Source organism: Nomascus leucogenys, chromosome 9 (genome assembly GCF_006542625.1).
Source record: "Nomascus leucogenys isolate Asia chromosome 9, Asia_NLE_v1, whole genome shotgun sequence".
Taxonomy (NCBI): domain Eukaryota; kingdom Metazoa; phylum Chordata; class Mammalia; order Primates; family Hylobatidae; genus Nomascus; species Nomascus leucogenys.
The window spans coordinates 109,797,242-109,869,330 of record NC_044389.1 but is presented as its reverse complement, the minus strand read 5'-3'; the positions used below and the strand labels follow the sequence as shown (position 1 = coordinate 109,869,330).

Sequence of the window (72,089 nt, the reverse complement as noted above, 5' to 3'; positions counted from 1 at the left end):
GAAGAGATGGCTTTCACCTCTGACCTGCAGGACACCCAAATTCAAGTTTTAGAAAGATCCAAGTTTGTTTACATAAAAAGCAAACTGAGCCCTTTGGGCACATGTTTCAAAGAAGAAAAATAATCATACTGAAAATATTTATGATTTAATCAGTGTAAAAAATATAGATATGGGGGAAAAAACATTCGTAATCAATATGTGCTGTTTTCTACTTCAGGTACCAGAAAGGAAAAGCATAAACTTTAGGATTTCATTGTCTCTTGGTGAAACAAAAAAATCCCACCTAGAAGTGACCCAGCAGTTCAAAGGACTCTAAGCTTCCAAAGGCTCCCAGGCAGCAGAGCTGACTTGTACCAGTAGACCAGGAAATAATGCGTTCGTTGTTGGTACTGACCCACTTAATTTAGTGTGGAACCTACAGTCTTGCCTGATTTGAGTTCATTTTTCTTCTCATCAGGGGAACTACCCACTAGGCATATCACGGCTCGAAAAGAACACATGCCATTTTAACTTGACATTCATTTGCACCCATCATACATGCTCAGAAACTTTGCCCCACTTCCTCATAATCCCTCTCCAGGGCTGCCAGATCTTCCCTGGCCTCCAAGAACTCTGCTTCTTCCATGCCTTCTCTGATGTACCAGTGCAGAAATGCTCTCTTGGCGTACATGAGGTCAAACTTGTGGTCCAGGCGGGCCCAGGCCTCCACGATCGCTGTGGTGTTGCTCAGCATGCAGATGGACCGGTGGACTTTGGCCAGGTCCCCACCTGGCATCACCGTGGGTGGCCGATTGTTGATGCCCACCTTGAAACCAGTTGGACACCAATCTACAAACTGAACAGAGCGCCTCGACTTCGTGGCTGCGATTGCTGCATTCACTTCCTTAGGGACCACATCCCCTCTGTAGAGTAGGCAGCAGGCCATGTACTTCCCAAGCTGAGGATCGCACTTGACCAGTTGGTTGGAGGACTCAAAGCAGGCAGTGGTGATGTCTGACACGGAGAACTGCTCATGATAGGCTTTGTCAGCAGAGACGATGGGGGCAAAGGCTGTCGTGGGGAAATGTATTCTTGGATAAGGTACCAGGTTGGTCTGGAATTCAATTAGGTCCACATTCAAGGGCCCTTCAAACCGGAGGGAGGCAGTGATGGAAGAGACCACCTGAACCATCAATCTATTTATGTTGGCATAAGAGGGGCATTCAACACCGAGTTTACGATGGCATATATCATAGACGGCCTCGTTGTCCACCATGAAGGTACAGTCCATATACTCTGTGGTGGAGTGGGTGGTGAGGACAGAGTTATAAGGCTCTACCACGGCAGTGGAGATCCTGGGGGCTGGGTAGACCGAGAACTCCAGCTTAGTCTTTCTGCTATATTCTCCTGTGAGCCTCTCCATTAAGAGAGACGTAAACCCTGAACCAGTGCCTCCTCCAAAGCTTCGGAAAATCAAAAATCCCTGAAGTCCACCACACTGTTCTGCCTGAAGAAAGTAAATGAGATTGAGAATTCAGCTGAATAAATCCAGAAGCAGTGAACTGGACGGTAGTGGTAGGATACAACAGGTTTCCCCAAAACAAAATCTTTCAGAAAGGACTCCTTTGCCATTGTTAATTCCACAACAAACATAGCTACTTTGAAATACTCCCAGGGGGACTTCTGGAGTAGGCAAAGCACTTCAGAGCTTTACTATAAGCAGAGCATAAATATCCACCTGTCTTTCCCTAACCTCTGTGCATTTATCTGTATGTGATCGCAAGCAAGGCCTTTATCAACAACAGAGAAAATGACAAAACACTGAAGCAAAATAACATTCCCCCCACGTCTATGTTCCATCCGGCATGCTGGTGTAAAAGGCATTGTAGTAGCTAACAAATATGCCAAACACCAAAACCCTTACTCAGCAAAGGGTCTCCAGACTGGGGCCCCTACAGAGGAATTAACTACCAGTAAATAGAGTCACGCATCTCCAGATACGGAGTGCCTCTTGCTAACTTCATAACCATCAGTTACTCTTGGAAAATGACAGGTTTTAGGGTGCCGTGGGAGTCTCTCAGAACACGATGAACGCTGCGTTAGAAGCAGTGATGATCAGGTGATCAGGGGACCCCCAGCAAGTATAAAGGTTTCTGTCTCCTTCCTACTAACAAGGGGAAATCAAAGCCAAGATGAGGACCCCTCCCCAGTTCTGAGCACCCAGACCAACGCCCAGGGAGAGACGGTTGGTGGCAATGGTGACAGCAGATAATGCTTGTGAGTTCTGCCGCAGGACCCCACGTGCCCCAGGCATAGCCCGCTCGGAGGAGAGGGGGAGCTACTTGCCAGCTTCCGGGTCCCCTCCAGCACAAGGTCGATGACCTCCGAGCCCACAGAGTAACGGCCTCGCGCGTAGTTGTTGGCAGCACCCTCCTTTCCGCTAAGGAGCTGCTCGGGGTGGAAGAGTGAACGGTGCTGGCCCGTCCGGATCCCATCTGCAGAGGGTGAAAGGAGGTCAGTGCAACTCACTCTGCAACTCAGCCATCGACCTGCTGCTAGTCCTCCTGGGGCCCACCCTGTACTTCACCCCCATGCTTTCTCTCAATGTTGTGGTCCAGGAATGGAATTTAGATAGTGCTGAATTAGCCTATCTTAGTCCAGGAAAAGTGGAAATTTTTACATATACATGGAAAGTATGTTTTTCTACCATGCACCCCTTATTAGTTTCCTAGGACTGTCATAACCAATGACAACAAACGTTGTGGCTTAAAACAATAGGAATTTATTTCCTAACGGCTCCGAAGGCCAGAAGTCTAACACCAAGGCATTGGTAGGCTCGGTTCCTGCTGGAGGCCCCAGGGAACATCTGGTCCAAACATCTCTCCTGGCATGTGGTGACTTACAATTCTTAGCTCTCCTTGGCTTCTAGCTACCCCCTTCCAATCTCTACCTCTGGCATACAAGCCTTTTCCCCTGTATGTGTGTCTGTGCTCTCTCCTCTGATAAGGACACAATTCTTTAGCATTAGGGCCCACCCTAATCCAGGAGGACCTCGTTTTAACTAGCTACATCAGCAAAGACCCTGTTTCCAAATAAAGTCACATTCCAGGATTGCTGATGGATACGAATTTGGGGGGACACACTTCAACCCACTGCCCACCCTAGGACACACTGGCATTTTGAGACAAGTATTTTTATCTACAAATTGCCAGCTGTGTGCTGGAAAAGCACACAGAAAGGCATATCCAAGGCGCAGTGGCTCACACCTGTAATCCCAGCACTTTGGGAGGCTGAGGCAGGTGGATCACTTGAGGTCAGGAGCTTGAGACCAGCCTGGCCAACATGGTGAAACCCTGTCTCTACTAAAAATACAGAAAATTAGCCAGGCATGGTGGTGGGCACCTGTAATCCCTGCTACTCAGGAGACTGAGGCAGGAGAATCACTTGAACCCAGGAGGTTGCAGTGAGCGGAGATCACACCATTACACTCCAGCCTGGGCAACAAGAGTGAAATTCTATCTCAAAAAAAAGTAAAATAAAATAAAATAAATTTTAAAAAATAAAGGAATATCCATCTTTTAAATCTGCTTTAAAAGAGGATTTAACAGAGAAGGCACGGCAAACTCAAATGCCCACACGACCCAAATGCCGAGTGCATAAATGCATGACGCAGGACAATTGGCGTTAAGATGTTGGCAGTATCCAATACAACTGAGGGTAGCCCCTGCCAGGTCTCATTGCCTTTTAAAAACCTGGGCAGCATGCCCTACTCCTCCACCTTAGAATTACTCAAATAGCATTATTCCTGATGATTAAGCAGCAGTGTTTCAGGGCTAAGTAGGCTTTGGGACTGCTGCCCTGGTTACTGTGGGATACTGCATTGCTTAGTAGTTAAATGCATGTTTCAAGAATCAGTTTCCTGGGTTCCTATCTTGCCTTCCTCACTAAGCTAGAGAGAAGTTACTTAGTCAATGATTTTAGCTCATAAATAAGGATTATAACAAGATCTACCCCATTGAGCTGTTAGGAGAACATAGGGCACAACGCACGGCCCATATAACAACAGCAATTATAAGTAACAATGACAGAACTGGCTTCATGACATGCATTTATGCAGATTTACCTCATTATACACCACCAGCCTTGGCAGCAGATAGCTGAGCCAGTCCTAGAAGCTCACAGCCAAAGGAGAGATGCATTGTGTTTCTGTTTAATAAGAGTACGATTGTTTTTCAATTCACCGTGCCTTCCTGTGCGTGACCATGAATTTCTAAACTCCAATTTTGCAACCTCTCAAATAATATTTATTGAAATCGAGTTTAAATAACTTTTAACTAGCTTACACACAAACCTCCCCCAGAGCTAGGATGTTTAAATGATATATTTATAAACAAGATATAAGTGAACGTGTAATTCTGGGTGGACTGTTTCCTTCTCATCTGAAGCCACAAGGCTGCATTCAGGCTAAGGAGGTAATTTACGGAAGCTTCCTTCTTCATGACAATGTTGAGTCAAGATCTTGAGGGTCAATAGCTTCATAAATTATTTCCATAAAATCCATTATCTCAGGGCTTAGTGGTTGCTGCACCTGCCGTTCCTAAGTAATCCATGCCATCCACTCTAACTTCCCGGGCACAGGTTGCTCAGAATGGTGCCCTTAATCAATATCCTCAGAGACATCAGTGGCTTTTGAACAATTATATGATGACTCCTTAGCTTCCTTAACTACGGTGTCATTCAGCTGCACTCCACTTCAATCATCATCACTCAGAACTCTTCCACTTCCAAAATCTTAAACGTGCAAATTCCTTTTTCTGACCACAACTTCCTCACTTTGCCCCAACTTCACCCTTGAGCCTGCCCCTGACCATCTTCCCAGCCTTGTCTCCTGCTTTGCACTCCTGCTCACACCTACACCTGGCCACGCTGAACTCCTGGTTACACTTGTGGGGCATTCCTTCATGACTCTGAATTTGCAAATGCTGTCGCCTCATGAGAAGGTGTGTGAGGCTGGGTGTGGTGGCTCATGCCTGGGATCCCAGCACTTTGGGAGGCCAAGGTGAGAGGATCATTTGAGGTCAGGAGTTTGAAACTAGCCTGGGCAATACAGTGAGACCCTATCTCTATAAAAAACAAAAAATTGGCCGGGCACAGTGGCTCTTGCCTATAATCCCAGGAGTTTGGGAGGCTGAGGCAGGTGGATTACTGGAGGTCAGGAGTTCAAGACCAGACTGGCCAACATGGTGAAACCCCGTCTTTACTAAAAATACAAAATTAGCAGGACACGGTGATGTGTGCCTGTAATCCCAGCTACTCAGGAGGCTGAGGCAGGAGAATCACTTGAACCCGGGAGGCGGAGGTTGCAGTGAGCAGCGATAGTGCCATTGCACTCCAGCCTGGGCAAAAAGAGCAAAACTCCGTCTCAAAAAAAAAACTTATCTACATGTAGTGACATGTGCCTGTAGTCCAAGCTACTCAGGAGCCCAAAGTGGGAGGACTGCTTGAGCCCAGGAGTTCACTGAGCTATTATTATGCCACTGCACTCCAGCCTGGGTGACAGAGTGAGACCCAGTCTCTCTCTCTAAAAAACAAACAAACAATTTGATGACTCCCTAGTTATTCATTCCTTCTGCCTTGCAGAGCAAGCTTGTCCATCCCGCAGCCCAGGATGGCTTTGAATGCGTTCCCACGCAAATTGGTAAACATTCTTGAAACATTATGAGATTGTTCTGCAATTTTTTTTTAGCTCATCAGCTATTGTTAGTGTGAGTGTATTTTATGTGCGGCCCAAGATAACTCTTCTTCTTCCAGTGTGTCCCAGGGAGGCCAAATTATTGGACACCCCGGTTGTAGAAATGTCTATTAAGTTGTATTATATACAATACAACTAACTTTTTTAGATTAAAAAATAGTCATACACTGGCGATTTTATATGGCTCAATTTCAACAGTGTTGTTATAACTATTTATATTTTCTTCTTCACTAGATTAGGCTACTTTCCTGTTAAAAGACAGTAGATTTAATAAGAAGGCAAACCTAGGACCAAACCCAGCTCTACTCTAAAAACTCAGTGATCTTAAGCAGGTTCCTTGACTTCCCCAAGATTTATCAAGTTCCTCATCTACAAATTGAGGGTGATAATAGTGTCTCCTGACAGAGCGCTGAATTAGAGGAAAATACCTGTGCAGGTCCCCAACTAGTAAACAATAGCTGCTGGGGACTAAATGGCTGTGTCCCCCCAGAATTCATGCATTGAATCCCTAATCCCTGATGTGATGGTATCTGGAGGTGAGTCTTTGTGAGTAATTAGGTCATAAGGGTAGAGACTGCATTATGGGATTAGGGCCCTCATAAGAAGAGACGCAGACTATTTCTCTGCCATATGAGAATACAGTGAGAAGGCAGCCATCTGCAAGCCGGAAAGAGAGCCTTCACCAGAAGCCAACCACCAGGCACCCTGGTCTCAGACTTCCAGCCTCCAGAATTGTGAGAAATCAACAATTGTTGTCTAAGCCACCGGGTCCATGGTGTTCCGATACAGCAGTCCGAGCTGACAAAGACAGGCATCTTCATATCAAAGGCAAAAATCAACATTTATTCATCTTCATACTCCTATCACCCAGCTGAAGTGTTTATGGGGTTGTATTCAATTCCTTCTTATCATGACCTTGAATTCATCAGCCTCTCCTTTTCTCCACCCCTCCCACTCTCTCAGTCAACAGCCAGCACCAAGGGGCAGCAATGTAAATGAGTGACTTTCAAAGTGGATGCCCCAGTTCCCACTTGAGTCTTCCAAGATGGTACCACATGGAGAACAGGCGAGCTGTCGCCTCTGAGCCCCACCCAAACTGTAGATTCGTGAATAAACCAGCAATCATTATTGCCTTAAACCACTAAATGTAGGGGAAGTTTATTACACGCCAACAAATAATCGGATGTACAACATCAAACCCAAATCTACCCCACGCTCTAGCTTTTCTCTTAAGAAAGTAAGAGCCCCTTCTGTCTCCTGTATTTTTCTAGCTCCATTTCAAGAGTTTTTGCATGACATACGACAAAGTATATTGTTAGTAATCATAAAATTGTACTGTTTTACCATAACTAGAGTATATATTTGGCCTCTTGTTCCTTTGGGATTCTTTCCAAATATTCTACTCTTTTTAAGCAGCTATCAAAAAAACTTTTTGATTCTTTGCCAGTGCCTTTCTAGAAAATGGCTCTCAAACCCAGGAAAAGACTTAGTGTTCTGTTACCATACATGTGTGGACCAATTAGCAGGTCTTAATTCATTTCATCACACAGGTAAAGAAGGCTAACCTAGGCCAAGCGCGGTGGCTCATGCCTGTAATCCCAGCACTTTGGGAGGCTAAGGCAGGTGGGTCGCTTGAGGTCAGTTCAAGACCAGTCTGGCCAACATAGTGAAACTCCATCTCTACTAAAAATACAAAAATTAATCAGGCATGGTGGTGTGTGCCCGTAATCCCAGCTACTCGGAGGCTGAGGCAGGAGAATTGCTTGAACCCAGGAGGCGGAGGTTGCAGTGAGCCCAGATCACGCCACTGCACTCCTGCTTGAGTGACTCATCTCAAAATAAATAAATAAATAAATAAATTTAAATTTATAAAGGCTAATCTAGTCTTCCCTTTGGGTGTGTTTGTCATGTTAATCACCCATGGCCATTGAGTAAGCCTCTACATTTGGGAAAGGTCCTTGTGATTTCATTCAGATAGATCAGTATAATCTGCTAATCCCACCCACTTGATTTGTTTGAGTGTGGCTCCAGTTAAGTACGATAGAATGGAACATTTATTGTACCTATAACAGTTGGTTCCAAGTCCACAAAGAGTGCTCTAGGCACGTGCTTCCCAGCTCTTGTCTCACAGAAGAAGGTATCGAAAGATGCATTTGTGTGCTCCATTTTTGCATTTTCCAGCTGATCCTGTTGACTGTCAAGAACAACGCCGTTTGGCTGGATTCCATGTTCCAGGCAATAGAGTTCCCAGCAAGCGTCCCCAATCTGGATGCCAGCTTGACCGATGTGGATGGAAAGGCACTCCCTCTGAAATAAGTCATGGTGAGTTGGAACTGAGCAGGTGTTTAGACAACGGGAGATCTGTTACTCAGCCCTTCTGGTTACAAATGACAGAAACCAAGCTAGCTTAAGGCCACGGAGGAATGCGTTATAAGGATAATCAAAAGTGTTTCATGGAAACCAAGACCCAGGGTACAGCTAAGCTTCAGGGAAAATTAAACCAGGGATGTAAATTCCATTAAAAAGTTTATTTTAACAACATAAATTAAGCACCTACTCTGTACTGGGCTAAGAATTGAATTAAGACAAACACACACACACACACACACACACAATGTAAATCAAAATACAACTAATTTCACTTTATTCTTCTAATATAGGTGAGATGTGTGTGTGTGTGTATGTGTGCGTGTGTGTGTGTGTAGTTATATATATCAGGTGGGCTTGTCTACAAAGAAAATTAGCTAGCTATTTTAAAGAAATAAAACCAAAATCAATATATAGCCTTGTCAAGTACTAAAACTCATTGCAGATAAATTTAAAATGTTATCTTTATCATTCATATGCACTCTGAATAAAGATGGATATACTAAACTTAAAACTAGTGGGAAATTTTACAAGGCAAAATACAATCGATTTAACAATTCCAAAATGTAAACGTTCTATAACAAACATATAGAGATAAAAATTGATTTTATATACATCAACTTTCTAAAAAAAACACTTAAGACATCCACTAGACAGGCAAATGATATAAACAAACAAATTACAAAAGAAAGACTCTAAAATGCAAAGATGTAGGCTGATGGCATTCACAAGCATCATAATTCATAAGCATGAAAACCAAAAACCAATCTATTTAATCTAACCATTTATATATCGTTGAGCATTTAAAGGATGTTACATCAACACAATGACATGTTATGCAACCCTTAAATGTTTTCCCAAAAAAAAAAGATTTATGACATGGGAAATGCTTATGATAACATATTAAGTAAAAAGCACATAAGATGCATAATTGCATATAGAGTATGATGTCCAGTATGTTCAGAAATAGGCATAAAAATCTAAAAGAAAATGCATCAAGATATTAAGTCTAGTAATACCTGGGTAGTGATTTTATTTTCTTGTCTAAACTTTACTATTTCTTCCACCTTCATATTCCCCCATCCCACTTTAAATCATCTTTTTTTTTTTTTAAGGCAAACAACTATTATGTTAAATAGACAGTGATCTACGTTTTTAAGAGAAGGAAAATAAAAAAAAGAGAAGGAAAGAAAAAGCTAAATCCTAGAAATCTAAAGTGATGGCAATCGCTGATCTTAATATTAGTGTGGTTTGATTGACAGTGGTGCTGAAACAAATCTATTTAGGGGGCCTTATAGAATGAGACCCCCATGTCTTCTGCATCATCAGGACCCTTTGGGCTGTTCGACCAGATTGAAAGGGGCCGGGCGAGACCAAACTACACCGGTCGCGGTCAAGAGATCTTTATTGGAGGTATCGAGTGGAGAAGGAAGAGAAGAGAGAGAGGGCTGCTGGTGTGCTGGGTTTTATATCCCTTGGGCCTACGTGGATTGGGCTAGGGGCGGGCCCAAGGAAAGGCGGGAGATGCTTCTTTCTGATTGGCCCTCCTTTGGCGGGTTCAGACAGTGCCCGGTCAAGGAGGGGAGAAGAACCCGGAACTGGCCCCATCTTAAGGTAGGGTGCCATTTTAAGGTACCCCATGTTACCTAACACAGATAAGCTGAGGGGAACCCTGCCCTTGTTCATGGCTACACTGCCCTAAAGCCTGAGATTCAACTACTGAAAGACCTCAGGCCTCCTGTCAATCCCTCGCCTGTGGTCTACACAGGGGTCCCCAACCCCCGGGCCGCAGACCAGTACCAGTCTGTGCCCTGTTAGGAACTGGGCTTCACAGCAGGAGGTGAGCAGCAGGTGAGTGAGCATTACTGGCTGAGCTCTGCCTCCTGTCAGATCAGCGGCAGCATTAGATTCTCATAGGGGCACTAACCCTATTGTGAACTGCGCATGCAAGGGATCTAGGTTGTGTGCTCCTTATGAGAATCTAACTAATGCCTGACGATCTGAGGTGGAACAGTTTCATCCAGAAACCATCCCCCACCACCGACTCCACGGAAAAATTGTGTTCCGCAAAACTGGTTCCTGGTGCCAAAAAGGTTGATGACCACTGGTCTACACAGACCACTAGTCAGAGGAAAGTAAGGAGAGGGCTCTGGTCGGCCACACCCCTGCAATCTGACTTGGACTCTGTTCATGTTCAATGGCATCAAACCTTTGTACTTTGTCTCTGTGATTCACAAGGCATGACACAGCCCTCTTTGCTTCATGACCAATTCAATTTCACTACTTTAGTAGGGCTTCCATCTTGTTTATTTTCTGTGCAACTATCAGTCTCTCTAATTTCAAAAGCACTTCACTAGGACAAACTAACATTCCACCTCTCAAGACAGCACATTCTGCTATCAACAGGCTTCGGATACCCCTTATCAGGCTTCAGATAACCTTAATCTTATTCCTCTCCCCTTCTGTCGGACTTAAAGTGCTGTAAATACATTAGCTGCTGTAATCTGATCAAAACTTGGCTCCTTAAATTTAAGTTAACATTTTAAAAGGAGAGGGTGAATGTTCATTGTTTCTACATTATTAAAACCTCTTACTTTGTAAAGTTTACATGTAAGATTTCTCTGTCTTCTCTACTGGCTACCACCCAGTCCTGTGTTAACAGTGACGAGTAAAATTCAGGTGTACATGTGGTATTTATTCATAATAGTCACAGTAAAAATAATCACTAACATTTAAAAAAAAAAAAAAGATTGTTCCTCTTCACGTGGTCTGTTCAAGTGACTCAGAAAGCAGAGTGATGCTCTTCTTTCTGAACTCAGCATGAATAGCCTGGCCTAACAAGCATCCTTGGTCTTTGAAGGAGCTTAGCTTATAACATAACTCTGTCCAAGGGTGTAGAAGACTATCTTCGCCTTATTCTTCTCTTAGCCTCTCCTTTTTTTCCAAATTCTCTATGAAAATATTAGTCACACTATAAAGTAGAAGACTATAAAATGCCCACTGAACGTCAACACTGATAAGTCATAGCACATTATTAAACGCTGCTATAAGGATTATTTGAATTACTGGAAAAGCATAACTCTCAATTAAACTTTTAATTTTGAGATCTTTGTACATTGATATGCAGTTGTAAGAAATAACACAGGAAGATCCCTTGTATCCCTTACCCATTTCCCGCAGTGGAAATATCTTGCCAGACCATAATACAAAATCACACCCAGAATGTTGACAGTGATAGCCAAGATACAGAACATGCTATTATCACAAGTCTCTCTCATGTTGAAAGGCATAATTTTTAAAAGCAAAACAATTTAAAATTTTTTAAATGTTGGACAGAGAGACCAATGGGGTGAGAAATCAAAGATGAAGAAGCAGTTCGAAATGTTGCTTCCATTGAAGAATTAAAAATTCAAAGATACTGAAAACTGGCACAGAAGAAAATGAAGGGGAAATGGATCTGAAAAGGTCATCCCAAAACAGAATTATTGTAAGTTATTCTATTCATTGTGGTGCCCAAAGAACTAAACTCAAGGGAGGGCAAAGAAGATGTCTGTGCACTTTACCCTGCCAGGCATTTATGAGGTTAGCCGTGGTTACCTAAGTCTGAAGTCCTCAGAAACTCTTAGCAGCCTAACGAAAAGTGAAGCAATTAATATCTACAGAAAAATCAGCACTCTGGGCCTAAAACAAAGGTCAAAACTAAAGGAAGGAAAGCTTTTCGCTTCAGTGCTTCAATTAATGGCAGTGAGACACTACAAATCAAGCGAGCTTTACCTTGAAAAAAGCAACATTACAGAGGAATAGATTACAGCCTGTCCACATCTGCTCCCAACTCATCTACATGGACATTGAAAGAAACAAATGTTTCTTTACAAATGTCTTCTCTTGCATTACAATTTTATTAAGAATTGTTCGCTGTGGGAAAAGGGCCAAATATGATTTGTAAAATTTCCTACAATAATGCATAGGCGTGTAGTCACTTACCATGCTGATGAGAACATGCCCCTCCTGCCCTGTAGTAATGATTGAGGAGCCTCCCAGCTGAGCTTTATCACAGGGCCCGGAAATGACTCCACCTGAGGGCTGGAGCGTTCTTCACTTAAAGTGGTACAGCTTCTTTTTAGTTTTTTAGTTACCTGGTCTCAGAGTAGCTGTGTTGGGCCTGAACAACCTGGGATAAAGTTTGTACACAGGTACAGATGAACTACTGAGAGCTTATCCAAATCTGCGTCCAACTTATACCTATGTTGAAAAGAACATGTGTCTTTTAAAAATCACCCTTTTGGGTTAAGAATTTATTTAGCATTGGCAGAGAAAAGGAAAGAGTATGAGTAAAGTTTTCTGCAACAGCAAAGTAGCTTTTTCTATTGCATGAGTACTATATGAATATCTTCTTAAATAAATTTAAACAATCCCTGAATACATAGAGCAAACCAAAACAGTGTCCTTTTTACTTCTGTGTCCTATGCATGCCTCTCAACCACTACCACATCCAAACGTATGGGAATTTTCTATTTTTATTATTATTGTCTTTTGAACTTTTATATTATTATACATAATATATACTTATGTTTTTTTTATTAATTGCACTAAGATCAGATAACACATCTTAACTGATTTCTCTCCTTATATATTTGCTAAAACTTCCTTTATATTCTACTATGTGGTCAATTTTTGAAAATATTCCATGAGTGTTGAAAAGAATGTGCATTCTGCATTTGTTGGATGCAATATTTTAGATAGACCGATCATTCAATCAATCAATCTATTAAATCAAATGGATTTATTGTGTAGTCCAAATTTTGCGTACCAATTATTTCAAAAGATGTGTTAAAAATTTTCATTATAATTGTGAATTTACCCATTATTTCTTTTTCTGTCAATTTTTGCTTTATATATTTTGAGGCTATGTTATGAAGAGCATATAAATTTTAAATTATTATATTTTCAAAAATTTTAACAATTTTTTATTTTTAAATTACCCTCCTTATATACATTAATGATTTTTACCTTACAGTATTTTTTTTTTTTCTTGAGATGGAGTCTTGCTCTGTCATCCAGGTTGGAGCGCAGTGGTGCCATCTCAGCTCACTGCAACCTCCACCTCCCAGGTTTGAGCGATTCTTCTGCCTCAGCCTCCCAAGTAGCTGGGATTACAGGTGTGTGCCACTATTCCCAGCTAATTTTTTTGTATTTTTGGTAGAGACAGGGTTTCACCATGTTGGCCAGGCTGGTCTTGAACTCCTGACCTCCTGATGTGCCCTCCTTGGCCTACCTTAAAGTTTTTATGATCAAATATTAATATTACTACTTTAATACTGTTTTTTGGTTCACATTTGAATGAGGTATTTTCCCATCTTTTTACATTCTTAGAAACTTAAAACCTTTCCATATTCTCATATTTTGGATGTGTTCTTTGTACGCATGATATAACTGAATTTTTTTTCTATTTTTGTATTTGAATTGGAGAATTCAGCTCATTACATTTAATATAATAACTAATATAGTTGGGTTTAGATATAGAGTACTATTTTATTTTGTGCTTTTTGTTTGTCTCCATTTTCTAAGTTCTCTTTTCTTCCTGATCTTCTTTTGAATTAATGACATGTTTTGTTAGCATAGTAACAATTTTATTATTCAGTAATCAAAACAAAATTTCTGTTACTCAAGAATCTTGGTTTCTACCAATTCTTCCTTTCAACTTTGAGAAAATGAAGAAACCATAGTGTTCTTTGGCAGTTTTCTCCTGAACTTCTAATAAATTATACTTTCTCTCATTTTGATCTTCATAAAGTCAATCCTATCTGTCTCTGTCAATAACTCCCCAAATGTTTAGCATCCTGGTAGTTCCATATAATAAAAAGAAAAAATAAGCTAGTTCCATTTTATAAAATCAGAATGATATTTGTTTTGTTGCTGTATCAAATTTTCTCCCACTGGTCCCAGATATTTTCAGTTTGAAACAAGATGAGGGAAAAATCAGATAATGTGAATATCTCATTTCTAGTCCACTGATGTACTCAGTCTCTTTCATTAACTTTTAAAAATTGTCAGTCTGACGTGGAGCTATGATTCACTTAGATTTATGTAGGAATTAGAAAGAAACTAGAAAAATCTCTTTTGTAGTATAATTTAAGAAATGCATCTTATCTTTTAGTAATTCCTTATTTCTTTGAAAGACTAAGTCTTAAAGAAAAAAGTTTCCTCAAGTGATAATAATTGGAATTTCAAGTCTGAAGGGGCCTTCTGGGGTGATAGTTTTTGTGTCAACCTGGCTAGGCTGTGGCACACAGTTATCCAATCTAACACTAGTCTGGGTATTGCTGTGCAGGCATTGTGGAGGTGTGGTGAATATCTCCAGTAAACTTTGACTTTAAGTAAAGGACATCATCCTCAATAATGTGAGTGGGCCTCATCCAATCAGTTGAAAGACCATAAGAGCAAAATGGAGATTTCTCTGAGGAAGAAATTTCTCCTAAGGATGGCACCTTTAGTTTCAGCTTTAGCTGTTACTCAAGAGTTTCTAGCCTGCCAGTCTGCCAGCCTGCCCTACTGATTCCAGACTTTATAGCCCCACAATCACACTAACTTATTCCTTAAAATGAATCACACACACACTACTGACTCTGACATACTTGGTGGCCACCCTTAGGTTCTGAGAGTGAGAAAATGTCAGAGTGATAAAAGTGTGGTATTTATAGTTACGATTTCCTTGTTCAAAGTTCCTTTCTTGACCAGGCACAGTGGCTCATGCCTGTAATCCCAGCACTTTGGGAGGCCAAGGTGGGCAGATCACCTGAGGTCAGGAGTTCAAGACCAGCCCGGCCAATGTGGTGAAACCCCATCTCTACTAAAAATACAAAAAATTAGCCGGGAGTGGTGGCGGGCACCTGTAATCCCAGCTACTCTCAAGGCTGAAGCAGGAGAATCACTTGAACCCTGGAGGCGGAGGTTGCAATGAACCAACGTCACGCCATTGCACTCCAGCTTGGACAAGAGCAAAACTCCATATCAAAAAAAAAAAAAAAGTTCCTTTCTTAAGTATTTTTCACTGTGAGCCAGTCAATTCACTGGCCAAGTAATGAGACAAACAAAACCTTCTAAGCATGAAAATTTGTTAAAAAAACAAACAAACAAACAAATTATTCAACTCTGAGCAATAATTCTGATTGACATTCTGACCTTTCTGAAGTTCTCTTTGGTAATTCTCTGTTGGCAGCCTCACGACCACAGCCAGATCACTGTCCTCTGCCATTCTCTCTGCCCCCTACCATTACATTGAAACCCCTTTCTCCTTCCTCCTCTGTTCTCCTCTCCTACTACTAATATAGATCAGTCTTTTAGACCTGCAGTGTCTTTAGGAAGATAGTCTAAGCGTTAAGAAAAATGAATTACACACCACTTTGGATTAATGGCACCTTCTCTGGCCACACGTATTTCATCTCAAGTTTTATTCTTTCTCTAAGCTCAACAGCTAGATTTTGGAATTTTCCGTTTTCCTCGTTGGAATACCTAAGAGTAAACCAATATGGTAAACAAATGATTCATAGATGATTGATTGATTGATTGACTGATTGAGGCAAAAAATGAAACAACCTCCCCCCACATCACACATACACACACAGTGATAGATTTTAAGGGATGACAAACCTGATTTCAAATATTCTGCCCTATTGTGCCTCTAAGTACACTTCTGCTTGTCAGAATGACAGTGCAGTCCACATACTTAGCTGCTGGACTACACTCCCTTTCATTTGGCTGGAACAATTAAGTTTGACCCAATTAAAAATTACAGTCTAATAAACAGTTTTATAAATTAATCAATAGTAGATATAGTAAATATATTTTTTAAAATTTCAGACTTTATTATAACATTCTATATATAAATTATATGTATATGCACACATACATACATTCATTCTCCTGAATGTAATTGCCATTAGTTCATGAGAAGCTATGAGAAGATTCAGATGAAAAAAGAAAACGTTGATGCAAAGAGCAATTCTCTCGTTATTAAGACTACTAGTTTTCTTTTTTTTTTTTTGAGACGGAGTCTCGCTTGTCGCCAGGCTGGAGTGCAGTGGCAATCTCGGCTCACTGCAAGCTCCGCTCCTGGGTTCACCATTCCTGCTCAGCCTCTGAGTAGCTGGACTACAGGCCCGCCACCCCGGCTAATTTTTTTTTTTTTTTAGAGACGGTTTCATGTGTCTCGATCTCCTGATCGTGATCCGCCACTCGCCTCCAAGTGCTGGATTACAGCGTGAGCCCGGCCCAGCTATATTTTCTATGTTGTTTTTGCAATTTCTACTTTTTTTTTTTTTTTTTTTTTTGAGACGGAGTCTCGCTCTGTCGCCCGGGCTGGGGTGCAGTGGCGCAATCTCGGCTCACTGCAAGCTCCGCCTCCCGGGTTCACGCCATTCTCCTGCCTCAGCCTCTCCGAGTAGCTGGGACTACAGGCGCCCGCCACCACGCCCGGCTAATTTTTTTGTATTTTTAGTAGAGACGGGGTTTCACCGTGGTCTCGATCTCTTGACCTCATGATCCGCCCGCCTCGGCCTCCCAAAGTGCTGGGATTACAAGCGTGAGCCACCGCGCCCGTACATTTTTCTATGGGAGCCGACAGACCAAAGGGGAATCATTTAGCTAGTGATAGCAATGGCAAACAAAATATCACATCAAAATCATCAAATAATTTGGAAATTAATAGAGTGTTTTGATGAACACTTTGTACTCTAATATATACATGTATATATATAGATATAAAACTTTGTAAGCAGTTTTGCAAAAATAGTTTGATTTACTTAGATAATGAAAGAAAATAGATTTTTAACTTATTGATTTACATAATAATTTACATTCATTTATTGATTGTTGAATATATTTAATATCAACCTGCAAAATGACTGGTGTCATCACATAGGGCTGAAGGTTTTGGAAATAATCTTTGAGGAAGTTCCCCGAAAGAATATTTGTTTTGCAAATCTGTGGTTGAAGAAGTTTGGGCTACACTTTGCTCCAGTCAAGTTAGTAGGAATATCTTCTCAGATAGGGAGTTCTAGAGTCTGATTTTGTATATATGAAAGCTGAAATCGAAACAATTTCCTCAAACCCTATCCCGGTGAATATTTTAAGGGAGAAGGATGATTTGTGGGAAACTGAAAGAGAGGATTCAGAGAACATTTGTCATGGTTTTGGGACTGTTCTATACAGTGTAAGACATAGAATATGGGGACAATGGCATTCAGACACCAGAAAGTTGATCTCTTGTAAGATCAAGAGATGTCACCAGCCTTTCCCAGGTCTTCAATGACCAACCCTCAGAGCAGTCACTTTTCTTTGTCTTTCTTCTATGGTACCCAGCCATTTTCTGATCAAAATTTGTCTTCTATTCCTTATTTCCCTAATGTCTAGCACAGATCCTGGCATATTATAGCAGGAATTTAATAAATTCTTGTGAATAATTGAACAAAATCATAAGTTCTCGAATGAAAATTGGAAACAGTTGCTCTGCATAAAACAATAGTATTCAGGTCACTGGAAAGAAGTGCCCACCCCCACAACTGGAATCCCCACATTGACATCCTGCAGTATCTATCACTTTGTGAGTAGTTATTACAAGTTACCAAAGGACTGACCACCTCTGATGACACAATCAAAACCAGTTTCAGGACCTGCAAAGCTGAGGACAGACCCTGAATTCTGAGGATCTCACCGAAGTATGTTGAAACTATTAATATGAAACGGCTGTTTCTGTGGGTAAAAAGACCAAATGTCAGTGATTCACATGGTCCTATCTTGTGAACAAAAGTTCTCTGAAAAGGAAGTTTGGAGAAAGGAGACTTTATTCTAGTGAACACTTTGCAAACCAGGGAGACACAGTCTTCGGAGTAAAAGAAAGGTGATTCCAGAGAATAAAGGGGAGGGTTTGGCTTTTATAGAAAAAGTTCTTGTCCAGGTTTCCAATCAGATGTGTTTATGCAAATGAAAGATTCAGACTTGCTCAGTTCAGATTGGGTAATACAGCTGAACCCTGATTGGATAAAGCAGATGAGTTCTGATTGGTTACATCAGGTGAGGCCTGATTGGTCAATTCGGGTAAATTGTGAAAATCCGAAAGGGGTGTGAGTTTTCTGGACACAGAGTAGGTGTGACCTCTAGTCAAGCAGATAGCCCTTGGCTCTGTTTAAAATTTGAACCCAGTTAGCCACTTGGGATCTGACTTGAAGAATTGCTCTTACAGGTTTATTTTTGTTCATAATCTAAACATCTGCATCCTCTGAAGCTCTGTCTTGGTGGAGACCAACTCCCCAAATATTTAGAACATTTCTGTATTCTTACACTCAAACTGCTACAAAGCAATACTTTCTTCTTTAATTTTTGGGGAGGGATGGGGAAGGTAGAACAGAAGTGGTTCTTGACCAAGGTCAACTTGTGTTCAGAGCTGGTTCCTTCCGGTGGGTTCATGGTCTCGCTGACTTCAAGAATGAAGCCATGGACCTTCATGGTGAGTGTTACAGCTCTTAAAGGTGGCACAGACCCAAAGAGTGAGCAGCAGCAAGATTTATTGTAAAGAGCGAAAGAACAAAGCTTCCACAGTGTGGAAGGGGACCCCAGTGGGTTGCCCTGCTGGCTGGGGTGGCCAGGTTTTATTCCCTTATTTGTGCCCTCCCATGTTCCATTTTTGTCCTATCAAGAGTGCCCTTTTTTCAATCCTCCCTGCGATTGGCTACTTTTAGGGTCCTGCTGATTGGTGCTTTTTACAGAGCACTGATTGGTGCAATTTACAATCCTCTTGCTAGCTACAGAGAGCTGATTGGTGCATTTTACAATCCTCTTGCTAGCTACAGAGCACTGATTGGTGCATTTTTACAGAGTGCTGATTGGTGCATTTTAGAATCCCCTTGCTAGCTACAGAGCACTGATTGGTGTGTTTTACAATCCTCTTGCTAGACAGAAAAGTTTTCCAAGTCCCCACTCGACCCAGGAAGTCCAGCTGGCTTCACCTCTCAATCTTACTCCCTAATTTCTTACTCTTTTTAAAACTAAAACATTTTTCCCTCATGTTATAATATGTTCTTATTTTTAAAAAAATTAAATGCAAAAAATAAAAATAAAAATTTTGAATACCTAAAGTCTAACTACCTAGAGACATTTTAATACATTGACTTTTTAATACATTTAATACATTTTAATACATTGACATTATCTTTTTCCTTTGTATAATCTCTTGTAATTCATAACTTTGAATATACTGAATATACCTCTATACTTCATGTTTTTATTTCAAATTACCAGTATACTATTACATCCTTCACACTTCATTTTTGTTGGCTGAAAATATTCTTCTCAGTGGATGAGCTGTAAATCATTGTTTATTTAGGTTGTCTTAAATGTTTCTATTATAAACAATGTCATTAATAGCTTCATGTTTATATAATTTTATTTTTTAGGATAAATTTCCAGAAGTGGAAATATAGTGGCAAAGGAGAAGATTTTTTTTTTTTTTTTTTTGAGACGGAGTCTGGCTCTGTCACTAGGCTGGAGTGCAGTGGCATGATCTTGGCTCAATGCAAGCTCTGACTCTCTGGTCCAACTAATTCTCCTGCCTCAGCCTCCTGAGTAGCTGGGATTACAGGCATGCGCCACCATGCCCAGCTAATTTTTGTATTTTAGTAGCGACGGGGTTTCACCATGTTGGCCAGGATGGTCTTGATCGCCTGATCTCGTGATCCGCCTGCCTCAGCCTCCCAAAGTGCTGGCATTACAGGCGTGAGCCACCGCGCCCGGTCAGGAGAAGCTATTTTTAAAGACTTTGACACATATAAAGCAATATTTAAAATCAAAGAACGTGTAATTTGTTTAACAATTTTTTTTTTTTTTTACTTGAGGTGGTCCTTTATTTTATATTGTGTCTTTTGCTGACTTTTACAAGCAAAGGATGAAGTCACTTCATTCTGTTTTGCTAGGGAGAGACTGTGTCATCCTTATTAGAAGACATGAGGGCTCATAATTAGATTTTGCTGGTTTCCTAGAGACAGTCCCGGGAACACACTTGCATAACCTTTGGTAATTGGAAATATATCTCATATTGGCCACGTGCACAATAATTTAGTGTGTATATGGCCAATAAACAAGCCTTGTTTACAGGTCATTAGTTTGGACCCCTCTTCTCCCCAAATGCTAAGAAAGATCTGGTGAATTAAAATGCTTCCAGTCCATTTGCCTTGGCCTGTAGTGAGTCCTAATGAACAATGAAGGAGGTACCGGGCCTTGGGGACTCAGGGAAGCGCTCAGGAGTTAAGAGCAAATTTTCCTCGGCTCTTTCCTAGGCAAATAGATCTCGGGAACGGCGGAGGGGCGGGACTCCACGTCTCCTAGGAACCGCTACGCGCTCACTGATTGGCTGATCGCTGCTCAGCCGCCATTTTCAAATCCCCGGATGACGGCGGTGGCGGCTGCAGTCCGCTGACAGGCGCTTTCTGCCTGGCAGAGGCTGGCGGGCATCGTGCCCGTCCCTGCCGGTCTCCCGGGCATTCGGCCACCGCCCCACCCCCTCCTCCGTGCCATGGAGCCCGAGCTGGCGGCTCAGAAGCAGCCTCGGCCGCGGAGGCGAAGCCGCCGGGCCTCTGGGCTCAGCACGGAGGGAGCGACGGGGCCTTCGGCCGACACCTCCGGGCCGGAGCTGAACGGGAGGTGAGTGTGGGGGAGGGGAGGGCCGAACGGGAGGTGAGTGTTGGGGAGGGGAGAGCCGAACGGAAGGTGAGTATGGGGGAGCAGAGGGCCGAACGGGAGGTGAGTGTTGGAGAGGCAAGGGCCGGGGGAGGGGAGGGTTGGCCGGGAGTTGGATGTGGGGGGCGGCGGCGGGGCGGGGGGGTTGGTGAGGGCCAGGGGGAGGCGAGGGCAGCTGGGAGGTGAATGGGGGGTGGGGGAGGTGACTGCGGGGGGTGGGGGGGTACCGGGGCCGCTGGAAGTGAGGGTGGCACAGGCTGGAGTGACAGTGTGCCTGGCCTTGGACCGAGGTCGGTCCTGAGACCCCAAACTGCGATTTTCCCTGCCTGTGGCAAAGGGGCGGGTTTATTGAGTCTCCTCGCCTCCTGTTTCTCAGGGGAGACTTAGGAAAAACCACAATGGTTTTGTTCTCCACCCCCAACTGGCTGTAGGCTGGCGTTCCCAAATGCCTTTGCTCAGACCGAAACTGTCATGGTGAGCACCACGAGAATGGGCTTCCATGTCCTGAGAAAGAAAAGACTAAGGGATAAGTTGACTTCGGGATATGATATGAGATGCCTATTAGAGAGTTCATCACAACCATTTTCGTGTTCTTTTTACTTTTTGTGGAAGTATACATTGAAATGAGGGTGTATGACTCGTGTTTGGCTCAGTGAAATTTCACAAAGCGAAGCTCAGGGGATAGCTGGTGAATTAGAAGGAAGGGAACCAAGTGAGAACAGTATCCAGGAGGCCAAATGAAGAAAGAATTTCAAGAAAGAGGACGTGACGAGCTATGTCAGATGTTATTGATAGGTCAAATAAAATGAGGATTAAGTAAAATAAGATGAGGATTAAGCTAGATGAGGAATGAAAATTAAATTTGGTAATGAGAAGAGAGTATTGATCTTAGATAGTTTCCAAGAATGGTTACAATATCGAACTTAGAGTGTTTTGCGACAGGTTGAGAAGGGAATATGCGATTTGTTCAGAAAATACAATGTGAGTGCCAACACTAGGAATATGGAAATGGAAAAATACTGTTCTTACTATTTAAGATTTATAATCTAGTGGGGAAGAAAGATAAGTAGGTTAGTAATTATTATGTGTGATAAAAGTTATTATAGTGATATACACAGAATGCCGTAGATTAAAAGGAACACTTAATCCTGACTGGAGAGAATAGGAAATGATTTCCTGTTGTAATCCCTGAGTCTTTAAGGACCGGTTTAGAGAGCAGATGTAAATGGATGATTTCAGGCAGAGAAGCATGTAGAAAGGCCCTGAAGCAAGTGAGTCTGATGAGTTCTGGGTATATATTCTATTTTATTACTATATTAACAGTGCTATTTGTATAGAGGAGAGGAGACCATTGTGGGGAGGAGGAGGAGGTAGTCATGAGAGATTATGCTCAAGAGGTAAGAGCCACATCATGAAGAGACCTTGTATGCCTTGACAGAGTTTGAGTTTTATCTTCACGGTAATGGGGAAATACTGAAAGACTTTAAATGAGCCAATGGCATGACATACTTGCATTTTAAAAGATCAGTTTGTCTTCCATGAGAAAAATAAGCAACATTTTGGAGTCATCTCACTCTTCATATTTTATGAAAACTATTCCCCAAAAATGTGCACATATACATAAACATTTCAGGAGATTTGTGGACCCAGCTGTGTATACCAAATTAAAATTTCCAAGTTTAGATGATGGATTGGTAGGAAATCAGTCTGCAGTAGTCTAAATGAAAAAATGATGATTGTTCGAATCTGATAGCTGGCAGTGGGATTGGTGAAGAGAAGTTTCACTGCAACAGGAAGACAAGAAAGAATAGAGGGAAATAACACAAGTTTGTGGGATAGACTCTTAAAGAATAAATTCCCTTGATGTGCTGTGCTGAGTTAACAAATAGAGGGAGAGGTTGAACAGACAGTAGAGGAGAAAAATGGTTGAACAAGGATCCAAGAAGGCAGAAAAGGATAGAATCCAAATTAAAAGTAGAGGATTTAGCCTAACAAGAAGCTATGGATGGTATATAGTTTTGAAGAATGGGGTGTGTTGTGAGCAGGAATTTGAGGACTTTCCCACCAGACCTCTATTTTTTGTGTGAGGTAGGAAATGATACGTTGTGAGAAAAGCGTAGTAACACAGGCAGCATGAGGAGAGTGAGACACAGAAGAACCATGGAGGGAAAATGGAGAATTAAATAACATATTCCTTTTCCAGAAAAGATGTAAGATCATCTACAAGAATACATAAAATATTACAAGATAGTATTAATTGTGAGGCAAGAAGCAACTAAGTACTATATCAGATTCAGAAATCATAAGGAAAAAGATTTGTGTGTATGATTATGTGACTATTGAAAAACGTTCTGCAGGCAAAACTCAGTATAAACTAATTTGAAAGAAATACGTACAGCACAATTTACCCACTTAAATCTATCTGTACACAATTACCCACTTAAATCTAAATGTACTACTTAGAACATTTTCATCACCCAAAAAGAGCATTTGTACCCTTTAGCTATTGTTCCCCTCCTACCCCTTCTGCCCCAAAACCTAATCTTCGGTCTGTAAGAATTTCTCTGTTCTGGACATTGCATATGAATGGATTTATGTAACGTGTGTGGCCATTTTTGGTGGGCCATCCTTTGCTCTTTTTTTTTTTTTTTTTTTTGAGACCAAGTCTCACTCTGTCACCGGGGCTGGAGTGCAGTGGTGTGATCTCGGCTCACTGCAACCTCCGCCTCCCGGGTTCAAGTGATTCTCCTGCCTCAGCCTACCGAGTAGCTGAGACTACAGGCATGTGTCACCACGCGTGGCTAATTTTTTGTATTTTTAGTAGAGACAGAGTTTCACCATGTTGGCCAGGTTGGTCTTGAACTCCTGACCTTGTGATTTGCCCGCCTCGGCCTCCCAAAGTGCTGGGATGACAGGCGTGAGCCACCGCACCTGGCCCTCTTCATTTTTAAATTTCTTTTTTATTGAGTTGTTAAGAGTTCTTTATTCTGGATACAAGTCCCTTATCAGATAGATTATTTGCAAATATTTTCTCTTATTCTGTGGGTTGTCTTTTCACTTTCATGATGTTCTTCGAAGCACAAAAATGTTTTAGTTTGTAGTCCTACTTGTCTATTTTTGCTTTTGTTGCCTGTGTTTTGGTGTCACATCCAAGAAATCACTGCTAAATCCATTGTTATGAATCCTTTCCCCAGTGCTTGCTTCTGAGAATTTTATCATTTTAGCTTTTACATTTAGGTCTTTAATCCATTTTGAGTTAGTTTTTGTATATAATGTGAGATGAGGGTCCAACTTAATTCTTTTTCATGTGTCTATCCAGGTACCCCAGCACCATTTTTTGAAGACTGTTCTTTCTCCCACTGAGTAGTCTTAGCATCCTTGTCAAAAATCAGTTGACCATAAGCATGAGAATTTATTTTTAGACTTTGACTTTTATTCCCTTGATCTATATGTAATAGCCCTATGCCATTACCATGGTGTATTGATTACCATTGCTTTGTATAGTAAGTTTTGAAATTGGGATGTGTGAGTCCTCCTACTTTGTTCTTTTTTCCCCAAGATTGTTGTGGCTATCCTGGGTCTCCTGCAATTCTATGTGAATTTTAGAATCAGCTTATCGATTTTTACAAAGGAGTCCACAGGGATTCTGATAGAGATTGCATTAAATCTTGTAGATCATTTTCAGGAGTATTGCCCTCTACAGAGAGTTAAGTAGTCTGATCCATGGACAAGGGATGTTTTTCCAATTATTTAGATCTTTAATTATTTTCAGCAGTGTTTTGTAGTTTTCAGAGTATAGTTCTGCATGTTTTGCTAAATTTATTCCCAAGTATTTTGTTCTTTTTGATGCAGTTGTAAATGGGATTCATTTCTTTTGAAATGGGAAAAGTTCCCTTTTCCTCCTTGCAGGGCGTGCACTGGGGATGTGCTCGCTTCTTGGGTGCCCTGCTGTTCAAACCTCTAGGGGAACATATAGATAGGCAGGCTGTGGGGCTCCAACCCCATGGCCTTGTCTATGGTGAATGTTTACAGCTGAAGCCTCAGTGGGCGTGTGTTACAGGGTACTCTTTTAGTTTAGCCATCCATAGGCGGCTTGTATTCGTCAGCTCAGTTAGACCCTTGCCTTATTGTAAGGACAGGGGGCTTTCTGTATCCCAAGGTTCTTGCCTTGATATACTGGAACAATCAGATGACACGTTGGCTTAGATAATGATTACAAGTTTTATAGAGTGGAAGTAGCTCTCAGCAGATGGGGGAGCCAGAAGGGAAATGGTTTTCCCCTGGTGTCAGGTTGCCCGATTCTCCTCCAACCTCCCTGGCCAAGCTCTGTGTCATTCTGCGAATCGATGGCCTGCCAGCATGCTGGTGTACTCCCATGTCGGTGTTGCTCTTGACATCCAGCCACCTGTGTGTCTGCCTGCTAAGGTCTCGGGGGTTTTTATAGACACAGGATGGGGACGTGCTTTTATAGGCACAGGATGGGGGTGTGGTGGGCCAGGGTGGTCTTGGGAAATGCAACATTTGGGTAGGAAAACAGAAATGCCTATCCTCACTTAGGTCCGTGGGCCCAGGCCCGGGGATGGAGCCCTAGCGCAGGACCATGCTCTCCTCTACCCAGCACTTCCCTGCCCCGCTTTGTATCACTTTATTTTCAGTTTAATAATTTCAATTGTATAGGAACACATACAATTGATTTTTGTATATTGATCTTGGATCCTGCTACCTTGCTGAACTCATTAGTTCTAATAGTTTTTTAGTGGTTTCTTTAGGACTTACTATGTACAGGGTCATGTTATCAGCAAATAAAAATAGTTTTACTTCTTTTTCCAATCTCTGGATGCCCTTTACTTTTTTCTCTTTCCTAATTGCCCTGGGTAGGGCCTCCTGTACAACGCTGAACAGAAGTGGACAGATGGGAAATTCTTGTCTTGTTTCTGATCTTAAGGGGAAAGTATACCATCTTTCACCATTAAGTATGATGTTAGTTGTAAGCTTTGTAGATGTCCTTTATCAGGTTGAGGAAGTTCCATTCTATTTCTAGTTTTTGAGTGGTTTTTATCATGAAAGGTTTTAGGGTTTTTTTTCTTTTGTCTATTGAAATGATCATGTGGTTGTTGTTATTATTGATGTGTTACATTAATTGATTTTTTGGGATGTTAAACCAACTTTGCCTTCCTGGTATAAGTCCTGCTTGGTCATTGTGTATAGCTTTTTTTTATATATTGTTGGATCCATTTTGTTAATATTTTGTTGAATATTTGTGTATATATATTCATGAGATATTGATCTGTAGTTTTATTATCTTGTACTATGCTTGTCTGGTTATGGTATTGGGATAATACTGTCCTCATAAAATCAGTTGAGAAGTATTCCCTACTGTTTTGTTTTTTTTGAAAGAGTTTGTGAAGGATTGGTATTCTTTCAATGTTTGGTAGAGTTCAGTGTAAAGCCACCTAGGCCTAGACTTTTCTCTGTGGATAGTTTATTATTATTATTAATTCAATCTCATCTCTTGTTATAGGTGTCTTCTGATAGTTTGTTTCTTATTAAGTCAGTTTCAGTAGGTTGTATCTCTTTAGGAATTTGTTTCATCAAAGTTATCTAATTTGTTGGTGTACTCTTGTTCATAGTATTTCTTTATAATCCTTTTCATGTAATGTCAATAGTAATGTCCCCTCTTTTATTTCTGATTCTTGTAATTTGTGTCTTCTTTCTTTTTATAATGGTCAATCTAGCTAAAGGCTTGTCAATCTTGATCTTTCCAAAGAATGTGATTTTGGCTTCATTAATTTTCTTTGTTCTTCTATTCTTTATTTTGTTTTCACTTTAATCCTTATTGTTTCCTTCTTCCTGCTCAGTAATCTGAGTAATCTGCTCAGATTAGTCTGCTTGCTTTAGGTTTAGTTGGCCCTTTTTGTTTCCAGTGTCATGATTATAGATTAAGTTACTGATTTGAGATCTTTTTCTTAATATAGGGATACAGCTATAAATTTCCCTCTGAGCATTGCTTTAGCTGCATCTCATAAATTTTGATATATTGTGTCTTCACTATCATTAATCTCAAATTCTGATTTCTCTTTGACTTCTTTGAGCCATTAATTATTTAGGAATGCATTGTTTAATTTCCACATAATTGTGACTTTCACAAATTTTTACTAATTTCATTACATTGTAGCTGGAGAATATACTTTGTATTATGTATTATTTCTATCCTTTTACATTTACTGAGATTGTGCTGTTTTTATATGCACATGTTTGTAATTATATCTTCCTGATGGATCAATCCTTTTATCATTATAAAATATCCCTCTTCGGTAACATTTTTTTCTTTGAAAGACTGTTTTGTTTGATGTTAATATAGCTACTCTAGCTTTCTTGTGGCTTGCTATTTGCATGATACATGTTTATCCCTTTATTTTCAAGCTGTTTATATCTGTGAAACAAAAGTGTGTCTTCTGTGGACAGCATATAGTGGGATCCTGGTTGGTTGGTTGGTTGGGTTTGATCTTGTCTGGCTGTCCCTTTCTTTTGATTGGGTTGTTTACTCCAATCACATTTAATGTTATTTATTGATATAGTTGGATTTATGTCTGCCATTTTGTTGTGTTATATATGTCTTTTGTTTCTCTATTCCTCTTTTATTGCTTTCTTTTGCATTAAGTGAGAATTTTCTAATTTATAACATTTGAATTTCTTTACTGATTTTTTTCATTGAAACTACTTTTACTAGGCTTTTTGGGGTTTTGTATGTGAACCCAGATTACTGTCTGGGATCACTTGCTTTCAGCCTGAAATTTTTCTTATGGTATTTCTTGTAAGGCAAGTCTGCTAGCAACAAATTCTGTTTGTTTTTTTCTTTGTTTTGTTGTTGTTGTTGTTGTTTTTATGGGAATGTCTTTGTTTCTCCTTCATTCTTGAAAGATAATTTTGATAGTATAGGATTCTTTTCTGAAATTTTCTTTTTCTTTGAGCACTCTGAATATGTTATCACACTGCTTTTGTCTTCCATTGTTTCTGTTAAGAAGTCAGAATCTTTTTGGGGTTCCTTGTAAATAAGTCTTTTTTTCTCTTGCTGCTTTTAAGATTTTCTTATCTTTAACTTTTACCATTTTTACTATGATGTGTCTGTCTGTGGATATCTTTGTGTTTATCTTACTTGAAGTTTATTGAGCTTTTTCCAAATGTGTAGGTGGTTGTTTTTCAATAAATTTTGAGAAGCTTCAGCCATTGTTTCTTTGAAGTTTTTTTTTTTCTGCTCTTTTCTCTTTTCCTCTCTTTCTGGTATTCCCATTATGTGTATTTGAAGGGAAATATAGCAAATAAAACAAAATTTTAATGTAAATCTTTAAACCAAGCAGTTCTACCCACAGAAATTTATCTTAAAGTAATGGGCAAGCATACAGGGATGTATGTACAAGAAAGTATATCCTAGCACATTTGTGTAGTAGAAAGTTTAGAAAAAACAGGAGGAGGAAGCTAAATACATTATGATATTCTGTACAGTGAGATACTATAACATAAAATTTTTATAATTCAGGTGGAATTTATTTGGTATGTTGTATAAGATGTATTTGGGATTTTAGGTTGTTTGTTGGTACATCTCCTCCATACACCTATGCAAGTTTCTCTGGGGCAGCAGTTATGTTTTCTATGTAGATATTGCCTGTGATATGACAGGCCTCTTAACTTCTTTCTCCTCACCTCCCAGTTCTGGGTAGTGGGCAAAGGTCTTTCTATTTTATTTAATTTTTTTTTTTTTTTTTTTTTTGAGATGGAGTCTTGCTCTGTTGCCAGGCTGGAGTGCAGTAGCGTGATCTCAGCTCACTGCAGCCTCCAACTCCCTGGTTCAAGTGATCCTCCTTTCTCAGCCTCCCGAGTAACTGGGATTACAGGCATGTGCCACCACACCCAGATAATTTTTGTATTTTTAGTAGAGATTGGGTTTCACCATGTTGGCCAGGACGGTTTTGATCTCCTGACCTCATGATCCGCCCACCTTGACCTCCCAAAGTGCTGGGATTACAAGTGTGAGTCACTGTGCCCAGCCAGCAAGGGTCTTTCTAAAGAACCCTAGTTTATACTACATGATTGAGAGCTCAGAACGAGGCATGCTTTTCTGGCCTAGTTTTTTTTTTGATACCAAGTCTGTTCTGGCCTCAGCTTTGATTTACCTAATTATTTTCTGTCTTCTCCTTTGAGAATGTATATTCTTTTAACATTCTTTTAGACTAGAACCCGTAGACAAAGAGTAATGTTTAAAGAGTTTAGGCATTAAAAGCAGTCAGACTTCCTAGGTTCAAATTCTGGCTCTTAAGGACCTTGGGCAAGTTACTTAGTCTCTAAATCTCACTTCATAGTACCTATGTCTAAGGTCCTGAAAATTGGACACAAATAATGTTTAAATAATTTTATTTCTGTCTTTCGGGGCGTTAGGGAAAGCCATAGAACTTTACATATCACCCATATGGCAGAAATATAAATACATACTGATCCTTTTAAGGATTTTATATTTTCCTTTTTTGCAGTTTTGAAATAATGCTGTCCATTGGTAGAAAAATAATAGTATGACCTATGATCTACCAACAGTGATAAGGCTAACTCTTTGAATTTTGTTTTTCCAGTAAAATTAATTGATGGATTTGTACAGTGGATATCCAGAGTTAAAGGTATAGTCTTAAACCAATTATTGACAACCCAGGATCTTTATTAGTAGTAGTAGTAGTTACCAAAAATAAAAAGCATGCTCACAGAAGCTTGTAAGGCCATGTGCTCCCAAATAAGTTGACTACGTTTTTAAATAGTTTATTGAGATATGATTTGTATATCATAACATTCACCCTTTGTAGGTGAACAATTCAGTGATTATCAGTAAATTTATAGAGTTGTGCAGTCATTACCACAATCCACTGTTAGAACATTTCATCACCCCAAATATCCCTGCTCCCACCCCAGCCCTAAGCAGCCACTGATCTGCTTTCTAGCTCTATAAATTTCTATTTTCAGGACATATAAGTGGAATCATACAATGCGTAGTCTTTCTGCATCTGCCTTCTTTCACACACATCAGTATTTCATTTTATTGCCAAACCATATTCCATTATATGAATATGCTACATTTTGTCAACTCCATTTACCAGCTGTTGTACATTTGATTTGTTTCCAGTTTGGTGCTTTTATGGATAATGCTGCTATGAACATTTGCATGTAAGTCTTTGTGTAGGCTGGGTGCGGTGGCTCACCCCTATAATCCCAGCACTTTGGGAGGCCGAGGCGGGTGGATCACCTGAGGTCAGGAGTTTGAGACCAGCCTGGTCAACATGGCCTGTCTCTACTAAAAATATAAAATTTAGCTGGGCGTGGTGGCGTGCGCCTGTAATCCTAGCTACTCGGGAGATTGAGGCAGGAGAATCGCTTGAACCCAGGAGGTGGAGGTTGTAGTGAGCCGAGATCGTACCACTGCACTCCAGCCTGGGTGACAGAGCAAAACTCCGTCTCAAAAAAAAAAAAAAAGGTCTTTGTGTAGACATACGTTTTCACTCCTCTTGGGTAAATTCTTGGGGGTGGAATTATCAGGTCCTATGGTGAACTTACCACTAACATCTTAAGGAATTGCCACACTGTTTCCAAAGAGTACTGGATTTTTAATGATGGAAGCCTTCAGAATTTCTCTTTCCTTCTGTTACTTGCTGGTGTCATTATCCCCTGTTCCCTCTTCCCTGAATTTGCTGCTGTGGGCAAGGCCTGAGAATTAATGCAGGACATTAGGATGTCTGGGGTGCTTTGGGGGCGGTGTTTGCTGGTTTCTAGATGCTCAACTGTGTTCTAGCCAAGATATTCCAAGATGTATGTATTAGTTGAGACTCTCATGCAGATGAGAAAACCCTAGTATGATAGGAGACATAGTCTACATGATTGTCAGAAGTGGAAGAAGAGACAACTCCTTAATAGCAAAGATGCTGAACAGTCACAACAGTAGTGGATGTCTACTACATCAGATATTTGACCCAAATAAATGAATTGTTTCTATAATAATTTAGTTTGTTTTTGCCTGATTTGCAAAGAAATTGAGAACCTCAGTTGCTTAGCACACCCCAAATGTAAAAAATGTTAACTGCAGAGGATAAATTATACCATTCTTTTTACATGTATGGTATAATTCTTTTTATGTTTGGCATTTACAGATTACATTTTTTATTTAATTGGAAAAAATGTTATTTTTAGGATAAGAGTATATGTACAGTGCTTGTCACATAGTAGGCACCCAATAAATGATAACATTGTCCTTTTTAAAATCTTTTTCTGAAACTCGTTTTCATTCTACATCCATTTTTTATGATGAATGCATCTTGAGGGTAAATTATGCTTTTAAGAATGCTTTTTTCCTGTTGGTAATAGTAATTTTCAATACATTTTTTGAAAATATTTATAATTTCAGGTCAGGTCTTATCTGGCATGATGGAGGAGGTGGTGACACAAATCAGAATCTCTGAAAACATAATTTGGCTTAAGAATGAATTAACAAGATGCTTTTCTTTTGAACAGCGGCTTTATCATTTTAATTATGATTTCTTTAGACTAAATCTAATTTAGTGTAAATACATTGTTCAAAAACATACCAAATGATACGAAAGGAAATACATTAAAGGCCAAGGAAAATCTACAGGAGTCAAATCGGGAACTTAATTTAATACACTAAGCTAATTCCTTAATGTATTATTTTATTCCTTAAATGTTATAATTATTTGGATATATGGAAAAATACATTGGATATATGGACAAAAATTCTTGAAAAGGTGGACTGCCACTTTTTGCTCTATATTTCATCCTTTAAGCCCTCCTTTTTAGGAGTTTATTCTATGTATCTTCTGGAAAAACAACTTGTAATCTTAATGTTTTATGAAATCATTTTTTTCCCCACAAGAATTTAAAATAGCTATTACATTTTGAGTCTGACCCTTGTGAAAAATGAGTATATGTCTTTCCAAGATTTGTGAAAGTTGGCACTGTCTCACATACTTTGTGGGCACAGTTTGTTTTTTGGGTTCCTTTTTTCCATGGGTATTCAAAATACATAGAAGCTTGTTATTGAAGTGGGAAAAAATAGCATTACTGTACAGCTGGTTACAGATACTGCTGGAAAGAATTTTATCATATGATTGGAAATATTTTTCCAGTTAACCTTTTAAAAATTCTTAAGAACCATTTTTCTTTCCAGCTTTTAGATGGCAAATGCATTCCGAGGTTAGTGTGGTCATTTCTAGGGAATAAAGAAATTAGTAGCTTTGGTTTTGTAATACTCCCTAATACTTATACCTGAAAGGAAGTATTTACTGAATATTTTAAGTGCCACAGTTAATGCCACTTTGTAATGTAGATTTGTATTAGATTTAAAATAACCTGAGAAATCATAATTGCTTTTTCTTAAGCCAGTGCCCACTGATGGCTCCTGCTAACCATGTAGCATACAGTAGCACTTAATACACTAAGAGTATTAATTCCTAGAGCAGTATTTTTAAGTGTGATCTGTGGACTCATGACAGAGAGGTCCTGTCTTTCCCATAATCTTTTACCATTTGTTTATGATAGTCATCCTATGTATTTCTTGATACGAATTATAATTTATTTCAGATGACTTTTTTTGTTTAAATACCTTGTTCCAGGGTTTTCTCAAGAAAAAAATACCATTTTCTTTGTTGTTGCTTGACTTTTCTGCAGTAGCAAGAAAAGATGGAATAATCAGCTTCTTAGGTTGTTTTGCCCACTAAAGAGGCCCTCAAAAATAGTTTGAGCTCCATGAGTAGTTTACTGTGTTTTGATCTTCTCCAAATAATTATTTAGGAAATGTTTGTTTTAAATATCTTAAGATCTTTGCATCTAATTTCTGTTAGTGGCATCATATTTTCCCCAGGTCAAGAACCTTGGTAATAACTGAACAGGTTTAGGGAGGAAAAGGGGAAAGTCTTTCCTGGCAATTTTGACATCGAACCCTCTCTCAAATCAGCTTCTCCTCTCTAATCTTGTTACTGCTGCCAGAGCCCCAATCATCTTTTGTAAGCAATATTGGAGCTGCCTCCCAACTGAGCAGTCTTGCCTTCTTACAATCCATTGTTCACGTTACTTAAGATTCAATGGCTGCCACACATACTCAAGATCAAGTCCATTCTCTCTGACTGCAGTAAGTGAGGCCTTTCATGCTTTAGCCCTTCCTTATTTCTTTACTCAAATGTGAGGAACTACTTGCAGTTTCCAGAATGTAACTCATTTCACTCCACCTTAATGCTTTGTTAATTGCTATTTTTCTTTCAGATTCAGTAATACTTTGTATTACTTAAGTATTAATTCATCTGTGAAGCCTTCCAGACCTCCTCTTTTACCTTATAGCCAGTTTCCTTTGTGTTCCTTGTCAGAAAAAAACAAAAACAACAACAACAAAATTTCTCCTTCATATTTAGCTTAGAAAACTCCAGAAGCCCTTGATCTGATTTAAGCTTGTACATTTTTGCAGGAAAGACACTCATCAGTGGTGTTTCTATAACTTGATGAACAAAGACTATGAAGCTTAAGGATCACCTGTATAAACAGACAATGACTTGACAATCCAAGAAGCCAAATAATAACTACCATAACAATTGACCTAAAATGTCCAGGACTTCATTAATAACTGCCAGCTTCCTAATTTTTGTCGCACTTCCAATTCATAACCAACCTATGAAAGCCAGATATACCCCTAACCAATCACAGTAGGATGCCCCCACTTCTAGTTAGCCTGCCTACAGCTCCCCAGGCCAACAGCCTCCATCAGGCCATACCTGAGCCTTCTCTTTTTTCCATTATGAAACTTCACACTCGTCTGTCTTTTAGTCTCTGTCAAGATGCAAATGACAATAGATGACTCCTTTGTTGTAGCAAGCACTGAATAAATAGCATTTGCTTTTCTCTTTTGGTTGATTTTCATTTATTTCCACAAGGAAAAAAATAATCTGTGTTCATTCTACATTTGTTTACATCTGAAGTGATTAATAATAAATATACTTTATAAACTGCCTTTATCTCTTGTGCTAGCTATGTTTTTGTAATTTCTACATATTTTCTAAACACAGGTTTATACTTTATAAACGTATAGCGGCTTACATTTTAGAAAGGTGAAGACAGGTTTTGTCATAAGACTTTCTTGCTTTATGTGTTTACAATGAATGGAAAAAAACACAGAAAAATCTTTCACTTAATAGTAAAGAACAAAATTCTAATCACATTTTAATCTTGAGATCTTTGTCTCAAATGTAGTTATTCATAGCTTTGTATTTTGTTTGTTAAATTGCAGTTTTAAAAAATTAGGTATTTACATGAAATGCAGATCATTATACTTAGGTTTTGTTAAGCGTATCCTTTTATTTTTGTTTTTTAAAATACTATACATGAATATGTTGCTAAATTTTTTGCACTTAGGAAGTTTGTTTGCTGTTTTTTATTTAACCTATTAATATATTTCATGTTTTTGAACTATATGTTCCTAAGGTAAACTCTGTTTGGTTTGGCAAATTATTTTTTAAAATAATCTGTTCACTAATTTCATATAGGCCTTTTCACTGTAAAGATGCTGAGAATGACCAAAACCTATACCCTGTTTGTTTGTTTTATATATATATATATAGACCATCTCCCATATTACTAAGATTGAATGACAAATCAGTCCACTTTAAACAGTTGAAAGTATGAAAAGTATAGCTTTTTATCTGTTTGATGCTCTATTATCCTAAAGTCAATCTCTTTATTTATTGTTTGAATTTTCCATTAATAGATGTTCTCTTCGGAGAGGCAGCTCCTTCACATTCTTAACACCTGGCCCCAACTGGGACTTCACTTTGGTGAGTAGATACCTGGGTTTTTATTTCAAGACATTAGATAGAATTAATTCTCCAGTTGTCTTTCAATCTGTTACACACCTCAGTGGTCTGTACTTCTGAGTGTCTTGAGGAACAGAATTCCTGTAACCATCTTTGGCAACCTAATTTAGTCCTTTTCTACTAACAAGCTGTAATAACTTTTTGTTTCAAGTAAATATAAAACATATTTTGCAAAGTACTCACATCTATTAATCTTTAACTCTATGCCATCCTTTCTCTTATTCCTTTCAATGTTAAATCTGATAATATATTATAAAACATGAAATTATTTGTATACATCCTCTATTGCCTTTTTTCTTGATTGAAAATATAACAATGCTTGATTGCACATTGTGTATATATATTTAATATATATAATGAATGATTTTCTGCTATTAATCATCTCAGCATAGAGGGACTCTATTATTTTTATAGCAGGACTTTACAGAGGCATTTAATTTTGTGTGAAGTGACAACAGAAAATTGATTCTTTTTGTACTTAGAACTTATTAGCTCATAATACATATATAAATAAAGTATGTACAAATAGATCATGATTCTTATGCTTATCTAGGAAAAATAGCAAAAGTGATTCAAAATACAATTTCATATAAATGCATAAGTATGATCATATATGTGCTTTTTTCCCCTTAGTACAGTCTTATTTTGCTAGGCAGTTTCCTCCCCCCTTCTTCTCCTTCTCCATGTTAGTCCATTGCCAGGCTCTGCTCTAATCATGTCAACAGTACCATATGTATCCTTCTATATTTTGCTCATATCATTAATATACACAAACAGGCTCACAGATAAATACACAAGCAGGATTTTGGGTTAGTTGGCTTTTCAAACCTGGGATCATATTATTCATAATTTTCTGTATCTTCTGGGTATGACCTTGGGATCAGTAAAATATTTCTTGAGTTCCATCACCTCCATTCTGATATATATTGTTCTTTCATGTCTTAGATCATTTTCCTAATGTCTTTTAGCTCAATTCAAAACAGTGTGTTATAATTTTGCTCTGCTTCTTTGAGCATTTACTCCTGGTGTGCAGTCATTTCCTAGGGGATAGATTCTGTTCCTTGTTTTCTTTTTTCATAGAATGATATTGTGTAGAATTTGACTTTGAGAATTTTCTGTTCATTTTAGTGTGAATTTAGTTTTCAACCTGTACACAAAATCTTGGTTCAGATGGCTTTTCTGACTTCACAACCCTCCTTTGTGTTGTTTTTATGGTAGCTTGCTTTCTGAGACCGCCTGGCTCTGTTACTCTCTCCACTTCTATCTGGACTTTGCCTTTCCTTTTTTTTTTTTTCTTCTCTGTTGGCCCTATCTTGTTCAATTCTGATTCAATTCCCAGCAGTTTCTCCTCACTGTGGGGCCAGCAAGTTGAAGGGAACCCTAACTAGTCACTTTTTAAGAGTTCCCAAGAACTAAGCTGTGTAAGTAACCTGAAAAGTTATTCTGAGATGTGGGAGAATGACATGTTACTCGTGGGTGCTTATTCACTATTGATTAAGTACCAGAAATGGTAGATATATACACAGTTTTGCAACTACTGGCACCAGAAGGGCTGAAAGTGATAAATGGTAAGTGGAAAGTACTCCAGGGACATGGCTGTTCACCTTCTAGTTAATCAATCCTGCCTCAGGCAACAAATCTTAATTACTTTGGGCCATGAGAAAAGGATTTTTTTTTTTCTAGTGAAGACCTTGCCCCCAAGATAAATAATGTGTTCCTTTTCAAAAAAAAAAACTAGCTGATTTTATATTTAAAAAATTTTTACTTTTTCTCTAACAAGTACAGACAGCCCTTGATTTAGCCGAGAGTTCTGTTCTGAAAAACTTAAGTAGTTTAATAGGGTAGCCACTTCACAGCAGTGATGACGTAGTCAGGGGAGACTGTTTAGACAGTATCTATTCCAAAGACAATTCCTGAGCGTCTCTCCTCAAAATAATTTTCCTTTTTTTTTTATGAGAGGGAGTCTTGCTCTGTCACCTAGGCTGGAGTGCAGTGGCGCAATCTTGGCTCACTGCAGCCTCTGCCTCCCAGGTTCAAATGATTCTCCTGCCTCAGCCTCTTGAGTACCTGGGACTACAGGCATGTGTCACCACGCGCAGCTAATTTTTTTTTTTTTTTTTTTTTTGTATTTTTAGTAGAGACAGGGTTTCACCACATTGGCCAGGCTGATCTCAAACTCCTGACCTCAGACGATCCGCCCGCCTCAGCCTCCTAAAGTGCTGAAATTACAGACGTGAGCCACTGCACCTGGCCTCAAAGTAATTTTCTTGTGACTATAGCCAAAGGCTTAACTTTTTTAAATTGATTTTTCTAGTTTTATAGAGTCTTCGTTTTGTGATGTAATATGCATTCCTTTTATATGAGAATGAAATCTCTATTTTTCTTTTAGAAAAGAAAACGCAGAGAGAAAGATGATGATGTTGTAAGCCTTAGCAGCCTTGATCTGAAGGTAAGCCCTGCTGCCCTGTTAAAGAAAAGCATTTAAAAATGTGCAGATAGCATTCTATTTCTGTGCTACAAGAATAACGAATGCTGGTTTGGGTTTTTTGTTTTTTTGTTTTTTGCATTTTGTAAGTGCAAAAGTGAATAATATTAGCTCATAGACACCGTCTTTTTCGCTATTCTACTTCTTTGTTAAGAATGAGGGAGAAACCACTCTCAAAATGTTAGGCTATAACTACTGATCACAAACACAAATCCCTAAGGAGACAGGCTGTAATCTGTACGAAGGAACGAGGTAAGAGAGGGCCGGTGGTGAAAAGGAGAGCCCCAGGTTCTAGCCCAATGTCACATGTAGGACTGTCAAAACCTGGATTTTTATGTGAAATCTCCTGAATTTTAAATGTCGAGTCAGTTTTTCTTAAAAAATACATGCAAGCAAAATGTGGCCCATGGGCTTCAAGGCTTCAAGTATGTGACATAGAATAAACTAACACTCAGCACACACTTTAAAATACTTGAAGTTTTCTTATATGAAATTGTACTTAAGTCCAAAAACCTAGTATCTTTGGAATTACTAACATCATTTTTGCCAGTTAGTAAATTTTACTGTAGCATCTTGGTTTTGGAGAGTCTTTTTTTAAGGTTATAAAAGAGTTGTACATTTTTAAATGCAATTTTTAAAAATGTTTCATATTATGTTTAACAGCAGCAGCTGCTGTTTCTTTTTAAAGACAAGATATTTTCTAAAAATCAAATTTTTATAATCTGCTCATCAACATTTTAACAAATCCAGCAAGTCAATTTTTTTCTTATTTTTAGTACACAGTGTCTTCATAGAAGAATTATGTGTTTTAAGTTTTAGGCATTTTGCAAAACAGTTTTAGTTGCATTTAAAATATCTTGTATTCAAAAAAAGAAAAAAGTATGAAATGACAATCTTGATTATTTTTAGGTATGTTTCCAATCACATCAAATACAGAAATAGTATTTGTAGTTTGCCACAGTAAAATATGTGGTCTTCAACTAAGCTTTAGCGATTATCAATATATGAATTATTTTGAAGTAAATCCTAGATGTCATGTCCTTTCATCTGTAAATATTCCGTTTATTATCTTTATTGTCTTAGATAAAAACTTTTTTTTTTTTTTTTCTGAGACGGAGTCTCGCTCTGTCTCCCAGGCTGGAGTGCAGTGGTGCAATCTCGGCCCCCTGCAACCTCCGCCTCCTGGGTTCAAGCGATTCTCTTGCCTCAGCCTCCTGAGTAGCTGAGACTACAGGTGTGTGCCACCATGCCCAGCTAATTTTTGTATTTTTAGTAGAGACGGGGTTTTGCCATGTTGTCCAGGCTGGTCTTGAATTCCAGTCTCGGCCCCCCAAAGTGCTGGGATTACAGGTGTGAGTCACCATGCCGGACCTTAGATAAGAACTTTTTAAAAACATAATAAAATACACTTTCTACAAAACAGTACAAATAATTCCTTAATATCAGATTCAGTTCAGAATTCATGCATTTTCTTGATCTTGTTTGTGTGTTTTTGTGGGGTTTTTTGTTTAGGTTTTTTTTTGGTTTTGGGTTCATTTTGTCTGTTTGTAGTCTAAATAAGACACATACATTATGATTAACTGTATCTCTTAAGTCTCTTTTGGTTCATTCGTTTCCCCTCTAACTATTTTCTTGGAATTTTTTGTTGTTGAAGAAACATGTCATGCAGGATTTTCCTATAGATCTTTTTATAGCCTGAATATTTATGATTGCATCCCATGGTATCATTGACTATGTTCCTCTATTCCCTGTATTTCTGATAAGTTGGTAATTAGATCTAGAGAGCTGATCCAGTGTGGTTTTTTTGGACCATGTACTTACCTCAAAAAGTATGTAATGCCTTTCTGTGATGCTCTCAAAATGGATGCTTATTGCCTACATGCATTTTTTTCTTGGTGGTTGCAAAGTGATGACATGTCTTTATCAGACCTCTGTTTATTAACTGGAATACTTCTGTAAAGAGAAAATTCCCCTTGTCAGCCATTTGATTACTCTGAAGTTCTGATTTATAATAAAAGCAGAACAAGTGCTTGATTCTTTTCCTTTGTCAGTTTTCAACAATAACGAGTTCTATTCATTAGCATTCTCTGAAAGTAAGTAATGATTTTTTTTTCTTCTTAGTATTATGAACTCATGCATATAAATACTTGTTTTACATGGATTCAGTTTTTTTTAATTTTGTTTTGTAGGACAGACAGGGTCTCACTATGCTGGCCAGGAAGGCCTCAAATTCCTAGTCTCAAGCGGTGCTCCTACCTCGGCCTCCCAAAGTGCTGGGATTATAGGCATGAGCCACTGCGCCTGGCCTCATTTCAATTATTCTTACTGATGCCTCACATATCTGTCTTTGGCTGTTAGATGCTGTTTCAGGGTGGTTCCTGTGTCCTTTCGACATGACTTTTATCTCACATCTAGTGGCTTAATAGCCTCTGTAACTTCTAGGATGACAAATTATTGCAGGTCCTATTTTTTTGCTCTATGCCTGGAATCAGTCATTTCTAAAAGGAGTCTGGTTGCTTTGGGAAATGGTAGAGGCTAAAATCTGGGCATTGGGAATACTCCCTTCTACTGGATTGGTCATTGTTAATAGGCCTTTTTAATGAATAGAGCTAGGAGATAAATATAATTTTAAAAAAAACAAAATATGAATTTATATTGAAATTTCAAATTCAAAGATAAAGAGATTTAACTTAATCTTATCAGTCCTACTATGTAGAGTTCCTTCAGCTTCACCAAAAGTCCAGAGACACTGATTTAATTACGCATTTGATTTATACCACAGTTCAAAGACAACAGCTTGCATTACTATTAATGATTTCTGAAAACATTTTATGTTTTCTTGCATTTTTCAGCTTTTTTTAAATCTATGGGTTATAACAGTAGGGATGTACAGTCAAATTACTGTGTTTTTAAATTATTACACTCACTTCTGTGTGTAATTACACCAACAGCTCATTTGGTTTTTAAAAAAAAAATTTATTGTTTAAGAATGACTGCTTTTTAAATTTATCTTACAATTGTGTGACAGAATTATGTAGAATTTTGAAGTCATTCGACAGAGGATTCTTGTTCCTATTCCTGACTCTTCTACCCTACTCACTCTTTCAGATGAAATCTTTTTTTTTTAATTTCATGGTTTATCCTTCCACTTTTAAAATATATAAGCAACTATATGTATATAGTATTCCACTTTCTTGGATGAACTGTATGTAGCCTACTGTCTTTCATAATGTTTTGTTCGTATGTTTGCTCTTTGCTTTGGTATATCTTTTGATATTTAGGTAGGTTTGTGTTTTTGTTCTAATGGTTCTTTATACTGATACCTTATGTAATGCCTTTTGGGCTACTATAAATGGGTTAATTCCTATGAGCATTTAGTTAACTAGCACTTCTCCCTACCCTCTTTCTCTTCTGATTTGAAGTACTATTGTTTGACTTGTAGTTAATGCATTTAAGGCAGTAAGTGAGCTTATTTTACTTTTCATGTACATTCACCACTTTCCTCTCATTTTTGAAAATAGTTTGTCAGAGCTTTTAGCCATTACAAGCTATACTGTAGACCCTGATAACCATCAGGTAGTCTTAGTTCTACTGGTAAATATATATTTACTTCTCAGCACCAGTCCTCATGTTGAGTCCTTTCTCGTTTTTTTGTTTGTTTGTTTGTTTTGGTTTCTGAAGCTCATTCTCTAGTACAGGGGTCAGCAACCATGACCCACAAGCCATATGTGACTGATCTCTCTCTGTTTTGTTTATAGCTGCCTTCATAAGCACTGCAGTATCTGGGCTGAGCAGTTGTGACAGGAACCATAGGACCTTTAAAGCCAAAAGTATTGACTCTCTGGCCCTTCGCAGAAAAAGTTTGCTGACCCCTGCCCTGGAGCTGAGTAGATTCTCAGGCAGCGTTCATCGTATTCCCCAAGTACTTGCATGTTGCATGTTCTTTTCAGTTTGTTTGCAACCTTTATACTTGAAGGTTCATTTGGATGGATATGAAACCCATGGCTCACCTTTTCTTTCATTGAGTATATTTAATATTTTACTCCATTGTGTTCTGGCATAAACTATGTCTGTTCAAAGTCATAATAAATGTGTAGTTTCAGGTCATCTTTTAGGAACTTTTTTTTTCTTGAATTATACCTTTTGGTATTTATTGTATTTTGTTTCCCGTCTGTACCCTTTATATTATGTTGGATCTTCATCTTTTAAAATCTTTTCTATTTATTACTTTTTCTCAAAACTTTTTATCTTTTTATTTTTAAAGCCATCCTCCTTTTTTCCCTAATGCATTAAGCATTGTACTTTTCATTCTGAAATAATTTTTTTTATTTTTAATTCTTAGTTCTATCACCTCTCATTTCAATTCCTTCTCCAGTCACCTAATTTCTGAGTCTTATGTTTCTTCAGAGCTTCTGTAATTTTCTTAATTTACTTCACGCTGTAGAGATATGATTCTACTCCAGTCTCTGTTTCCTTATAATAGTTTTAAGTGGAATTCTTAATACTTCTGTCGCTCATTTTTCAGTGCAGTAAGTTTCCTGTATGATGAGAGGAATAGGCCAGGATAGCCTTTTCAGCTTCATAACTCTAGAGCTCCCTCTTGTGTTGTGTTCACAAGGTGATTTTTCAAAGTATGGTTTCATCCTTTCTGAGATCTTTTCTGCTCCCTTTCTCTTTTATCTGGAACTTTCTTGTCTTTGCTTCTGTTGCCCTGGTCTTCTCAGTCTGGAGTCTACTCCTAGTTTTTCTAAAAGAAGTATCAGTTTCAAGAGTTTACATGGCCCAGACTGCTCCAGCACCTATTTGCATAGCATTGTTCTTGCTCTCAGCCTGAGAAGAAGATCCTTCAGAGCCTTTCCCAGATGAGGCTGCTGTTCTGAGACTAGTATGCCATTGAGGCTTCAGGGGAGATGAAGGGATTCTCCTGTTCCCAGAGCCATCAGAAAAGCCCCGTGCCTTCCCCCTGCCTCATCATGCACAAATGCTGATACTTTGTGGGCCTCATAACTGTCTGGTTTGTCACTCTGCTCATATTTTGAGGTTTAAGGGGAATCTTTCTCTTTGTTGTGGATTTTATTTGTGGGTTTTCTTTTTTTTTTTGGTTATGCTAGTTGCTCTGCTTTTTTTTTTTCTTTAAAAGTAAAGACCTGTCAAAGAATTAACTTATTAATGAGTTAACCAACATTATAGAAAAGCTGATCAAAGGACTAGGAAACACCGACATACACTAATCACTGAAGGAAAGAATGGTGGACTGAGATTACCAAATTATATATAAAATATTAATATCCTCATCTGCATCTCTACCTACAAAATTTATTTGCATTGCCATGAGTTTTCTACAGAGTTAACTTTTACTTTTTCAGAGCTATAGAAAAGCCTGCTCAGTAACAAATAGTGAATCAAACAAAAGGCTTGAAGTTCTGATGATCCCAGTAGCATCAAGCTGTATTTATACTTTGAAAATAATGATTGGCTAAAAGAGAGATACTCAACCCTGGCTGCAGATCAGAGTCACCTGAGGGTGGGTTGTGTAGCAGGAGAAGTGTGCTACAGGACCTATTCCAGACCAATTCCATATATGAATGGAGGAATAGGGGAGGAAATGAGGATAAGTGACATTGGGACCTAGGAACATTTGATTTTTCTTTTTATTTTTTAAAGATACCAGGTGATTCTCGTGTATAGCCAGAGTTAAAAACTAGAATGTGACATTCTTAAAGTTATTCCTCCCTCCCCCTGATTTTTGCTTGGACTTACATCTAAATACAACAGTTTTTATGTAATAAGCTAAACATAATGTGTTAGTACAATTATTTGATGCCTGTTGCTAGGAGCCATTCTACTTTATTTGCCTCCGTGCCTGAGATAGATAGATAGATAGATAGATAGATAGATAGATAGATAGATAAAACAGATACTCCGTAAATATTGAATGAATGAATGAAATATTAATAATACAGGTCAAATGAATGACATAAGACCTTGGACTTACATAAGCATGTAACATGATCATTGTATTACGTATTTGGACTTTGGATATCTTATATGAAGAATTTAATTCTGATGTCAATTGAATTTTCATGTTATGGATCATTAGCTATTTTGTCTTGAAGCTGTGATTGTTTATCAGGTTTTTCTCTAGGTAAAATTTCAGCCTTGTCTTACTAGGCTGACTTGCTTCTGTATTATGTATACAATTATTCATTTTTAAAAGAACATAGTTTTCCAAATGTGTTTCTCAGCTATGTATGTTAGCAACTACAACCTTTCCTTTTTATTTTGATAGGAAGAGTCAAAAGTGACTGTTGACTTTGTTAATGTGAAATAACACTGGCATGAGTATACTGAGCATATTTTTGTGACTTAATTTCTTTAACTCTGATAATGATTATAACACAAACCAGAACACTTCTAAAGAAATGTTTTAAAGTATGTTCTTTTTCTGAAGCTTCAAATTTAGGATCTCAGTTTTCTGTTTTCCTAGAAGTTAAAAGGAGGTGTGTGTGTGTTTGTGTGTGTGTGTGTGTGTGTGTGTGTGTGTGTGTGTGTGTGTGTGTGTTTTACATGGAGTTTTGCTCTTGTTGCCCAGGCTGGAGTGCAATGACTCGATCTCGGCTCACTGCTCACTGCAGCCTCCGCCTCCCAGGTTCAAGTGATTTTCCTGCCTCAGCCTCCCAAGTAGCCGGGCTAATTTTGTGTTTTTAGTAGGCAGGGTTTCACACTGGTGGTCAGAGTGGTATCGAACTCCTGACCTCACGTGATCCACCCGCCTCGGTCTCCTAAAGTGCTGAGATAACAGGCATAAGCCACCGCTCCCAGCCTGGGGGTTATATTTTGAGTATTGGTATACTCTGCCATTTTTAGATTAAACATAATAATAAGTGTTTTAGTCCTAATAAATAACATATAAATGATAAATAATTTAAAAAGCATTGTGATTGTTTATAATTATAATAATGTCTTGTCAGTTTCTGATTTAACATTCCAAATACCACTTTTGAGAAACAACCTCTTAGAACCATGACAGGTAATTTGATCATGTTGCAAGGCACAGATTTGAATAGTGTGAAGCTAGCTGGCATATGAAACCTAGTGACTTACCTAGCTTACTGTTGCCCTCCATCTGCACTTTGATTTAGCTATGATTTCTACTGGTTGCCTTATAAGATAACAAAACATTGTTTTGCTGTGGCAGAGGTCCAAAAAAGAAAGCCAACTGCTGGTTCAGGTGTTGATATAAGAAAATGGTGTTCTTGGCCAAAAATATAAAAGTTAAATACAAAACAATTATTGCTGATTAGTGCTCTGAGAAGCCATTGAGCAATACAGAGCTATTTATTTTTAAGCTTAATCATTCCTAGACTGCAATGTATTTAAATACTTATGTCTCCTTTTTAATACATGAATACATTGTTCTGGCAAAAAAATGAAACCGGTTTTTTTAAAGACCTCTTTTACTGCCTTCAGCCTCTGAAGTATCCAGTTATTATTTGATGTTTGTCTAGGTTGTTTTTATTTATCTATTTTCATACAGTATGTGTAATGACTACAGATATGTGATTATCCTGTATATATGCTATAGCTTGCTTTTTTTAATTTATGTTTTATTGGTACATATAAAGCAGGCTCCATAATTCTTCTTGGTTGCTATATTGTATTCCATAGTGTGTTAAAGTACCATAATCTATTTAACCAGTCTTTTAAGAATGGCTATTTTTGTATATTTCTAATTTTTTTCATATTAAAAACGGTGCTGTACTTCACCTTCTTGTGCACAAGGAGGGACCATGTTTGTGTCTCTATTATAGATGTTTAGAAGTGGGTTGCAAGTTTTAGTTTTGTTAATATTGTCTATTTGCCTTCCAAAATGTTTGACAAATTGATACTTTTCTATCGGTTTATGATAATATTCATACCCGAGTACCCTTTTCAACTCTGTATTTTCCCTAGTATTTTTTTTTTTAACCAACTATTGGGATACATAACCTGACAGGAAATCAATAAGGAAGTAGAAGACTTAAACAACACTCAGACCAAATGGACCTAACAGACATACAGAGCCCTTCACCCAACAACCAGTAGATTATACATTTTTCTCAAATGCCTGTAGAACATTCCAGGATAGACCGTATGTCAGGCTGCAATACAAGTCTTAATACATTTATAAAGACTGAAATCATACAGACCATTTTTTTTAACACACAGAGTGAAACTAAAAAGCAATAACAAAAGGAAATCTAAAAAATTTGTAAGTATGTGGAAATTAAACAACACATTATTAAACAATCAATGAGTCAAAACAAATCACAAAGGAAATTAGAAAATACCTTCAAATAGAAATGAAAACACAACATGCCAAAACGTATGGAATGCAACAAAAGCATTGCTGAGAGAGAAACTTACAGGTGTAAACACTTTACATTAAAAAGTAAGAAATATCTCGAATCAGTACCCTAACTTTATTCCTTAAGGAAGTAATAAAAAGAAAAGCAGTCTTAACCCATCCTTCCTGGCAGATGGAAGGAAATTCATTAAGAACTGTGGAGATAAATAAAATATAGAATCAAAAAACTAGAGTAAAACCAAAATTTGGTTCTTTGGAAAGATTAACAAAATTAACAAACCTTTAGGTAGACTAAGAAAAAAAGAGAGAAGACTCAAATTAGTAAAATGAGAAATGAAAGTGGGGCTATTACTACCATATTGTATGGAAATAAAAAGGATAATATTAATAAAAGTACTGTGAATACTTGTATGCCAAAAAATGAATAATCTAGATGAAATGGACAAATTCCTAGAAACACACAATCTACCAAGACTGAATCATGGAGAGAAAATCTGACTAAACCTATAACTAGTAAAAAGATTGACTCTGCAATCAAAAACCTCTCAACAAAGAAAATCTCTGAATGAGATGGCTTTACTGGTAAATTCTACCAAACAGAAAAGAATTAACATTAATCCTTCTCATACTCTTTCAGAAAATCAAAGAAAATGGAATACTTTCTAAGCCATTCTAAGGGATCAGTATTATCCTGATAACCAAAGTCAACACTACAAGAAAAGAAAACTATAGACCAGCATCATTTCTCAGCTGCTGGCAGGTTAGGCATTCGCCAGTGGCAGTGACTAAACCAGCCTTGGTAAAAGAGCGCCCCTGCTGCTGGAGTACACTGAACCTTCATGCCTGCTGTCATGGCTCCTGTGCTCATGGGTCTATTGCACCAGCACTGGAATCCACAACGTAAATCACTAGCACCTTAGAGTCTTCGGTAAGCATTAACATGAGAGACAAGGATCCTTCCACTATGTGGCCATTCTCATAGGCCCATCCATATGCCTCTTCTCCAAAATTATTTCTACCTTTTCAATCTTGGTTCCTTCCAAGCTCCTGACCAATCAGCCAACCCATTTGCCACTGCTCAGGAGCCTGTGTATATCTGTATGTCATGCCATTTCTCCCTTCACACAGAGTGAACAACCAAGTGCACTACTGACACTGGAGTGTTCTCCTTTGCCACTCTCTTTAGGATTACCCCTGAATGGGATGCAGTGCAATAGTGGTCCATTTTCTGCTCATACCAACATATGAAGCTAATTCATGTGTGAATGAGGGCCAAATTTTTCTCTCAGTGGTTTTAGAGATGTACTCCACCCCTAAATGAAGAGTTGAAAGTACCAGTGTAATGTACTAGGTTACATGGCAGTCTGGGCCATCTGTTCATGTTATATACTGATGCCCTTTGGTCTTCCTTAAGCCAATCACAAATGGACCATTTCCTTTGTATAACAGATTGCTGCTGTACCTCCCAACCTTCTGACTCAGTTGATGCGACTCTGTTTGTTTTGGGCACATCTGATAGCACAGTTAAATGATGTCCCGTAGCCAGGGCCTCACTCTAACTAGGTCTGCCCCACACCTGGGGCTACTTTTCAAACCAGAGTCATTTTCTGCCGTGGAAAGCAGAGCTTTGCTCTGGAGCCCTAAGGCTCTGCATTGCAGTTCTCTTCCTGGTCTTGCCAGAGCATCACACAGCATCTTTGTCTACTATAAATACCACAACCTTGATGTGATATACCAGGTCATATGGCCTGAACAGCAGGGCAGTTTCCACCACAGCCTGGAGGACCTGCTACAGAGACCTCTGTTGCTCTGGGACCTACTCAAAACTATCACAGCAACATTCCCAAATATAGCAGATACTCCCTCCAAAAGATGAAGAGTCCTGCTAGCACCGTGCCTAGGAGATGCAAGGTGCAACACCTGTCCTTTCCTGTAGAGGGGAGATCCCAGAAAGCCTTAGGTCATTGGATCTATTAAAACTTTTCCAACATGGCAACCCCTGAATTTTTGTGGCATGTGTTTGATTTACTGGGATATCCAAAATACTTTCCACTTCCTATTCACCAGGTCTTTTTGGTATAATGTTATTAATATAGGGGGCCTGTATGATGTTCTGTGGAATATCTGGTCCTTGCTGACTTTGTGACAGAAAACAGAAAGTGAACAGCTTCAGGACGTGAGCAATCACAGGCTGCTGTCCTTCCCACCTAAAAGCTAACTACTTTTGACCCTTCTTACTAATGGGGATGGAAAAGAACACATAGGCCAGATCAGTAACCATAACCATAACCGTGTAACAAATGCTAGATGGTTTGTTGGTCTGCTCCAGTAGACTCTACATCTTGCACAACAGTTGAGGTTAGAACTACCACTTACGTTTACAGTGGTCCACTGTCATTTACCACAGTCCACCTCATTATTGTAAGAGGCACTCAGATAAACAGAATGAGGATCTAGTGGAGACCATCACTTGTGCAGTCTGTAACTTTGATGGCTGATCTCTGCATTTTCTCCTGGTGTGCAATACTGCTTCTGACTTACCATCTTGGCCCAGGTGTAAGGGGTGAAATTTCAGGGACTCCCACTTAGCTATTCCCACCGTGGTGCTGAGAACATTATGAAAGTTCTGTCAGCTGCTTTTTCAAATCTTTTAAAGCAATTAACCAAAGCCAGTCAACACTACAATCATTACAATTACCACTGCCCCTCTCTTGTTCATTTGCCACCACTACTGCGTAAGGCATTGCCTCACTACTCTGTGTCTCATCCCTATTCATACCTGTAGTCCTTGTCACCATTTTACTAGTGAGTGAGTCTGTTTCAGAGTCCCATCCTGTGTTTCTGATCTCTAGGACCAATCTCAGTGTCCATGTTTTAGCCTAGGTTCTCCCTCCAGAAATCAGAGCCTAAAACAAGGGCTCATTGACAGATGTCTTTCTTGAGGTATGATCCCAGGGAACAGGCTGGAGAAGTGAAAGAGAGGAGGCCCATGCAGTATCTAATTAAGCTGTCACTACCGTGGGCAGTGGGGTAGATCTCGCTGGAACTCTGAAGAGCTGTGTAAAACGCACCAGACTTCTCCTCTCAAGGGACTGAAGAGGGGAGCTTTTATCCTGCAGCTCCTGTGCTCTGTTAGTCAACAAGTGGCCTTTCGGGTGTCCATCCCACACACTCGTGGCTACATGTGCGCGTCTGCCACACAGCAGCATCCAAGAAGCCCAGGGTGGAAGGCAAGAGATACACAGTGCAGCTGAGGCAAGGGACTGTGGGGTCACTCCTGTGGGGAGCCAGTTGCTATGGCAATGTCAAATTGGGCCGAGAAAACAGGAGGCTGGGCACAAGACACAATATCGTTTTGTCTTTAGTTTGGGTCCTTAAGCTAAAGTTCAGGGAAAAATGGGAGGAATCCCATTCAACAGCTTGTTACAGAAGAATAAGTGGTCTTACGTTATACTGGAAGTTATTCGTTACCTGAGATAAAAAGTCACCACTAACAGTGCTGATACCCCATTTGATTGGCTATTTGTGTTGTCATCGCACAAAAGAACCATTGTTTTGACAATACCAAACTTATTAGCCTAGGAGACTATTTTGTTTAAAGTGTGTCTAATAATACTTAATTGGTCTGAACTGATGTTTTTTCCCCAAACCAAATTCTTAGTGCTAAACTTGGAGACTCAAATCACATAGAACTTCATTACTAATTTCTTTCATACTTATCCAGTTCAAATGTAACTCTTTTTGTTTTTAAGTTATTACTAGATATTTTGGAACTATGGTTTTTCAAAAGTTCCACTTTTCAATTAATGCTTCCTTTTTAGTAAGATTAAATTTTATTTTTAATTAACCTATTTTTAGTGAGATACAGAGTATATGCTTGTAATCTTGAACTCTAGAGTTTTAAAATGGAATGTAGTTTTCTTATATTTAGAAAAAGTTCTTAAAATATTTCTTGTGAATTGTGGAATCTTTTTCATATACTTGTATCATTTTAAAATATATGTTTAATTTAGTAATATAAGACATGATGGCTGTACAAAGACTGAAAATACAGATTTTACTGGTCATATTTTTCCAAAAATTAAGAGATTGTTTATGTAGTCATCTATGTAATGTCCTTACAAATATAATTTCAAAGTTGAAAAACAGGTTGACAATTGCATTTCACAATATCTTGTGTAGAGGGCAGCAGAGAGCTTAGATTTTGTTTTCTCTTTGCCTGTAGTATGGCTTCCCTAGTCTAATTTCCAATTGCTTGTTATTGTTCCAGGTAAAAGTAAATAATAATGCCTAGACCAAAAAAAGTAATGATTATTCCTAAGCTCTAATTTATTTCTAAATTCCAAGCAGTTTTTCACTTGAAAGGGGGAGAACAAGTAACCTAACACTCCTTTTCTATACATAAGAGAAACATTATCTTTCTCTTTACCTTTACATAACTCAGTTACATGTATAAATTCTAGATGTTCTACACAAAGAAAAGACGCTAACCAATCTGTGCCTCAGTTATGCCGTTTGTAGAAAGTTATACAAATAGTTGCTGTTGGCCAGGCAGGGTTGGCTCATGCCTGTAATTCCAGCACTTTGGGAGGCCGAGGCAGGCGGATCACTTGAGACCAGGAAATGGAGACCAGCCTGGCCAACATGGTGAAACCCCGTCCCTACTAACATTACAAAAATTAGCCAGGGGTGATGGCACATTCTGGAGGCTGAGGCATGAGAATCACTTGAACCCAGGAGGCAGAGGTTGCAGTGAGCTGAGATTGTGCCATGGCACTCCAGCCTGGACGACAGAGCAAGACCCTGTCTTAAAAAAAAAAAAAAAAGAAAGAAAAAAAAACTCTTCTAAACTTAAACAACTGGAACTATTTTGTTATCTTTTTACCTACCCCATGTCTTGTTATAAAAAGGCTATAAGGCAGCTAATCTCTCAACCGTTCTTATGGTTTCCTCCTCTATAAAAGTATTGGCAATTTAGTGAACACTACTAGCCTGGGACTCAGGAGACTTTGGTTTTAAACTTAGGTCTACTGTTAACTTAGGTCAGCTAACATATACTGAGCACCTAGTGTGTCTCAGAACACATGCTAAAGGTTTTACATGGGTTATCTTAATCGGACAGTGTCACAATAGCTGCGCAGACCAGAGTCATCAGGTCTGTTAAGCCACTGATTAACAAGGTACCTTTGGACAAGTTTCTTAAACTTGGTCAGTCCTAGTTTCCTTCATCTCTAAAATCGAGATAATAAGTACTTCATAGAGTTGATTAAGATAACATGTATAAAGCTCTAGCACAAAGTAATTGAGATAATAAGTACTTCATAGAGTTGATTAAATAAGAAAACGTATGGAACTCTAGCACAAAGTAAGACCTTACATTTTTCTTCTATTTTTCACCACCACCCATTAAGTTTCCTTATGAGAAAACTGAAGAGGATGGGTGAATGATCTCAGAGGGCCTGTTTAGTCCTCTGATTTTATGCAGCATTGTGACAGCGCTCAAGATTCTTGAGTCTAGTTGAACTTCCACATGTTCATCATTCCTTTTTTAGATGCTGTCTACATTTAGACCCCAAACCTGCATATTCAAAATGAAACTAAGATTTTAGTGTTGGTGAGCTGGGGCTTTTGTGAACATGGCTGTCATCAGTATACCCTATTTGTTTTCTATTTCTGTTTTTACATATAAAGACTTCTACCTTTACCTCTTGGGTCCCCAGCTGAAGGACAGAATGAAAGATACCCCTTCTCCTCATTATCTTGGCTCATTTCTGTTGGAACTAAGTGGAAAAACAGTTTCAAGAAAGACATTGGGTAAGAATCCCAGGAGAACTCCCAGCTGCTTCTTTCCTAACTCCCACTGCACGTAATCCTTTATTCCCTTAGAAACTAGGTGGCCGTAAAGTATTGGCCTTACTTACGCCATATTTTAACTGATGAAGCTAACTGAACCAGACTGCTGGGGTCTAGCCTAGGCTGTTCATATTAGCTCTGAGAATGTAGGCAGATCACTGTTCTTAAAATTAAGAGTAAAATTAGGAGTCCACAATTGCTCAGGTGCTTCTACTTTCATGCTATATGGAAATATCTTCTACAGTCATCCACTCTTAAGGCCAACCACATCACACATACTGCCCAGGACAGACTGGACAATAGAGTAGATGATGAAACAGAGCCAATCTCCATTACTTTAAAAAATAAACTCAAAGCAGAAAGATGAATTATTACCACATCTCGTGTATAAAACACACATAGCTACAGAAGGGCAGTGGTGGTCCTTCCTGCAAGAAGTAGCAACTCTCCTGCAAACCTTAGGCAATTACTTTTTATAGATTGTTTGTCTTTATAAATAGTCTGCACCCACTATTCTTCTGTATTCACTTTTCAACCCCTGTAATTTGCCTCTGTCTTTACTCCCCTGAAATAGCACACTTGAGATCCTCATTAAACTTGTAATCACTAAATCCATGGCTTTTTTCTTACCCTCCTTAACCTCTTTGCTGTAATTAACATTTTTTTCTTCCCTTGGCTTTTGCTTTGTTTCTTTCCTTCTAACTATTCCTTTTGCAGAATTCTCCTTCCCTTGGCTTTCCTCCAAAGTTAGATACTTGGACCATGTTCTTTTTGTCCAAATTTTCTCTCCCAGGCATCTCATTCACTCCCATAGCTTCAATTTTTATCTCTGTATCTGACTCTCCAGTCTAAATCTAGCCTTCAGCCTCTTTTTCAGGTTTTTGTCCAACATTTCCAATTACCAGCAGAATATTTTCATTTGCATGTTCTTCCACCGCCTCACACTCAGTATATCTAAAATGTAACTTAGAATTTTCTTTCAAAGCTTGTTCCTTCTTATTTCTTGATTTGCACTAACAGTTACCCCTCCTATTTAAAGAATTTTAGGCATCTGTGACTTCTTGCTTATATCCTTTTCCTTTTTCCCTACTGGTCCTACTTTAGGCAAAGTTCTCGTTGCCCGATTGTGATTTTTGCATTATGTTTTCAGTCATCTTTCAACCGTCTTAAACACCAGTCACATATATCTTATTACAACATAGCTCTCATTATCTCTCTCACTTGTTGAGTACATCCATCTGTTCCATCTTTACGCACAGCCCATGACCTCACAGTGTGGACTCACTCCCTCATCCTCGAAATTTTCTCTTGTTCAAATCTATGAAAAATATTACATTCAAGGCCCCACAGACATAACATCTTAAACCTCTTCCTGGCATTGTTCCCAGCCATGTCTCAACTTAGAAAACTACCTGAAGTGGTTTCTCTTCCAGAACTCCTGTAGCACTTACTAGCTACACACCTTAGTTTTGAATTTGCAAAAGCTATCTTCTGTTATCTCTTCATGTGGCCTACCTTTACACAATGGCCTCTTTAGCAGATATGAAGCCTATTTTTTTTTATTATGCAAGTATCTAGAATAGTGACTTTTATAGATTTCTCTGATTCTATAAATCCTCAGAATAGAAATATTTTTCCAACATACCATCATATTATAGTAGTTTATAGTGTAAAATTTTACCATTCCAAATAGAATAACGAATTTTGTGTTTAAAAGGAAATCTGCTTCACAGCAGGCCTGCCAAGCCAACAAAAGTAGTGTTGTTCCATAGAGGAAAAGACTTAGGCTAGAAATTTGGAGACTGTCACTGGTCACTGTCATTATTGTCACTTCACCTCTGTGAGCCTCATTTCTTCACCTGTAAAATGCAAGACTTTTTAAGCAGTCTTTTGACCCTGTTTGAGCTATATCAAGATCAGTTAATTCAGTTTAGAGAAGGACCCTGTTATATTATACACTTATATATAATATATACACAATTATATACTATGTATACAATATAGAGAACAGAAATCACCTTTGTTATAAAATATCTAGTACACAGATAATCAAGTTTTTAAAAAGATACAGAAAAAATATCTACCTCTAAGAAATACTGAATTTTGAAATCTGAAGTAGCCCAGTTTACCCGTAACCTCATGGGAGATTTTCTTCTGGAAGAGAGGTAACAGAAGTGCACCTGCTGTATTTACCCTGCTAGTCTTAAGAAAAAGTGGTGGGAACTATTTAAAGACTTAGATAATCTATTTTATAATTGTGAATATGCTTGCACTTCTGTAAAATAAAAGCAGGTTTCCTGGAAAATTAGGCTTTTCTTCATTATATACTTTGATTCGGGCCTATTAAATAAGAATTTCTATTTCCTTATTTGAGTTGTTAAGTTGTCCATACTAAACTTATTCCCAGGCAATAGGGTTTTATAGGAAAAGTCTGCCTGTCTGTGTGACTAAGCACCAGAGTAGATAACGTAACAATTTGTTTTCCTTCGGGAATGCATTTTAAATCAGGAAGAGAAGTTTCTGCCCTACTTGAACCCAGCTTCACTCTCCTCCCGGGCGAAAGCTGAGAGGCCTAGGTGTGCCCAGCTCTCAGTTAACTGAAGTCACGTGGTGGTGGACCCCGCCCCCAGGGCCCGGTTGTCTGTGGCCCCGCCCCCGAGCTCTGGGGTCGGTGCTTGCTGCCTGCGGCTCTCAGAAGCGTCTGCTCCACCGCGGCGAGAGGCATGGGCACGTGGCTGCCGAGGGTGGCCCAGCTCTGGGAAGAAAAGCCCGTGTGCCTCTGCCTAGCGTCGCTACAGCGCTGACTCGGTGTGGATTGATTGGAAAGGTTTGAGGGAGTACTTGGGAAGCATGGTGGCACATGATGAGACTGGAGGTCTCCTACCTATTAAAAGGACCATACGAGTCCTAGATGTCAATAACCAGTCCTTCAGAGAACAAGAGGTAAGACTTTAAGAGAAACGTTAGGCAAAAGGAATGTTTCCTAACTCCACGGAGTTTTAAGATTTTTAACAAGGTATTAACAGTATAATTTTAAACTTTTGATCTTATTTTTACAATGTATGTTCTTGATTTATGTGCAAGCTTGAAATGTGTTTAGGGACTGTGGTCTAAGTTTAAATAGTTTATACATAGCATAGCTTGAGTGTACACAGCTTTTATACAAAAGGAAAAGATTTTAAATGTATATGTTACTCTGGTTACATTTGTCACGTTTCTGATGCTTAATATAATCGTTGTTTTTTTAACTTGAATTTATATCATCCAGTCTTAGAAACTACCTTAATGGAGCAAGAGGAAAAGAATCCCGTTGTTGTAGATCAATGCTAGTGAACAAATTGCAACTCAAGTTTAGTCTGACCTGGTGTGCATTTTTCTTCCATCTGATGAGTTCATCGTATGCCACTTTTTTCTTCAGAAGGAAAGAGGCATGTTAGAATATTTAAACCAATGACTTATTATTTTTACCCTCCTTGCTTTGTCTGAAGTCATTTTTTTTAGTCTTTATGAACATTTATCAATATAAATCAAATTATGCCATTTTATGTAATCTTGATTTAATATTGTGTGATATTCTGTTTATACTGTATACTTTAATATATACTACATTGTCACTTATATGCTAGGAATAGTGTTCCTGCATTCAGTTAACTGTGTATCTCTTGATTGTGGTAATGGTTTCCATCTCTGTACACATGTCAAAACTTATCTAATTGTGCATTTTAAATATGTAAAGCTTACTGAATACCCCAGCAAAGTTGCTTGTCATGTGTACACATACACACACCTTTTGGTAGTTAAAATAGCTGCTGTCTTCAGGAAGTACACTTTTATTTGGTGTGGTTTGGCTTTGGTTTTTGTTCTTGGTTTTGGTCTTTGCCTATGTGTCGGTTTTCTCAAAATGTATGAGCATTTCCTTTGAGTAGAGCCGTCATCCACAGTCACTAGTGTGAATCCTGCAGCTTATCATCTGTTGGGCCCATAGAAACTGGCCTTTGTTTAGTATCAGGCATGGGTTGTGTTTCTGCCTTACCTTTATTTCTAAGTTACAAGCACTAGGAATGTTGTCAGGGTTTTAGATCTAGTGACACAGCTCTAAATAATTTGAGTATTTCTAGAAAAGGAATTCATCCCATGTGATCATAACTCATTTTTATCTTTTTAAAAATAACTTTTATTTTCTTTTGATTTTAAAGTTTTTGCTAAGTAGGAGAGAAGATTATTTAACTATTATAACCCAAAGGAATAGACCCAGGCGCATACTGTTTTTTTTATTCAGTGTCTTGATACGATTGGTTATAGAAGAGACCCTCCTAAAATATGTTCTCTAACTGGCATCATTAGAAGAAAAAGCCTTTCTACAAAACGCTGACTTCTCAACAGGATTTTTCCATGTTGTTGCAGTTAGGTATAAGGCATAACCTGAAAAACACTTTAACTTATTCTCAACAATTTTCTGTTTATAGATGTCGAGAAATTTTTAAGGCATAAAATCTAACTACAAGTGGATTACTAACATTAATACATACCCTGATCTGTGGGCAGATTGCCTATAATAATGCATGTGACTGCCTAGCTAACCTAGTCTGATTAAAAATTAACCTAAATTAACAACATAAACTTATGTTAGAGAGTGTTGGACTTTTTTTTTCCCTCCAAGTGAACTTTAGCCCTGGTGAAAGGTTCCCTGCAGCAGAAAATTCACTGAGCATGTAAAGCTTGTTGGCATTTTTTGTTTATTCCCATGGATTTTTGGATTTTTTTTTTTTTTGAGGAGAGTATGGTTCCAGTATTCGTATCTGTTCTTTAAGCTTCTTGAATTTGCCATAACATGTTTCCAGGACTCCAAAGTAAAAATAAACAATCCTAGCAGTGGAACTATGGGTGCCTTCCATTTGGTGGTGGTGAGATAGAAAGCACCTATTCCACTCACCTTCATCACCTCCAAATGCTGTCTGGCCTATCTAAATATTGTGTTAGGAATTTGTTTTGTGACTGCAAATATTTAGGTTCTTAATAGTCAAACCAAGATTATTAAGATAGTTCATGTGGACCTCTAAAGAAAACTACTTTTGGTTTCGGCTCAGATGGGCCAATTTCTAACCTGTATTCCGAAAGACACAAATTTTTGTCCCAATCTTTTAGATGGCCTGTGAATGCCTAAACCACGTCACTTTTCCACAGAAGTTTCATGTATGAGTCTGTTTTCAAATAGTATATGTATCCTGAAATTAGTAGCAGCATTATACCTTTATATTTCATAATCACACTTTTGGTTATTTTAGTCATTAAAATTGTTCATACTTTTAAAATATATATACTAAAAGTTTGTTTTGTATTTGCCAAACATTCTTCATGTATGTCCTTTGAGTGAGGCAGGAAAGTTACCCACCATTCAGTCCCCAAAAGCATGTGAAAAAGTGCAAAGTGCCCTCCTGCTTTCTCTCCCTCTCCCAACCTGTATTTCCTGAGTAAGCATCTTACTTCCCAAGACAGCCTAGATTTGAGAAACTCTGAAGAGCAGCATTTCCTTTGTGGAGAAGTGAGATTAGAGTTGGGTTTTTAAAGGACTGTGGAACATATTTAACCACCAAATACCACCTGGCATAATATGCTGCCACCCTAAAGAGACCACCTCAACAAAACCCATGTTTGTTTCAGAAGTATGCTTTAGATATATTTACATTCACTTATCTAAATCTAAATTCTGTAGTTTTAAAATATCACATAATTTTGAGTTACCAGGAAGTTAGTAGTTGTGCAGTAACTGGTCCTATAAAGATAATAAGTTTTTATCATTAATTTGATTTTATGTGATAAAATAGATATCAAAAATTTATTTCCTGCTAACTAAATTTTCCTTTCATATTCACCTTTCCAAAGACCTTTTAAGTTGAAATTAAATATTATATTTTCTGGGAAGTCAAATTTGTTATGCATGAAACAAGGAAAAGGAGTTAACCTCTGTTCCCAAAAAGCAGAACAGAACTTTCTGACAACTGCTTTGTTCCAGTGAAATGTCGGCATTTCTTACTCTGTGAGGTAATTCTATCTTCAGTCCAACAGGAGACTCTTTGTGCTGTCTTTACTAAATGGAAAGGAATGCCTGTGCTGGCCCCTGCACACGCGTGTGTCAGTCAGTCAGCACAGATGTACGTGGGGGAGGCATCCACACATGTCCTCAGAAGCACAGCGTGTGCCATCTTATTACATATCGTGAAGGTTTCTTTTGCAGTTCATTTATATTCAAAGTTTTACTTTGGAGTTGATTATTTGGTATGAGGGGTTGACCTACAACTCTGCCTCTTAAAGCCTTCAAATTTCTAAATTCTCTTTGATTAGCTACCAAGTTTCCTTAATAGTTCACATTCCTTTCTGATACATATGTATACATTTAGGAGCTTTAATGAGTCTAATTGTTTCTTTGGATATTCAAATTATTTACATTTCTTTCCAAATAATGTTAACTTTTCCTGTCAATTTAAATACTTAATTAAAAAAAATTTTTTTTTTTACCCAAACCAAAAATGGTCAATATAGTCTTCAGTTGTTTAAAGGCATTATTTTTACTCATTTTCTACACCCCTTCCTTTTTATATTACTTTAGTCATGTCAAAGAATTTTTGGAAAAAGTTGCTGCTTCTGTTATTTTTAAATGATGTCTTATTTTTCAGTGATATTTTAATATAATTTTAAATTATATATCCTCCTTGGATTCTCATCAAAATTATTTTGTCAAGTATGCCACAATTGTCAGAAGCACAAAATACAAATAATTATGCTCCATAGACATTATAAAGAATAGACCCGCTACTTTTATGATCTGGCATTCTTCATTTCAGTTACTGTGTGAGTCACCTACTGGTATGCCTCCATTTTTCTAGCGATAAAATTAGAATAATGCAATTTTTGTAAAGTTTCAAAATCCTTGAATAAGTGATGTGTTTGTTATATTATTACTTAAAAGCAATAACATGTAGAATCATAACTATTTCTTCTTGATTTGTGTATACCTTTCTTTTAAGTTAATAAATTACTGTTTGAGAGAGGATCTTATTATTCCTAAAATCTGTTAGTAATAGCTCAAACTTAGTATGTGCCAGGCACTGTTTCAAGCCCTATTATTCATTTAATCTTCACAACAACTTCATAAGAGAAGTGCTACTTTTAGCCCCATTTTATAGATGAGAAAACTGACACCAAGGGTGTGCCCTATCAAGTGGTAGAGCCGGGATTTGTGCCCAGTCAGATTTCAGAGCCTGGGTGCTCTTTTAACTCCTCCCTGCCTTGGCTTCAATATTTTTCAGCCCATTCCAGTGTCAGACATGTTTATTGAAAGGTCATATTTTCTAATGGAAGTAGTTAAGAATGAAATGATACAATGTCTGGGATTTGCTTTAAAATATTTAAGTAGGGACAAAAATGAAACAAATTGTTATGCCAGACACTGTGGAGGCCGCTTGGTAGACACATGGGATCCATTATGCCATTCTCCACTTTCATGTATGTTTGAAAATTTTCATAACAATAAGGCTTTTTAAAAAAAAGAAGTTATTCCCTGCCTTAAACTAAAAAGTTCTATTGGATTTTAGGATGTAATTTCCTTGTTTGAATTTTAATTTTTTCCCCTAATGGAAATATTTGACTGGCTTTTCTTATACACTTATTTTTTGAAAAGTTACTGCTACTCAATAGAGTTCTTATTGTTTTGACAATGAAGAACAACTCTTATTTTCATGTTTCTGTATTTTATAATGTACAAAAATTGTTTTGTGAGACGGCTTTACTTTGTCCAAGTTTGTATGAAATCATTGCACCTAGACATATATTTAGTGTCATCTGGTTTGTTTTTATAGGAGCCAAGCAATAAAAGAGTTCGACCTCTGGCTCGTGTGACGTCCTTGGCAAATTTAATCTCTCCTGTAAGAAATGGAGCTGTCAGACGTTTTGGTCAAACAATACAGGTAAAAAGAGAGGAGGAAGAGTAATGCAGTCAGGGGACTTTATAGAAGCCTGGAATTTGTAGTTGTTTTTGAGCTGTACAAACAGGTTTGCATTATTATACTTAAACATAGTTTTCTTTTTGTAATATGCTAGTAAGGAATATTGTTCCAGAACAATGTGTAGCCTCATTATATTAATTTGCATCTTACATCAATGCATAGTCTTGGCTAGTTTTTATTCCCAAAAATGTAATTTTAGCTGATAAATAAGATTGGTAGGTGGAAACTTGGATAAATTATTGTTTTCTGCATTGAGAAATTCTCAGAACTTTGTCTTTCTTCACTTTAAAAAAAAAAAGAAAATGGGAATAATTCTGTTTCTTCCAAATCTTGTTTTCTCTTTTGTTCACCTTTTCTTTTTTAAGTCATTTACCCTTCGTGGTGACCACAGATCCCCAGCCTCTGCCCAGAAGTTTTCTAGCAGGTCAACAGTCCCGACACCCGCCAAGAGAAGGAGCAGTGCACTGTGGTCAGAAATGCTAGACGTCACCATGAAGGAGTCTCTCACCACCAGGGAGATCCGACGGCAGGAGGTATGCTGGCACTCAGCATCCATGTTTTCCCAGAAGAACAACTTGGATTTTTGTGTTTGAGCAACAATTCCTAATACATGGTGAACAAAACCTAATGATGGATGGTGGTCAAATTAAACAACTCTAATAGGGTAAAATTACCAAACATATGGCAACCTTTTATTTGAGATTCCATTCTGAATTACAATTTTCAGACTGAGTTACTTTTTTAAATGCCATTCAAAACATCAAATAATGTAATTATCAGTTGTATATAATTTTCCTTTCTCGAAAGAATGACCTCTGATGTTTGCTGGATGTTTTTAGGCAATATATGAAATGTCCCGAGGTGAACAGGATTTAATTGAGGATCTCAAACTTGCAAGAAAGGTCAGTAAATAACTTTTTATCAGATGCCCTAGTTTTTAAAAATTACATTTCACAAAATCTAAAGGATAGTTTTCTTAACCTTTAGAAGTAGAAGAATAGAAAATATCTACTGGTGAATACATTTTTGTTAGATGAGGTCTAGACACATCCTCAAATACAAGTATTAGTAAGAGAGTTTAGGCCAGGCGCGGTGGCTCAAGCCTGTAATCCCAGCACTCTGGGAGGCCGAGGCGGGTGGATCACGAGGTCAGGAGATTGAGACCATCCTGGCTAACACGGTGAAACCCCGTCTCTACTAAAAATACAAAAAATTAGCCGGGCGTGTTGGCGGGCGCCTGTAGTCCCAGCTACTTGGGAGGCTGAGGCAGGAGAATGGCCTGAACCCGGGAGGCGGAGCTTGCAGTGAGCCGAGATCGCGCCACTGCACTCCAGCCTGGGTGACACAGCAAGACTCCATCTCAAAAAAAAAAAAAAGTAAGAGAGTTTATTTGGGGATTAATACATACTAATTTATTTTATGTGTAGCAAACAGAATCCACGCTAGCTTTTATGTAATTAATTCTCTTTGTTTCCAAATATAGATCCCTCATGTTTTCCTCACATGATCTCTCTGTGACACATTTCTCCCCTCTGACAGGCCTACCATGACCCTATGTTAAAGTTGTCCATCATGTCAGAAGAGGAACTCACACATATATTTGGTGATCTGGACTCTTACATACCTCTGCATGAAGGTTAGATGTGCCACTTAATTGTCATTAAATCTAAAGAGCAGCAGTGCATGTAATTTTCAGTCTAAACTTCTAATGTAGTGCTGACCTATTTTTTAAATAAACCTGTTAATGGTGTTTATGCTTTTTTATCACTTCAGATTTGTTGACAAGAATAGGAGAAGCAACCAAGCCCGATGGAACAGTGGAGCAGATTGGTCACATTCTCGTGAACTGGGTATGTAGTGAGTTGTTGACCCCAGATACAATTTCTTACAGATGTGCCATGTTGCAATTTCTGATGAATATGAGACTGATTTGATCCCATAACTCTGTTCTACAAACACATAAGGCATTAAAACTAAACAAATTTACAGAGACGTAAGAAGTTACAGTCTGTTTAAAAAAAAAAAAAACACCTTCATTAATGCTATAGGTTCATTTGTGTTACAAATACGTTCCTGCTTGGATAGAATTCCCACATCATGTGTGATTATCCGTTGCATTCTGTCGCATATGTTTAAGTGTGTGCCAGATGCTGGGCACTGTTTGAGGAGGAGTCGCTGGGAGTCAGTGATGAAAGGCAGTCTCTGCCTTTATAGCCTAGTGAAGGAATAGCCAAGCACATAAACAGTCTCAGGGCTGGTGGCAAATGGAGGACACTCAAGTGTCCTGGGAGCACAGACTGCCGGTGTCTGAGGTTGGAGGGTAGTAGAAATCATGAGTCTTCACTCGGATTTAGCCAAATTATGAAAATTTGAAGAGCATTTTGATGATAGCTAAAATGCTATTCAGCTTCCATTATTATCTGCCAGAAAATGTCCACAGCTTGTTAAAACTCTAAAGAATAGCTGTACATTTTGTGTTTCATGTTTGCAGGCTTGTTAATGCACTCAGTTATAACAGGAACACATTATACCTTTTCTTTTATTACTCTTCAGTTACCGCGCTTGAATGCCTACAGAGGCTACTGTAGTAACCAGCTGGCAGCCAAAGCTCTTCTTGATCAAAAGAAACAGGATCCAAGAGTCCAAGACTTCCTCCAGCGATGTCTCGAGTCTCCCTTCAGTCGAAAACTAGATCTTTGGAGTTTCTTAGATATCCCTCGAAGTCGCCTAGTCAAATACCCTTTACTGTTAAAAGAAATTCTTAAACACACTCCAAAAGAGCACCCTGATGTTCAGCTTCTGGAGGATGCTGTAAGTAGTCCCTTAAGTGATTGTTTTGTTTTTTAGGTTTATACATTAAGCTGCTTTAGAACATTATCTTCTGAAGATGCTGATTCACATCAGCATAGTGAATTGTTTTGGTGTTTTAAGTACCCAGTGCGTTAGTACACTGTGCACTAAGCAATAAGGAGATGTGTGTGCTGGACTTCGCACATTTTGTATCTTAAGGGACAGGATTCTCATCCGATCTCACCTTGTCACCTTTGAACAAATCACTCAATTTGGCTAGGATTGTTTCTTGATCTATAAAATGAACAGACTGGCAGAATTAACTGATTTCTGGAGTCCCTTCAAGCTTTAAAGTTCTTCCATTCCATATGACATTTTTGCTCTGCAGGAAGCAGAATGAGTTAATAAACTGAAGCTGCTCTGTCAATTTTATTTATCATTTTCAGATACTGATAATACAGGGAGTCCTCTCTGATATCAACTTGAAGAAAGGTGAATCCGAGTGCCAGTATTACATCGACAAGCTGGAGTACCTGGATGAAAAGCAGAGGGACCCCAGAATCGAAGCGAGCAAAGTGCTGCTGTGCCATGGGGAGCTGCGGAGCAAGAGTGGACATGTAGGTGACTTTTGCTGCTGTGGCAGAGCAGCCTTCCCTCCTGCCTCTTTAACTTTTACACGTTTATTATGAAGCAGGCTTGTAAAGGTAAAGTCATGACATAGTAAAAGAAGGTTGCCAATTTTAATTGTATAATTCCAGCTTGATAAAGCCAGCATTTGGTTTCTGTGACTACAGAATAAAGAAGATGCCTTAAATATCTCAGTGGAGAATCAGTAATACTTTATTTTCTAGTTTCGGAGCATAAATCAACTTGTTTGGCCAGGAGTTCCTGTCTAAATACAGTATTAGTTCCATAATGTTTAATAAAAAAGCATCCTTCAAAAAAAACTTTTAAGAGTTTATCTTATGCTTTTTTGCACTACATATTTCTGAAGCAGATTGAATGAATGCAAATTTATCTTTTAAATGCTAATTATAAAAGTACCTGCTAGAACTAAGTGCAGTCACAGAATGGTATTTTTGTTTCATCATGCATTTTCAAAAGCCCAATGTATAAGTTGGAATTTTGTTGAAAAAATTTGAAATCTGACATCTCTGATTTTTCTCTCATGAGGGAAAAATTTATAAAGGTATAAATTTGTGTGGGACAAAATAGAACCATTAACATTTTACCAGCTTGCATTTTTAATCCCTAGTTCGTGTTAGAAAACCGTGGTATACAACACTAGTGTTTCAAGTCATGTTACTACTAATCGGTCTTTGTGATGCAGAGCATTCACTTAGCTGCTGCTTAATCTGATATTACATATCAATAAGAAACATTTTATTTATTCTGAGATTGGAAAAACTTTCCAAATAGAACATGCTTAGCCTTGAAATCACCATCTTTATGGATTACTACATTTGTCACTTAGATCTTCGAAAAATAAATCTGATGAAATTAATAATGTCAAGTTATTTTAGCAATATATTTCAGTCACTTAAAAACACAAGTTTCATATTTAGAAAGAGTTTGTTTCCCATTTCTCCAGAAACTTTACATTTTCCTGTTTCAAGACGTCTTGGTTCTGACTCGGCCCGTCACACGGAACGAACGGCACTCTTACCAGGTTTACCGGCAGCCAATCCCAGTCCAGGAGCTGGTCCTAGAAGACCTGCAGGACGGAGATGTGAGAATGGGAGGCTCCTTTCGAGGAGCTTTCAGCAACTCAGAGAAAGGTAAAATGCAGGCCTTAAAATAATTTAAAGAAATAGAAGCTCAGAACTGAAGTGAATTTAGTTTTGCCTTTAAGAATTCTAGAGATGAAATGGCTCCATTGTCCTATACTTGTTACATCCATTGAGTTGTCCAGGGCTTCCCAGCTCGAACACCCGCAGGTGTATCTAAGAAATAATGCATAGGCTTAATGTATTCACATTGACATAAATAAATTGCCATAAATTGACAGTCATGTTAAGATTGTATGACCACTTTGTCTAGAATAAACCTTTTTTAGCCTGATTTTTTTTTTCCAATTTTTTTTTTTTCAGCTAAAAATATCTTTAGAATTCGCTTCCATGACCCCTCTCCAGGCCAGTCTCACACTCTGCAAGCCAATGACGTGTTCCACAAGCAGCAGTGGTTCAACTGTATTCGGGCGGCCATTGCCCCCTTCCAGTCAGCAGGCAGTCCGCCTGAGCTGCAGGGCCTGCCCGAGCTGCACGAAGAATGTGAGGGGAACCACCCCTCTGTGAGGAAACTCACAGCTCAGAGGAGGGCATCCACAGTTTCCAGTGTTACTGAGGTAGAAGTGGATGAAAACGCTTACAAATGTGGCTCTGGCATGCAGATGGCAGAGGACAGCAAGAGCTTCAAGACACACCAGACGCAGCCCGGCATCCGAAGAGTGAGGGACAAAGCCCGGTCTGGTGGCAAACGGAAAGAGACTTTGGTGTAGAGAAGGCTCTGTATGTTAACTGGTGGAGAGACTGTTTATAAATGTGTACAGTTTTGTTTTCTCGTAAGGGGAGCATCATAGAGTTACTTTATACCAGTTGTAACATTTTCATTGTTTTTGGTTCTTTTTTCTTTTTTTAATGGCAGCTAAAGATATACAGATTACTGTTAAATTGCAGTCCTCTTTTTTTCAAAGATATTTTCTTGAATTATTTAGAACATGGTAAGCCTGGTATTTTTTAATCAAATGAAATATTTATGAAATGGGTTTTCTCTTAATTCTGGATTCATCATGGCTTTCTAATACCAATTGTAATATTTACAATATTCACCAAAACTTAGAATTTTGCAAGTACTGGGATTCTGCCAGTGTTTCTTTGATAAGCCTTGCATGCAAAATTTGAAATTTTAACATTGGCATCCAAAACCTACATGGAATGTATGTCGGGAGTATTTCAAACTTTACATTGAAACATAATTTCCTTGGAAAACAAACCATAAGCCTGAGGAGGTTTTTATCAACTGGAATGCTTTATATTAGTTTGTTTTTCACTGTACATTCCTCATTTTACATTCATTTAACCTGCCGATTATTTAATTTTTTTATTGTAAAGTAGTTTTTAGCATTTGCTTTTAATTTTTTACTTTGATGCCTTTTCAAATTGGCATGTCTTTAAAGTATTTTTCTTCCTGATTAAAAATGTGTGTGTATGTGTGTGTGTGTGTGTGTATATATATATATTTTTTTAATCACATTAATTTTACCAAGTGAAACCAAGCCATACTGTTTTTGAGCCAATTAAGAAAATTGCCATTTTTAAAGTGTAGCATTTCAGGGTAAAGACCCATGAGATGACTGGATGTATTCTAGACTACTGAAAGAAAGCCACTTCAAAGATTTTGTTGAAAGTTTTAGTGTTGTCTGAAATGCAAGAGGGAAGGTGATTGGTAGTGAGTTAAAAGAAAAAGAGAGGAAAAGAGAGTAGTTTTGTCTTCAAGTAAAATGGCTGGTTGTGCCAGACATTTCACAAGTGTGAAAGGAGGTAGGAGAAGCTCAACTTGAGGGCGTGTAGTAAGTTGTAGAAGGCTCGAGGGGACGTGGACTTATTTGCCTTGGTTTGCAATACCTGCAGATAATGAGTTTGAAAAGAAACAATGAAATGTGTTAAAAATTTGACCATATTAGATAAATTTTGGTGGATTTATTCATAAGATGGAAAAAGACTGGTGCATCTTTTATTACAAAATGTTCCTGTTAAAATGGGATCATCATCTTTGAAAGGGGGGAGGAGGAGTAAAAGCCCGATTATAATGGTGATCAATTCAAGTCAGTGTTGACTATTCTGTGAAATATATTTGGCCAGTGGAAATGATAATCAGAAAAGACTGTAAATAGATCCATCCAAGTGATTTCTCTGTACAAATGAATGATACTATTAAAAAACAAAAGCACACACATAATCACCCTGAAGGTTTCTTGCCTGGTGGCTATATTGGGGGCATTTGGCAAAATATGCTGGTGTGGCAAAGGAGGTAGTGGTGAGCCTCATAAAAGTTAGGAAAAATTGTAGTTCAACCTTTGAAATTCATTGATGAATCAGTGAAAGGTAGATAAGTCTCGTGTTAGGAAATCTTTTAACAACATGGTGTAATCAGACACAGCAATTGTATTGAAAATAAGTGAACACCTGTTACTTTCTGGATAGGATAGTAAGGGTAGTGGCAAAGCATCCTGATTAATTTCAGATTTTAATGTGAGTACCTCAGGTTCTTGTCTTTGGAAATTCACATTCAAAACTGTATATTACACCAATGATTATGATCTGCAACACCAGAAAGCAAGATTTCTAATCATTTCCAGAGGTGTTGTATAGAATAGTTATTCCAGAGTTACCTTGATCAGCTTCTGAAGTTTAAGAAGCAAGTAGTAGTTCAAGTGTTGTTAATGGAATGATGTTTTATTTAAAACTGTATGTTCCTTTGGTTCCCTCAAGGGTAAAAATAAGACCCAGAATCTAAGTAAATATATTAAATGAATGTTCTTCAGAAATAGCACCTGTCATTGAGAGCATTCAGTGATTTAGCACATTAGTTCTCAAACCTCTTTGGGTATCACAATCACCAGAGGTGCTTTAAAAAAAAAGTCACTGGGCCTCACCCCCTAACATACCCCCTGCAACCCCATATACACCGTGTTACTGAATCCAGATTGTGGGACGTCAGGGTAGAGGGCTGATTGTTTCTGTTTGCAAGCATCCCTCCTAGCAATTCCGGTGCTGTGAATTCCTTGGATCAGCACTGAGTATTCACTCATCTATTATATATCAGCCCCCTTTGGGTAACTGATAGATAGTAAGTCAACATGTATCCACCATATTCCTAGTTTTTGCCTTAACCTGTTCCAAGTCAGAGCTGAAGAGAGTCTAATTTCCCTGCCTTTTTACCTTTCTCCAGTTTGTGTGCTTACATATTTTCAGCCAAAGAATAGTCTCTGCCCTGAAAATCTTCTTAAACTTCATGGTCCGTCTCAGGATGTGTGTACGCACAGTGGTAAGGGAAACCAGGTCATCTTATTAGCCATCCGTGGATCACAGGTAAATCACCCTGGGATCTATCAGGACACAACTGACCCATCAGATGTGTTCAGCGACTTTTGTGGTAGCTGGGTCTACTTTGTATTTAATGCTTTTCTCAGTATGCAGACAGCACGATATTTGTTTCAAATATATATGGCTATAATGCCAGTAATTAATTTTACAAGCATCAGAAAATGCCTAGTTAAGGCCCCCATCTGTAAATGTTGATGACAGAGGCAGAAAGACCTAAAGTGACAATGTTACAGTTTGTCTTCATCATATTCCTCACTTGAAATTCCTGCCTGTCCCTAGAGCCGAAACTGGCTAAGAAGTATACACTTAGGAGTCCTAGGGGTTCAAAGTAGATGATATCTCAGCCTTCAAATGGGCTTTTTTTTTTTCTTTTTTCTTTTTTCTTTTTGAGACTGAGTTTTGCTTTTGTTTCCCAGGCTGCAGTGCAATGGCTCAAACTCAGCTCACTGCAACCTCCGCCTCCTGGGTTCAACTGATGCTCCTGCCTCAGCCTCCCAAGTAGCTGAAATTACAGGCACGTGCCACCACGCCTGGGTTATTTTGTATTTTCAGTAGAGACAGGGTTTCACTATGTTGGCCAGGCTGGTCTTGAACTCCTGACCTTAGGTGATAAGCCCACCTCTGCCTCCCAAAGTGCTGAGATTACAGGCATGAGCCATTGTGCCCAGCCTAAATGGGCTTTTTTAAATTGGCATGAAAGAACACTGATGAAAGAGTAATACCCCTTTGTCCATGGAATCTAACTCCGGTGGGAGGAGTGTCCTCAAAAATAAATCTCCCTAGACCCAGAGAAGTTTTAAATTTTTCTGCATTCAGCAATCCCCAGGACCAACTGCAAGACCAAAGACTTCTCCCGGATGGACGGTTATTCAAGTCTGGTGGTACTTACACTTACAGCATGCATATGTGAGATTCTAATAAAAGCTCTGGACCCTCTCCCCAGGAAAATGGATGTATATCCACATCCACGTGACTTTGGAACTTCAGGGATATTCCCCAGACCACCCTGTGGATGCCAAGTTGAGATCCTCTTGTCTGTCCTGACAGGACTCCAGGGAACCTGCTGGGGAACACGGATTCACTTTGTTCTTGTGGGTTCTCCGTGCACTGACATCACATTTGTTATATGAAGAAGAGTCAGAAACATTAATCTTTCACACTTCTCGCTGGTCTGCTAAATCACACTTGTGACACATTCAACCTTGCTGAATATGTTTCTTTGGGATAACATAAAAGTATCAAGTATGCTTTTGTAAAGTACTTTCAATTTGATACCACATAGCCTTAGCTTCAGAATACTTCTCTCTTCTAAGACCTGTTCAATCAAGAAATGTGCCTGTTTTCTTAGAAGATGGGCTGCTTATGAGACAGATGAATGCAGACTTGAGTGAAAGCAGGTGGCTTTCCTAAGCCTGGAATGACATGGGCCTGTACGGAGACACACAGGTGTCTCATGACGAGTGGGGCATTAATTTAAAAGTGCTTGAGACAATTAGAGCTCATTAGGATAATAACTACCATGGATTGAAACATCAGACACATTTAAGCCCATAGCTACATAATGATTCTTTACAAAATAAAAACTTTGATTTCCTTTGGAGTATCTCAGGGAACCAATGTAGGGCTTTGAAAACTGTAAATGAAGTGAAAAAGTCAGGCATTTATCCTACCATTTCATCTACAGACTATAAGAAAAGCCAAAGAGCTAACAAAGGGGAGATTCTCTGTGGAGCAGTAGCCCGGTTAATAAATGAAGGAATGGTAGAGTATCGCCATCTCATAACCCTGATGCATTGAAGGGTCATCAAGGGCACAGAACACACAAGCCACTACCTCCCGAGGGACCTGCATCCCAGCTAAGTCCTGCCGAGGTCACACGTGAATCTGATCTCCAGGAAACTAAGACAAGTAGAATTTCTTCAATGAAATAGAAACTGGAAAAAGGAGAGATGGAGGGGAATCTGTGACTTAAGAGACAATTGCAATGCATGGCCCTCATTTAGAGCTAAATCAAACTTTAAGAAAACATCCAGCACTGAGTGTATATTTAAAGTCAAGTAGTTACTGTTAGATTTTTGTGTTTAACAATAGCACTGTGATTAGAGTCATAGAGGCATTTACTGAAATGTTTATGGGTAAAACTGAATGACAATTGGGATTTTCTTTGAAATTACGAGGCAGGAGAATGGTTGGGGCAAATATGAAACAAGATTGGCCATAAGTTGGGAATCACTGAAGCTGGATCAGACACACAGGGAATTCATCATACTCTTTACACACATTTGTGTGTATATTGGAGATTCTTTACTAAAAAAGCGGAAGTTAAAAAGAAAGTGTAGTGGCACACACTTGTAGCCCCAGCTACTCGGGAGACTTGAGATGGGAGGATTGCTTGAGCCCAGGAGTTTGAGGCTGCAGTGAGCCATGACCCTGCCTGTGACTAGCACTACACTAAGCCTGGGTGACACGCGAAGAAACCACCGCTTTAAAAAATGAAAAGGAAGAAAAGAACTTGTGGAATTCCAGGTATCTATAATGCTTCCAGCTCCTCAGCCTCTTAACTCCCCCCAAACCCTCAGCCTCTGCTTTTCAAAATACTGCATTTTACTATCTCACAGAAACTCAGACCTTTTGCCTGAATTTCACACTTGCTGTCCTCTCCATTACAACTTGGCAGTCATACTAGGCTAATCTGGATTCTGGCTTCATTAATACAGCCCCTTTCCTCCCTCTCCTCTCCTCCTTGTATCTCTCTACCATGATTTGTTTCCTTTGCCAACACCTTTTTCTCTGCCACACAAACGTGGCTGCCACACTCCATGTGAGCTGAGGCAATGAGAAGACACAGGAAGCTCCTCGGCCTCCCAGGAAGCAATCCACCCAGCCTGGCCCTGAGAATTTCATGAACGGCCAGCGCGAGAGCTGCATTACTGTCTTGTAAGAAAGGAGAGAGTGTTACAATACCTGGAAATGTTTGCTGTTGAGTAGATCAGAAAGTAAGGCAAAATTAGCTAGATTCAGAGGAATCTGATAATCTCCCATAGAATCGAGATTCCTCAACAGCTGCTGCTGGCGGCGGGTGGATGGCCTTTTGTTTTCCTCTTTCACTGGGCAGGACAAGCAGGGACAGATCTATCAAGTTAGACCTGGAAACTCACATGAATCACATAGTCTGACCCCCTTTGCCAGCTGAGGAACCTGAAATCTACAAACATCAAGTGAATTGCCCAAAATCAGGCAGCTGGCTTGTGGCAAAGCTGAGATTAAATGCATCTGAGTGCCCCTGTATTTGTTCTTCCTTCCCTCCTTCACCTCATCCCACCAAGCACCGGCTTTTCCTCTCCCATCCAGCCTGCCCTCCCTCCAGCCTGAGATGTGGCCCCCCTGCCCCATTCTACCCTACCCCAAACTCCCAGGCCATGCTGTAAATGCTCAGCTCAGTGGTCCCCTCCCAAGGCAAAGCAGCTCTTTACCATGCATGCTCCCCACCTCCGATTCTCCCCCAAGTACCACTATCCAGGGTCGGCCTCCTAAACCTGCACCCCCTTCCCCCTCCATCATCAGCTCACACGACTGCACTCTTGCCCAGACGTCCCTGCTCCCTTTGCACGCTGACTCCCCAGCTTCCTCTAGGCTACCCCCACCCCCACCTTCCTCCAAGCCACCCTCAACCCCAGCTCCCATCTCCAGCAGCCGGCAGCTTCCAGGGGTAATTCATCAGATTCAACCTCGGCAGCACAGCACCTAGAACACCTTCTCCTCCACTCTCGGGCGCCAGCACACTTTCCTCATCTCCTACCACCCTCGCCTCTTCTCCCTTTGGACCTCTGTTCTTCCAGACCTCTAAATGTTGGAAAGCCATGGCTCAGTTCCCAGACATCTTGTTTTATCTACTGGGGAGTTTGATCCATCCCATGGCTTTAATATCACCAACACCTGACAACTTCCAAATTTACATCTCCAGTTCTGACCACCCCTCTGAGCTCCTGACTTGCTACCCAGATCCTACTTGACATGTCCTCTTGCAAGTCTAATGTGCTTCATGCTTAACAGGACCCGAGAGGACTCTAGCTTTTCCATTCTGAATCCTCTCCACCCCCAGTCTTCCACATCTTAGTAAATGGCGCCACTCTCCACCCATTCTTGATTCCTCTACTTTACTCATGCTTCCTGACCACTCCATCCATAGGCTGTGTCACCTCCGTGATGCATTCAGAATTCTACCACTTCCCACTGCCTTCATTGTTCCGAATAGTATTAGCTGCAGAAAGCTCTTGCCTGAAGAACAGCATTAGCCTTTAACTGGTCCCCAAACTCTCACCATTCTTCAATCCATCCTCCATATAGCAGCCAAATGATCTTTCTAAAGCAAAAATTAGATAATGATAAAATATCAATTTAGTAAAATATTAGAGCTCTAAACATATTTCTTCTGATGCTAAAATTATACATTTTTATCATGGAAAATTAGGAAAGTATAAAAAAGAAGTTACCTCAAGAGAATGAGAACACAAGCCACGGATTATGAGAAAATATTTGCTAAAGACACACCTGATGAAGGGCAGTTATCCACAATATGCAAAGAACTCTTAAAACTCAACAATAAGAAAATGACCCAATTCAAAAACGAACAAAAGACTTGAACAGACATCTCACTAAAGAAGATATACAGGCTTGGTGCAGTGGCTCACACCTGTAATCCCAATACTCTGGGAGGCCAAGGCGGTGGATCACTTGAGGCCAGGAGTTTGAGACCAGCCTGGCCAACAGGGTAA

The 72,089-nt window shown here is 38.8% G+C and overlaps 2 protein-coding genes across 4 annotated transcripts; one reads left to right on the top strand and one right to left on the bottom strand.

Annotated features, from left to right (window-relative positions):
• Positions 1-123: 123 nt before the first annotated feature.
• On the bottom strand, positions 124-12,117 carry TUBAL3 (tubulin alpha like 3). Of its 2 annotated transcripts, none has more exons than XM_003257543.3 (4): positions 12,083-12,117; positions 7,795-8,038; positions 2,326-2,474; positions 124-1,486 (listed from the first exon to the last, which is right to left on the bottom strand). In XM_003257543.3, the coding sequence occupies exons 1-4, from the start codon at positions 12,083-12,085 to the stop codon at positions 542-544; spliced, it is 1,341 nt and encodes a 446-aa protein (XP_003257591.2). In that variant the 5' UTR covers positions 12,086-12,117; the 3' UTR covers positions 124-541. The 2 variants fall into 2 exon arrangements, with proteins under 2 accessions (XP_003257591.2, XP_004089116.1); XM_004089068.2 differs by having other exon boundaries at positions 127-1,486; positions 7,795-7,918; positions 12,083-12,115.
• Positions 12,118-20,521: 8,404 nt separating this feature from the next.
• On the top strand, positions 20,522-66,166 carry NET1 (neuroepithelial cell transforming 1). Of its 2 annotated transcripts, XM_003257600.4 has the most exons (12): positions 20,522-20,791; positions 34,626-34,692; positions 37,121-37,180; positions 59,273-59,380; positions 59,785-59,952; positions 60,259-60,321; positions 60,959-61,055; positions 61,193-61,269; positions 61,973-62,230; positions 62,656-62,826; positions 63,801-63,987; positions 64,300-66,166. In XM_003257600.4, the coding sequence occupies exons 1-12, from the start codon at positions 20,664-20,666 to the stop codon at positions 64,704-64,706; spliced, it is 1,791 nt and encodes a 596-aa protein (XP_003257648.1). In that variant the 5' UTR covers positions 20,522-20,663; the 3' UTR covers positions 64,707-66,166. The 2 variants fall into 2 exon arrangements, with proteins under 2 accessions (XP_003257648.1, XP_003257647.1); XM_003257599.4 differs by lacking the exons at positions 20,522-20,791; positions 34,626-34,692; positions 37,121-37,180 and adding an exon at positions 54,052-54,359.
• The last annotated feature ends 5,923 nt before the right edge of the window (positions 66,167-72,089 follow it).

Excerpts from the sequence above, each read along its gene's own strand:
- TUBAL3 (XM_003257543.3), bottom strand. Across the intron at positions 2,475-7,794 it reads CTTGGAACCAACTGTTATAG|ATGGGATCCGGACGGGCCAG; the intron begins GTACAATAAATG and ends CACCCTCTGCAG. Across the intron at positions 1,487-2,325 it reads TGGAGGGGACCCGGAAGCTG|GCAGAACAGTGTGGTGGACT; the intron begins GCAAGTAGCTCC and ends TACTTTCTTCAG.
- NET1 (XM_003257600.4), top strand. The coding sequence starts at position 20,664 with ATGGAGCCCGAGCTGGCGGCTCAGAAGCAGCCTCGGCCGCGGAGGCGA. Across the intron at positions 61,270-61,972 it reads GTCACATTCTCGTGAACTGG|TTACCGCGCTTGAATGCCTA; the intron begins GTATGTAGTGAG and ends ATTACTCTTCAG. Across the intron at positions 62,231-62,655 it reads TTCAGCTTCTGGAGGATGCT|ATACTGATAATACAGGGAGT; the intron begins GTAAGTAGTCCC and ends TATCATTTTCAG.